Source organism: Telopea speciosissima, chromosome 8 (assembly GCF_018873765.1).
Source record: "Telopea speciosissima isolate NSW1024214 ecotype Mountain lineage chromosome 8, Tspe_v1, whole genome shotgun sequence".
Lineage (NCBI taxonomy): Eukaryota > Viridiplantae > Streptophyta > Magnoliopsida > Proteales > Proteaceae > Telopea > Telopea speciosissima.
In genome coordinates, this window is record NC_057923.1 from 48,533,479 (window position 1) to 48,602,772 (window position 69,294).

General features: G+C 38.3%; 3 protein-coding genes across 5 annotated transcripts; all 3 read left to right on the plus strand.

The window, feature by feature from the left end:
- Window positions 1–6,770: 6,770 nt before the first annotated feature.
- LOC122671403 (serine/threonine-protein kinase CTR1-like) lies at window positions 6,771–35,308 on the plus strand. Of its 2 annotated transcripts, XM_043868595.1 has the most exons (15): window positions 6,771–7,460; window positions 7,931–8,232; window positions 8,323–8,467; window positions 9,096–9,199; window positions 18,332–18,540; window positions 19,186–19,596; window positions 19,928–19,968; window positions 30,362–30,430; window positions 30,577–30,677; window positions 30,901–30,985; window positions 31,186–31,284; window positions 32,858–32,926; window positions 33,043–33,174; window positions 34,850–34,944; window positions 35,047–35,308. In XM_043868595.1, the coding sequence occupies exons 1-15, from the start codon at window positions 6,855–6,857 to the stop codon at window positions 35,153–35,155; spliced, it is 2,577 nt and encodes an 858-aa protein (XP_043724530.1). In that variant the 5' UTR covers window positions 6,771–6,854; the 3' UTR covers window positions 35,156–35,308. The 2 variants fall into 2 exon arrangements, 1 of the variants encoding a protein (XP_043724530.1); XR_006334343.1 differs by lacking the exons at window positions 33,043–33,174; window positions 34,850–34,944; window positions 35,047–35,308 and having other exon boundaries at window positions 30,577–30,685; window positions 32,858–32,900.
- Window positions 35,309–39,199: 3,891 nt separating this feature from the next.
- On the plus strand, window positions 39,200–54,356 carry LOC122671404 (heat stress transcription factor A-3-like). 2 transcript variants are annotated; one of them, XM_043868597.1, is made up of 3 exons: window positions 39,200–39,201; window positions 52,503–52,868; window positions 53,154–54,356. In XM_043868597.1, exons 2-3 carry the CDS (start codon window positions 52,845–52,847, stop codon window positions 54,276–54,278), a joined length of 1,149 nt encoding a protein of 382 aa, XP_043724532.1. In that variant the 5' UTR covers window positions 39,200–39,201; window positions 52,503–52,844; the 3' UTR covers window positions 54,279–54,356. The 2 variants fall into 2 exon arrangements, with proteins under 2 accessions (XP_043724532.1, XP_043724531.1); XM_043868596.1 differs by lacking the exons at window positions 39,200–39,201; window positions 52,503–52,868 and adding exons at window positions 51,682–51,951; window positions 51,997–52,241 and having other exon boundaries at window positions 53,154–54,355.
- Window positions 54,357–55,166: 810 nt separating this feature from the next.
- Window positions 55,167–57,791, plus strand: LOC122670511 (heat stress transcription factor A-3-like). The gene is made up of 2 exons (XM_043867418.1): window positions 55,167–55,645; window positions 56,606–57,791. Exons 1-2 carry the CDS (start codon window positions 55,223–55,225, stop codon window positions 57,728–57,730), a joined length of 1,548 nt encoding a protein of 515 aa, XP_043723353.1. The 5' UTR covers window positions 55,167–55,222; the 3' UTR covers window positions 57,731–57,791.
- Window positions 57,792–69,294: the final 11,503 nt, after the last annotated feature.

Below are 69,294 nucleotides of genomic sequence, written 5' to 3' on the forward strand. Positions count from 1 at the left end.
TTGATGAGTAGGGTTCTTGGATTTTACCCAAAAAAAAAAAAGAAAAAGAGTAGGATTCTTGAACATGCAAATGAAGGTAATTAGGGTTTTACTTTTAGTTTGAATCCAACCCTAACATTAATGTTGTTTTTAATTTCTTTTCATTTTTAACTATCATTTAAAATGTAGGAGAAAGTATCAGCCACCTCCATCACCACCGCCTGCATCATCGTCATCAAAAGATATTTTTCTATAATAGTAGAAATAGTTTTTTTCTAAGTTAACCATACAATATATTTATTGATACAAAATTACTTCAAAATTTCAGAAATAAAAAAAATTGTTTCTAATTCTGGGACCAGTTTTTTAAAAACATAAACGATGCCATTTAGATTTTAGAGCCTTAAAGTCTCAAACATATGTAGTCATTTTATGTTATGCTCACAGTTAAAAAATTGAGGAATTGGATCGAAAATCTGATTTTGACCTATCTAATAACTAATATGGCCGATTCATGGTAAAAACAGTCCCTTAGAATTGATGATTTTTCAAGCCTAAAGATTGATTCTAGGGTCCTTAGGACTGATTCCGATCCAATTTAGATCGTAATTGACAGATTGATTTGATTCCCGATTCTGTGTTGTAAATGTTGGTTATTCTATTACTCTTCGTCAATTTACATCCAATTAAACAGACCTAATGGGAACTAGGGACTAAATATTTTTCATTTGTATGGAAAAAAATTCTACGCAAACACGAACAGTGTGTGGAGAACTTTTGCATGCCCTCTCACATTTCACTCTTCACCTTAAACAATGAAATGTCCAAGACAACCCCCCTATTTGACTATTCGATTTGGGGAGCCCTCCTTCACAGAATCAGTACTCTGGCATGGAGGGGACCATCTCCACAATTGTAATTATGTAGAACAAAAAAATTACCATTTAGGTAATAGATTACCCAACAATAAACAACATGTGAGGTTCAAAAATATTTGGACCACAACCATAAAAATATAATTGTGTTGGCTTCATTCTTCTTTTATTAATATTATTATTATTATTTATTTTTATAGGTTATCTATTGATTCACTTTCGTTCCCTTACTTTACTTCAGTCTATCGGTGTTTTCTTTTAACCTTCCAAATAGGGCTTTATGAAAGGATCATGTTTATTTGCTAATTGTATCATATAAAAAGATGCTTTCAGTTTAGTTAATGTATGCATGTATTATAGGAAAAAGTATGCAATTTATTTTCATAAATTATTGCTAAACATCCCAATGATTAGAATATCTAAATAAAATAATATACATTTTTTTTTCTATTGTAATCATATTTATATTTGTATTTTCTTTTTTGTAAGAAACTGAAATTTTATTGAAAAGATCAACCCCTCAGAATGCAAGAAAGAGAATACAAAAGGGCTCAACTGACAATGATATTTTGTTATTAATATTATGAATGCATCATACACGCATAAAAGAGGAAAGGACTTCCAATGTCTATTGATTCATATACAGGTGTTTCACGTTATTAAATGATGAGAGAAGAGATAAACATTTGAAAATGCGTGAACATCACAGTTCGCATACTTCACCTTCACTGTGGTGAAGGGGGAGAACTATGAAGGAAAAGAAGAAAAATGACAGATAGCTTGACAAATCACTGCCAAAGGAATATGATGATGGTCCAATCCAGATGTAAAAACTTGAAATTGAGTACAAGATTGGTCTCCATCGATTAGATTCAATTTCAAGAATAGGATGATTGTCCAATCAAGGTTTTAAATCCCAGAATCAGATACGAGATTGGTCTCCATTGATTCTGATTCAATTTCAAATAGAATTGACCTAGAATCGGCTGGGAATCAGTCAAAATTGGCCAGAATCGTCTTGACTCGGCAGAAATAATGTAAACTCTTATGCCATTTCTTCTTACAACTAATATACCTAATCTTATCTATCTTCAAATTTTCCTGTCGTTTCCACCATCGACAAAAGAAGAGAGAACTGATTGCAATGCATTCTCTTAAACTATTGGCTTTGAGTCGCCTTCTCCTTTTTGAGAAGTTGAACCCTTTTTATGCCGACTTGGTCTCTTCTTGTTACATCTACTCATCACCTCTATCTAAAAGTTTAGTGAAAAGAAATTGAACTCATAAGATTCCATTGTCTTAATGCCATTCCTTTGATATTGAAACTCTCACTTACCGAAAAAAAAAAAATGAGATTGGAACTCTCAGATTTATTTTTCTTAGAAACTAAAATGACATTAATACAAATATTGTGGATTATATCTAGTTGAATCTAAAAGGTTTATAAGTGGTAAAATAGAACTTTGAAAATTTAGGATTGTTTAGGCTATTATTGGCGTTATGGGTGAAACAGAGCCGGGTTTTTTAAAACTGCAATTCAATCCGGAGTCCTCTTAGCTCAGCCTAAGCCCATCCCGGCCTAGAGGTCAGGCTGAGATATCTCAGCCCATGACCAACCCAGCCCAGCCCTGAGTGACCCTGATCGGGTTGGGATGATCTGGAGTGGATTGGCCCTGATATTTGTCAGGTCTTTACTTGAAGCTAAGTTGCCTTTCCCTTGTCCGACTTCTTCAAAGATATAGGCACCACACATCACAACTTTCCATGTCCTACAATCACTTCGTAGTTATTTGTTGAATTGAGGTATGGTATAAACCATCCTCAAATGAGACTTTTGACATGAAATTGGATGACAATGCATCCAATAAATCGAAGGAGAGGCCAAGTAATGAAATAATATATATATATCATATAGAGATAAGAGAAGGACCTCAAGTAACTATGTGGATATAATCAAGGACATATATGAGGGTGTAGTGACGAGTGTCAAAACTGCAGAGGGCCAATGTAGTGAATTCCCTATTACAATTGGATTACACCAAGGATCAGCTCTAAGCCCTTTTTTTGTTTGCATTCATCATGGATGATTTAACCAGACACATCCAAGATGAGGTCCCTTGGTGTATGCTATTCGCAGATGATATTGTTTTGATAGATGAGACAGTAGAAGGGATTAATGCAAAGTTGGAGCTATGGAGATCAAGCTTGGAATCATAAGGATTTAAGCTAAGCAGAACAAAGACAGAGTATATGATGTGTAACTTCAGTCAAACCACGGGAAGTGATCAAGTGGTGAAACTTTAGGAGCGACAGCTACCACAAAGTGAGTGCTTTAGATACATGGGGTCAACTATTAACAAAGAGGGTGATATAGAAGAAGATGTTTCCCATAGAATCAAAGTAGGATGGATGAAGTGGAGAGGTGCATCGAGAGTGTTATGCGATAAACGCATACCTATTAAGCTTAAAGGGAAATTCTACAGAACAGTAATAAGACCAGCCATGACTTATGGAGCAGAATGTTAGACGGTTAAGAAGAGTAACATAGATAAGATAAGTATAGCAGAGATGAGGATGTTGAGGAGAATGTGTGGCAAGACTAGGAGAGATAGAGTAAGGAATACTTGTCTTAGAACTACTTTGGGAGTTGCACCAATCCAAGACAAGCTTCGAGAGAGCCGCTTGAGGTGGTATGGTCACGTCCAAAGGAGACCTTGGGATGCACCGGTAAGAAAGAGTGACCAGATTCAGTTTGATGGAGCTAAAAGAAGTAAGGGCAGGCCTAAAATGACTATTGGAGAAGTGGTAAGAAATGATATGCATGTGATAGGACTCGACCCTAGTATGACCGCAGATAGAGTTGTTTGGAAGACAAAGACCCGTGTAGCCGACCCTTTGTAGGGAAATGTTCATTGGGATGCTGTTTTGACTACTGCTTCGACTTTTTCCTTTCCTATTTTTCATTCTTCTTCCTTTTACTTTTTTTTACTTCCTTCTACTTTCTTTTACTTCTCTTATCTCTTCTACTATCTTAGCCTCTATAGAATCCATGTAGCAAACCCCATTTAGTTGGGATAAGATTATGGTTGTTATTGCATATAGAGATAAGAGATTTGATATTTAGGTTCACTAGGAAAAACTATCAAATGAAGCTAGAATTGACGGAATTAATAGAGGAATACAATGGGACAAGTTAGGAGAAATCAAATTGCTCTCTTAGGCTGTGTTTGGTGTGCATTCTTGGAATGCATTCTAGGTCGATTTTGCATTTTCAGATGATAAAAACAACTATTTTTATCATTCAATAATGCAAAATTGACTTAGAATGCATTCCAACAGGTCAAACACAGCCTTAGTTTGAAGGGATGATGTGTGTGAGATGGTTTTCTTAATGAATACTAAAATGATTTGGCCTACATTCTAGGTCGATTTCGCATTCTTAGATGATAAAACCAATTATTTTTATCATCCAATAATGCGAAATCGACCTAGAATGCATTCCAAGAATGCAGGCAAAACACAGCCTTAGTTTGAAGGGCCGATGTGTGTGAGATAGTTTTCTTAATGAATACTAAGTTCTTGATAACATGAATTGATTGGAACGAAAGAGAAGGGAAAGACAAGGGGTTAGGGTTTCATATTGGTTAGATTATTAGACTCTTTTTTTTTGGGGGGGGGGGTTGTTTAAATACTTAAAATGTTAAATACTTTTGTCAAAATTTCATTCAATAGATAATTACACTCTAAACAAATTTTGTAGAAGGTAAAGCATAGCATAACGCAGGGTTAGGTTGGGCTCAGCCCGAGACCTCAAAGCCGGGCCTGACCCTAATCCTGGCCTGAAATTTTCAAACCTAACCCGCCTTCAGGGTTGAAAAATCCAGCCCAGGTCCTCTTCGGATTCAAGATGGGCTCGGGCCGACAATACCAAACTTACACCCCTAATTGGTGTACATGAACACACATGGAGATGCAAGCTAATAGATAAGAAGTACATAGTTGAATTCAATATCGAAATTTGAGAAATGACCTATCTAGACCGCCCATTATCTATTCAAGGGTTAGAATTAATTTGCTTAGATGTATACCACATGTTAAACATGTATCCAAGGTTATTATTATCGGAATCGGGGATTGAATCGATTTTAGTCAATTTTGATTATGATCTGATTAGAATTGGCTAGAATCAGCCCCAAAACCCTAGAATCGATCCTTAAAATTGAAAACTCAGAGATTCTAGAGTTTTGATCTTTAAATTGGCTATGTTGAATCGACTAGAGTCATGATCAATCGCGATCAATTCTGATCTTGAGTTGGATTGAATTAGATTGAATTAGAGTGAGTCTGACTAATTCCGACCAAGTCCAAATAATTCCAGGCCAGAGCATTCAGGTAAGAGCCGATTTTATTTATTTATTTATTTTTTGGATATGATGGAAAGTGAGCCCTTGCTTGTTTAAGGTTTTGAAATCTTGACAGGTAAAATTAAGGTTAGCAGTTTCAGTAGGAAGAATCCAGGATAAATGATGGAAACTATACCCAGAGTTTCTTTTCTTGCCATCCAAACAAAACTTAATACTGGTAGAGATGTAAACGAATCGAATTCGATCGGATAGTGGTATTATCATGTTCGTATCCGTTTATATTCAGACGGATTCGGATAATATCCTATCGATTTTCGGATGAATTCGGATAGTGATTTTTTGAATACAGAATCTCCTAAATGGATATGAACGCGAATCAAATATGAATTTTCGACTATCCGTTGACATCTTTACCGTATTTATGATGAAGGTTAGGGTTGAGACTTGAGAGTTCAACAACTACCCTTTCTTTTACTCTTCTTAGTTTTTGAATTTTTCACATAGATATGTGATTCCATGTATCACATTGCATAAAACAATATATATAAACCAATAGAAAATATAGAAAAAGAATTACATTTTCTTAACTTATAAAATTGTAAAAATAAGATAACAGAATCCAATAAGGGAACTTAAAAGGATAGATGGACACATAGATATATTTCAGATATTTTATAACTGTCAGATTGCTAAACGAATCGGATAATCATTGGTCGGATAGGGGGATTATCATATTCGTATCCAATTAGTTTCAGACGGATCCGAATTCTCCTAAACGGATACGAACGCGGATCGAATACGAATTTTTGAATATCCATTTACATCTTTAGGTACTGGTCGGATCAACTGGTTCGTAGTCTTGAATTGGATCAAATGATATTGGCTAGATCAGATCGGTATCGACCGAGACTGATCTCAATCTGATACCAATCGAATTGTACGACCATAGGTAAAAAGGTTATAAAAACTAATATTTTATTAAAAATAAGAGTAAATCCATCCAAATTGGTGCGATTCTGGATAATACCGAAAACCGATCCCGATACCGATCAGATACACCGGTTCGAAATTCGAACCATGCCTGAGAAGGAGAGAAATATCACTACCCACTACATACCTTTGAAAATCATTTCTCTCATTTTCAAAGCAGATTATCATTATTATTGACGAATAATATCATTTAATGCAGAAAGTTTAAACTGTTGACTTACTGTGGGACCCACCACATTGAAACCCCTAATACTGCGTGCACTCGTGCAGGGAACCTTTCCCTGCTTGGGGATGCTCTACGCAATACGTAAGAATAATATCGGATCTGAAAAGAAAACAAAGCGAAAACGAACGAAAGGCTGACGCGGCAGCTAGTCTTCAAGAAACCCTCCAATACTCCCAACTGTTCATGCTTCTCATGGATTTTTTCACAAGCAGAGCTGCGGCAGCTCGTAGCCTTGGATCATTTCTTCCTCTCTCTCCGGCGAATTGGAAGATAAATATGACATAAGGCTGAGAGTGAGAAGAAGAAGAAAGAAAGAAAGAAAGAAAGAAAGAAAGAAAGAAAGAATAAGAATGGATCCTTCAATTGAATGCAGAACTGGCAATTTTTAGGGTTATTTGAAGATTTATGGTTTGATTATCTATGGAAATGCCTGGGAGACGATCGAACTACGTGTTACTGAGCCAATACCCTGAAGAAGAGCAACTACAACCACAGCAGCAGCAGCAACAGTCATCGAAATTCTCTGTTGCAGCTTCAGGGCCATTTTACGAGAGTCTCTCTGGGGAGAAGAATAAAGGGAAAACAGATAGGGTTTTCGATTGGGATGGAGATCATCGTTTACAACAAGGTGGGGGACGGATGGGAAATTTGTTCCCATCGGTTGGATTGCAGAGGCAATCGAGTGGGAGTAGCTTTGGAGAGAGCTCCTTGTCTGGGGAGTACTATCACCCGACGATATCGATGCCGGCGAATGATTCTGAGATCTTTAGTCATTCTCAAGATGATGGGTTTAAGGCTGGTGGGTTAGAATTGAGGGGGAAAGCGATTAATGCGGTGGGGTCTTCGTCGTCCAGGAGTTGGGCACAGCAGACTGAAGAGAGTTACCAATTCCAGCTTGCCTTGGCCCTACGTCTTTCGTCGGAGGCTACTTGTGCTGACGATCCTAATTTCCTGGATCCTGTTCCTAATGAATTGCCTAGCAGGTCGTCGTCATCTTCTGCTGAGTCCATGTCTCATCGATTCTGGGTTAGTTGTCTCTATTTTTTTTTTCTCTCCATTTTTGTTTCTCTATCCTCTGGTCTGTTGTTTCTTTAAGTAGACATTGAGGCTTCATTTGGAGCCATTATTCTTCTTTGTATGCCCACCCTTTTCTCGTTTCTTGTCATTCGGGTTGAAAGTCACTAAAACATCAGGCGCTTTGACACAATACACTTAATTAGGCCGTCGTAATACCATACTCTGGTAGTTGGGCAAAATTCCTTTAATCTAGCACGTTATATACCTATAAAAAATCACATTTTATCCTCTCTTTCGTCAAATGGTGTCATGTTTCAAGCGATATATTCATCTCAATCTGGTTTTTTATTATGATTTGCTTGTCCCAATGGACTCATCACATATTCTTTGTTGATTATTATATGCTCTTTGTTTACCTTAGAACATACACATATGTTTAGAGTTGATTGAACTTGTTTTGTATATTTCCTGTGTACCAGGTGAATGGCTGCCTGTCTTACTTTGACAAGATTCCAGATTGTTTTTATTTGATCCGTGGAATGGATCCATTTGTATGGACTCTATGCACTGATCTGCAAGAAAATGGTCGGTTCCCATCAATTGAATTACTTAGGGCTGTTGATCCTAATAATGATTTGTCAATTGAAGTGGTTTTGATTGACAAACACAGTGATCCTGGTTTGAAGGAGTTACTTAATAGGGTACTTAGCATCTCTAGTAGTTGCATTACCCCTAATGAAGTGGTTGATCAACTTGCAAAGCTCGTCTGCAATCACATGGGGTGAGTTGTTTACGTCCCTTGGCTTATAAATGCCTATAATCTATCTGTTCCTCATGTACTTCTGGTAATCAAGCTTTCATCTATCACAAGGGGTGCAGCTTCTTCTGGAGAAGATGACTTGCTTTCCCACTGGAAGGATTGCAGTGACGTTCTGAAGAATTGCTTAGGCTCTATTGTGCTTCCAATGGGGAGTCTGTCGGTTGGCTTTTGCAGGCAACGTGCTCTGCTATTCAAGGTGAACTCAATAACATCCCCTCATTCTTGCCTTTCTTTTCCCCCCTTTGATTAATTTATAATTATTGAAGCCTTTAATGTTGAAACCTGCTTATAGTATTGAGATTGTTCGCTTAAGAATAGAGTTCATGTGTTCTTTCTTTTCCCCAAATGATTCTAAAATTTCTAATAAAGTATTCAGGATTGTGATGTAACTAACAAAGCCACTTTGTATGGTTTGCTTTGCCCTTAAGTTTATACTGTGTATAGTTCTTTGTGGTTTTGGTTGGGTATTCTCATTATTAAGGTTCCTATCAGAAAAGAAAAAGAGAAAATTTAAAGATATTTTCTTGTCGGTAGTATTCACAGTCTTTTCTTTTAAGGATTTCGTTTTGTTCTTTTTGCCTTTTGTTTTCATGCTTGTTTTGTTTCATAAATAGTTAATGTATGAGTTCAGGAAACTTTGTTGGTGTCTTGTTACTCTCAATAATTTTTTGCACTTATTCTCTGTTGGATTCGTCGTTCTTGTCAGTTCAGTAAACAAGCATGATATTCTCTTGATAATAAAAAAAAGGTATTTCTTGTCGCTTCTTTTAGCATATATAAGGTCAAACAAGATTCTGTTTGTACTTAGTTAAAATTTTTCACAGGTGTTGGCGGACACTATTAATTTACCATGCCGAATTGCTAAGGGCTGCAAATATTGTCAAAGAGATGATGCTTCCTCCTGTCTTGTGCGGTTTGATCTTGATAGGTATGCTATGCTGACCAAATTCAATTTGTTTGAAGCCACAATATTAATTTCGTCATATTAGTTTTTGTGAATAAATTAGTGAGTCATTGTACTGGAGGGGGAGTTGGAAATTTGGTTTTAGGAAAGTTTCTGGTAATCTTAGTATCCATGACCTCCCAACTAGTTTGCAGGAACTCTACTTATCGTGGAATTCTAAAGATAGGAGAGTGTAGACTCTTAACAAGAAAAAAAAAAGAACAAATGATTACTTTGGGCTCCGTCTTGTTGCAAGGGAAATAAAGGGAAGTGAAGTGAAATAAATTAAAATTGTGAGATTATTAGAAACAAAAATCAGTAACAACAACCGAGAAGCAGAAGAGAGAAGAAGAGGGGAGACTACTAAAGAGACCAACAGTCGATAGAGAAGCAGTTCCCCCTCCATCTTATTTATATAAGTAATTTAGCAGTTACAAGAAGCAAGGACTAGAGACTTTCTCAGTCCTTGCGAGAGAACAAAATTCGAAATAATAGTAACCTAGTCTAATGAGGAAAGAAAGCAATCTAGTCTAACTAGGAAAGTGAATAAACAAAAGACTAACTCTAACACTAAGACTGACCACGATAGGGACACTGTAGAAAACAAATCCTAACACGTTGCAGAAAAGAATGGAAATCGCAAACAACAATCACACAATGAACACAAGGATTTACGTGGTTTAGCAAGATTGCCTATGTCCACAGTGAGATGAGATCTGTTTCACTATCAATGGAGAATAGGTTTACAGCCGCTCGTCCTCACACCTCTCTCAGATCGTTACAGGTACAGGAATTTTACCGAAATACCCATATAGTCCTAAAAAATTTCCAGGGCTCGAGGCCTACGGCTTCTTAACGGCCCTTTGGAATCAACCCACAAACCAAGCGACAGAATACAAGACATCGTACCCCCAACAAACACTCCCCCTATCGTGGTTAATTACAATAGGTATTGTACCATAGGGGAAGGACAACAATAGTCCACATGGTACAACCCTTAACACTCCCCCTTAAGCTAGAGCATATAAGTCACCCCATGACCAATTGTTCTACTTGCCAATTATGTCTCATATCACTCAAACAATGTGTAGAATAGGCAATATTGCATTAAGGGTTCGACGTTTATTGCCAAACAAGGGTGCAAATCCAAAACACCAAATTAGGTGTTTTTTTTCCTTTTTCAATTGGAAGATTTAAATATGTTTATTAAGCCTAAAACAATCTTCCCTTAAAGTTTCAGAGCCAACTATTGCCATTTGTCCACCGAAACATCATTCCAAAAAAAAAAAGCACAAACTTGCCAAGATCTTGGCCATCTCGACCTGGTCGAGACGAGGTTTTGAACCTTGTTTCTAATAGCAATAGGAAGGTCTAAATCAGAAGGAAGAGAAGGGATGTCATCTAATTGAGGAGGATGTATCTCAGGATGTGGATCCAAAGAGGACTCTTGGCAGGTCTTTTTTTTTTTGTTATTCTCTTGTACACAATTGGCTCTAATGGAATATTTGGGGAATTGAACTTATGTCAATGAGACGTAAGCCCACTCTTAATTATAATAATGATAGAGAGGTACAAGTTACAATAATACCCTTAGGACAACACAAGCTAAACCCTACTGGACAATTATACCCTTGTACCAAAATTACAACACTCCCCCTCAAGTTGGTGCATAGATATCAATCATGCCCAACTTGCTAACTAATGAAATAAAATTCTTAATAGGTAAACCCTTCGTAAATACATCAGCTAACTGATCCCCTGATGGGACAAATGAAATATAGATTAGACCCTGTTCTAGCTTTTCCTTGATAAAGTGACGATCAATCTGCACATGTTTGGTTCAATCATGCTGAACTGGGTTATGGGCAATACTAATTGCTGATTTGCTATCTGAGTATAGACGCATGGGCACCTCAACTGATATTCCAAGATCCTGAAGTAAACCCCGTAGCCACCCTGCGAAATGTGGCAATATCCTCCCTAGTGTGTGAGCTAGAATCAGCCTGTATACTAGGTGAGTACTCCAGGGTATCAGTCTCGGTCATCACAGAATGTGCTCTAGCTCCCCCTCTCTACGACCACCACGTGTACCAGTAGCCACCACATGTACTAGGGGGATGACTATGAAGAACCCATGACCGCTCTCTAGTGTGCCCAGGTAATGTAGAAGGGGTTCAGCTAAGAACCATTCTACAGTAGGATCGATGACAGGTTGCAGCAGAACGTCATAATAGCAATAAAACCAGATAGCAGCCAAAACACTGCAACCGCAGGTCTGAAACAGAGGTTTAATATCAGAAAATTGCTAACTCCAGAACCAGTAGTTCCCAACTCGTATGGGACTGATACTCCTAATAAGTAAAGGTCCAATAAGGGTGATGAAGCCCTAGAAATCTCAGCTTTGATTGATGGCTGAAGAGGGAGATACCAGCAGGTCACTAAAATAGAACGTAAACTCAGATTTAGTAACTTAGTGAGTAGAGACCAAACCTGCTGGCAGAATCTCTTCAAACTTGGATCAATTGATGCTTGTATAGAGTAGAAACTCTGCTGAAAGTTTCACTTGACTATGATGGTTGAATTGGAAGATATGGCAGCAACACAAAATTATAAACTAAAATTCTGCAGGCCAAACCAGCCGCCAGTTGGTGCTCAAGTTTGGATCGAGTGTAGGGCCTATGGAGTGAAGGCTTTGCTGCAGTTTTGGTGAAGTTCTGATGGATGGAAGTGAAGTTAAGAAGGTGGAATGAAAATAGAAAGTTTGTGAATATGGAGGATTCCAGCCAATGGAACAGGGTAGGAGTGAGGATTGAATGGAGGGGATAAAGGTGTGGTGTTGTACTTTAAAACCCAGCAGGGTTTGATGGAGGAATATGGAGATATCACACTCAGATGTTGCAGCAGGAATCCAAGTCCAAGAACAACAGCAGCCTGCACTCGAATGAGGAAGACAGTAGCAGCAAGTCAGCAACAGCCTTGGTTGTTGGTGTGGTTGCAGCCTTCAAAAGGGAACTCCAGAACTTGAGGTCACGTAGCAATAGTAACAGCACAAGGAATCTCGATTGGAGATGGAGAGAATGGAGAAGAAGAGAATTAGAAAGTAGGGGGGATAGGTGGATTAGGCTCTCTCAGCCAGGCTCTTTCAGCCCTTCAAGTCACAATCAATTGGACATCAGAATTTTCATGCTACAAAGCAAAATTTCATTCAATTAATCAAATCATGGGGTGCCTCTATGGGCAGGTTCGAATATATAAATAGACTCAAGGGGATGAGTCAAAAAATAAAGATATAAAATAGCAGTCTCTTATATGGCTGAGACTTGCTTTACAGGTTTCCCACAATGGTTACATTAGGGCTTATCTCTGTCATCTCCATGGGGTGTCCCTTGACCTTTGCCACCACCATGCCAATCTCTTTGGAAGCTAAAAGAAAGAGCAAACAGCTCAAGGGAGGAAGCAGGTTCCATGGCTACCTTGCGAGTCTCCTCACTCTGCAAATAACTACACACCTCATCTAGGGATGGAAGAGGAGAGGCCTGCCCAAGATTTGTATACGGATGGGCTCATACTCCGGGTTCAAGCCACCAAGAAGACTAAGAACTCGCTCCTTCTTAAGAGTTCGGTAAACTTTTGCTTCATCTTCTGGGCTGGACAGTTGAAGATCCCTATAATGATCATACTCTACCCAGAGACCAATGATAGTATATAATATCCCCTTGCTTCATGGTAATGATCTTTTGGAGAAGTTGATACACGTTAACTGACTCACCCACTCGGTAAAAAGTTTTGGAGACATTATCCTAGATGTCTTTGGCAATTTCCTTTCTCATAAATCTCCTCCCAATCTCAAGCCTCATAGAAAATATAAGCCAAGTCATAACCGTGGAGTTCTCAGTCTCCCATTTTGGACACATTGGGTTATTTGGATTAGGGGCTTTGATGGTGCCTGTAACATACCCTAGCTTCCCCCTTACTCTGAAGGGAAAGCTTCACAGAATGTGCCCAGTCCAAGCAGTTGGTATTGTCCAACTTTACAATGGAAATCTGGATATTTGAGTTTTCAAAAACCACCGGAGTAGGAGGAGCACCACTCGAAACAACCTTTGTGGATTCACATGATAAAGAAACAAACTTACAAAGTAGGGTTAACACCCAAAGTCAAATGGGGAGTATATTCTGAACCCAAAAAGACCTTTCAACCATTGGTAAACACAATCCAGCAACCAATCAAGGCAAATATCTCAAAGAAATTCAACTCCACCACATTCTTCAAAGTATAGCTTCACCACACAACCACTAGAGAAGCTCAAAGCCTCAAACAACATTCCTCACCAACACCAAGCAGCCGGAAGCATCACAGATCCATTTTACAGGCAAAACAGAGAAAAAACAGGGGCTGGCAGTAACTTGAAAACCAAGGAAAAATGAGTTGTGGAGTAACAACTCTTAAAATCACGGAACAAGACCATGGGGGGAATGGAAGTATACACTAGGGCGATCCAAAAGGGTCAACTTCAGCTCCAAAGCTAGCTGGATGAGAGAGAGAGAGAGAGAGAAGCACATAATCCCTAGCTCTATCAAAACTGGGTCACAGAAACTCCAAGCAGCATGTATCAATGGAACAACAAGCTTCTGAAATGGCTCAAGATGGTAAGGATGAGGCTCGGTTCTAGTTTCAGATTCCTAGTTCACTACAGAGGAAGTTTTAGGGAACGATACCCAAGAGCAAGAGGTTGCGACTTGTGTTTTCCTGGACTGATAAGCTTAGCCCCAGAATAATAGAGAGAAAGGAGGAGGAGTGAGAGGACTCAACCTCAGGTCATGATTGACTATTAGGTCACCCAGATCAGGGAATCACATATAGGGGAAGGAAGAAAAAGGATAGACCAACCTGGTCACACGCAACTCACATCTTGTGAGGTAAACTTCAAACTTCAACTCAATATTCAACTCTAATCTCCATTGTTGGGTTACATGCATATTTAAAGATAAAAATTCTTAATTACATTCTAAAATAGAGATAAGAACTCAACTAGGAATCTGACACTAAAACAAGGAAACCAGTCTCCTACGTTACCAATCCAATCTAAGACTCCCATATAAAAAAGTAATTAAAATTACAAAATAATCCCAATCGCATGGCCTGGTTTGGGTAAAATTGGTTCAGTGATGAACTGTTCCTTTTCTTCTTCTCTTTCGTCTACAATCTGCATCAAACAGATGTGAGGAAGGTGGCCAGTAGATCAAGAGAGAGAGGTAAGCCTTCTGATCCCCAAAAAATGATGTGTTTCTTGGAATTTGAGGGGAATTGGTGTTTTCCCTTATGCCAATTCCTAGTTTTATTTAGACTGCAAATCTTTGTCCTGCTTTTCTGAAGGCCGTTTTGAATTTCACATGGGATTATCACATTCTTAGGATTCTAAATGCATGTAATTATTTTTAGTTTTGCATTGTGCATACTCGTCGTTTGAACTTTTCTTGGGCATTGCTTCAAGAAGTTACTATTCCATATAATGAATATGCAGTGGCAATGGATGTTTCTTCTAATGACAAGGGAAGAAATATCATGAGATTATATGATTTTAAACTGTCCCCTCTTATCTAACTGGGTTTATAATTCAAAAGAGTTTGAAAGAGTTCCCATCTCTTTCCTTTGGGAGCATTGGTGGTATCTGAAACAGTCTTAGACCTTTCTAATACATGAATTTTGAGCTGTATTTTAGGAGATTAACTTTCTTTCATGAAGAATGTTTTGAGAGAAGAGGGTTTTCACCATACCAATACTTGATCCTTGGTTTCCAGGGTAGCAAACAAAGGTGTTAACTTTCATGAAGAATGTTAAGCTGTAATTTAGGATATTAACTTCCCTTCACTTGTACCCAAAAGAATGAAAGTGCTATATCAAAAAGTTTTATGACTTTTTCACACTGCTGTCATGGCACCTAGGTAAGCTGAAGCGGTGCTGACTGCTGAGTGCCTTGGCATTTTGTTGCCTAGGCGATGCCTTATTGAACAAGGCGGTTCTAAAGAAAGAGGGGGTAAGGGGCTTATATTTGATGGTACAAAGACTTATTTTCTTCAGTTGTAAATAAGAAAAGGGGGTTATAGTAAAGTAAAAAATCTGTTTCCTCTTGATTTCAAATACAAAGACTAAAAACGACTTACTTGTAAGGGAAAAAGAATGCTGCCTGGTTGTGTGGATCCTGCGCTCAGACACAGGAGCGCGCAAAATCATCCCACCCCCCCCCCCCCCCTTGAAAGAAAAAATCTCATCCATGTTGATGCCCCTGTGGGCACTCTCATTGGCCCCCATGCTGGTGCTGGGGCCACAAAACCAGTTAGCGATCTCTTGCCCTATTTGTAAATAAAGTATTTTTATGAGGCAAATGTAAGTCTGACGTGTTTAGGCCTCTAGGGCTTCGCCGTAGGAGGATGAATTGCAGCAACTCTACTTTTTCCTCCTAATATTATATGAAGGAGAGATGAAGAAGTCATAGGGCATCAGAGGACACTTAAGCAGGTATGCCCCCTTCCTCTTCCTCCTCTATAGCAACGGCAGTGGAGCAGCTGCTGCTGCTGATACTGCTGTTTTTTCCTCCTTTTTCTTTTTCTTCTTCTGTGGAAATGACAGAGCTGCTGCAGCTCCTAAATTCTTTGGCAGAAGCTGCTGTTGCTTCATCCCTCTTCCTTTTCCCAAAATTTCCCCTGGGCTCTCCTATTTTTTTGGTCCTGTTTCCTGAGTTTTTTTTTTGAGTTAGGTCGCCTAGACAGAAACACAACCGTTCACCTTGGCCCTCATAGGCTGCTTTGGTGCCTAGTCGACACCTCAACTATGCCTTTTCAAGTGAAAATTTTAAGATTGTGAGTGGGGGCCCACCTAGAATTGTAGTCTCTCTTATAGCAAATATGATTCCTAAACTTCTAAGATAGAAGCCTAGGGATGATCTGCAGAAGAGGATCTCCAAACAACAGAGAATGGACAAGAACAGAATAGGTTGAAATGGATACAACCGGAAAAGTTCAGATTCAACACAGAATGGGAAAATTGAAATAACTTAACAGGGGCTGATCAGATGAACCAGAAACCCAGGTTGAGTGATCAAATAGATGAGGATTGGCTCATTGCTTGCTGGTAAAAGATCTTAGGAATTTGAGATCATAACAGTGGTGTGACAGAACAGTTCTATTGCTACCAGGAGAACACGGCTGAGTTGACAGATAGTAGTACAATTCAAATTTCAGAGTAGGAACTAAGAGAGTATGATTACATAGGAGTAACCACAAAGTTTCAGATCAATGTGAGCTGAATTAAGGGAAGTATGGTGGATCTAAGCAAGCAGAATATTAACAAGAAAAGGGGAACCACAGCTAGCTGTAGGTTGAAACACTGAGATGAGAATTAAGTGGAAATAAGTAGAAAGGATAAGTATAGGAATCCACCTGTGGTCAGTCGTCAGAGTCCTCCAAGCTACCTGAGAATTCACTGAGGCAATCTCTGTAATTCTCTCACAGCAGAACAGTTGAATAAAACTGGACTTAATTAGCATTCAAAAATCATGGGTATGGCCTATGGCCTTATATCTATTTATAGACCCAACTAGAACCCAAATCTGAATCATATTCCCATGGGGATTCCTAATACTAAGCTGAAAATACCCTAACAACCCTTTTGCCAGACAAAGAAGGTTCTCCTAATTCATCTAGGACTCTTAGAACTTAACGTAAACTAAAAAAATAAAATTACAAGTTCATTCTTATTAATTCGAGGACACCACAATCTTCAAAGTGACAAAATAACTCCTAAAGCAAATCCCACGACCAGACTGTTGGCTAACAGCTAACTCTCCTAATTACCATGGGCAATCCACATGCAAGCTAAGCTGATATCTTCTTCTTTTCTTCTTAGCAGCTCCATCATTCTCCTTTTTCCCCCCCCCCCTTCTTCTTCTTCTACATTCCTTCCTTTCCCTCTTCCCTCCAACTTGAACTGGTTTAGTTGTTACCTGAACCCTTGTTCTGCGGCTGTGTAATACTGAACATATTTTTGATTCCCCAAAGCTGTGATTTTTTTATTCCATTTATAGTACCTGCTTGTCTGCACACTCTACAGGGTTCAGATAAGATCAACTCATTTGTCTATTGAAAAATGAACATTTCTTCAGTTGTTGAACGGTGAGCTTTTTGGGGCTCGGGAACCTCACATTACTTGAATTGTTGATTTTCTTTATTTTTTTATTGTTATTGTTGTTGTTACTATTGTTATTGTTATTGTTTATAGAGGAGTTGTGGATTACCCGCGAGTTCATTAGTTGGATGTGCTCTGTGAGACAAAATACCAAATTACCAATTGGGAGATAATTCTACCAGTATCCCTTCATGGATGTCCTCTGTTTGGAGCTTAGAGTGTGACAATTTATGTAAGAGGTCCGAGGTTTTTACTTCTCGAACTCTTAGATTAACATGGATATCAGTGAGCTTTGGATGGACTCGAAGTTGTGACAAAATAGAAGGGAAGACTTAATGGTGCAGAAGATCTGGAAGTTCGGTAGTTGCAGCTTCCGAAGACTTGCACTTGATGAAGCTTCGTGATGCCATCTTGGAAATCCGGCGGAGAGTGAAACATGAGATTTTTCTTGTTAGGTTCTGCTATTATATTTGAAGAGTGCAATGGATGACTAATGAAGTGGATTTGATGTTTTTGTGTTTGGAGAAAATCGAGGATTCAGTTCTGGAAGGAAGGGGAGATGTGACGCTATATTTGAGGGAGAGAGAGAAGAATCTTTTTTTCATGTTATCTGTTCTATATTGGCTTCTCATCTGTTACAAGTTCTTATCACAATATTTCTTTGGTAGATTCTGTTTCTGTGTATGGTTTACAAGGATCTAGTTGTTTAAGACATGCCCTAAGAGATCTGTGTTGTCACATGCTGTTTGTACTTTGTAGGTAGGAATGTGATACATAAAATCCTAAATTAAGTATTTTTATGCATTATTTTGCAGATTGAATCACTATTAAATATGTTTTAGAATTTTAATGGCATGCATGCTCGCTTGATATTTGTAAAAATGCAAGATACCTCCATGTTCGACCAACTAAGTAAGTTTGTTTCTTTACAGGGAGTATTTGGTTGATTTGATTGAGAAGCCGGGATGCTTGTGCGAGCCTGATTCCTTGCTCAATGGTCCATCTACCATCACAATACCATCGCCACTGCGTCTTCCAAAATTCAAACCAGTTGGAACTACTGAGGATTTCAGGACATTGGCGAGACAGTACTTCTCAGACTGCCAATCACTTAATCTTGTATTTGTCGATGCCTCTGCAGGTACTTATTTATTCACTTTCTGTTTCTGTCATGCAGTTATTTTGGTCACCGGTTTTGACACTTGTGTTAATTTCTTGAACCATACAAGTTTTTTGTAAATGTGTATTTCTGCCTAATCAGATCTATAGTTCTCTATTGAATGCCACAAATTTTATAGATGTTGAAATCATTAACTGCTTCAATTCTATCTACAGTAGAGGTTATCCTTTATTTATCCTGTTGTTTTTTATTTCTAAGCAAAATTTCTCCATTTTCTTTTCTTTTTCCCCATTGGTCTTCAATCCTGTTTGTTTAGTTTTAAAGCCTTTGCAGTAATTGGAAAAATTGTTTTACTTAGGCTACCTGGAAAGCTTAGCTGACCAGTCAGAGAGTTCTTTCCATGTTGTAGGCTTGCCCCTTTAAGGTGTCAACTATTTCCTTAACATAAAATCATAGGTTAATGAAAAATTGGATATATTCTTCTTCTTTTTGTTTGTGGAGAATGTTGCCGAATGCTGCAAAGTTTTTGACAATTAGACAGCGTTCTCTTAATTTCTGTTCATATAATAATTGACACTTAATCAAAGTGTTGATTGCTCTCGTCACAAATTAGTGTTGTTCTGGTATAGGGATTTTAAGTAATGTTATTTGTTTCAATCACGACAGATTCTGCAATTAATCATGAAGATGCTGTCGAGTCAGAATTCCAAAAACATTTTGACAGGCAAAACACAGATGGCAACGTTTCGCTGCACACAAATGACAATGATGAGAGTTTTTTGTCACCTCACCCCGAAACAGCTGCTTGGCAGGATGCCCGATATAGAGATTGTCCATCCCAAAATTCATGCAAACCCTCTCAGAATGTCATAATTTCAGAACATTTTGTCGGAGATCCTGTCCAAATCGCACCTAATGGGCATAGAGACGTCCAATGGGCTGATACTACTAAAAATTTAAGATTCAGCGAGGGAAGTCAACTGGTACCTAGTAAACCAAGTAGTGAACTTTTTCTTGATGTTGAAGGTTTGGACATTCCTTGGAGTGATCTTGTTTTGAAGGAAAAAATCGGAGCAGGTATTTCTGAGAACATGATACTGAAAACATGATACATTTTTGGTACTTCTAGAGGAGTTCATTTTCCATTGCTATGCATGTATGCCATTAAAAGGCGTACCCAGTGCACAAGGCTCCTGCCACTGCGGGGTCTGGGGAGGGTCATAATGTACGCAGCCTTACCCCTGCTTTTGTAGAGAGGCTGTTTTCAAACTCAAACCCGTGACCACTTGGTCACAATGGAGCAACCTTTACCGTTGCACCAAGGCCCGCCCTCTATGCATGTATGCCATTGTGTTTGAATAATCTTGTGGTAGCCTTTGCTTATTGGGGCTGACTCGATAAATTTCAGGTTCTTTTGGAACTGTCCATCGTGCTGATTGGAATGGTTCGGTAAGATGATTTTAATCCTTGGCCTTTTACTATTACAATTTGGAATTAATCAACCCTTTGCTACATTGTATGTATGTGTCTCGAGTGAAAAGGTTTCTTCTCACAGATTCTCTTTCATTGTGTGGTTCTAGTGTTTGGGATTTTAGTTGGCATTTTGTGTCATAGCTATTGTGCAATCTATTACTAATTTGTGTATTTATTGGTGTATGTAAGGCATTGACAAGAGCAGACAATTCTTGGATCAGATCTAAGGTTATTCATATCTTAGTAGCCAGAACCACCCGGTGCATAATTTCGTTCTTGTTAAGGTCCATTCTTCTGCTTTCATGCAGGCCACTAGTACAGAATCAGGATTTTGTTTACCATCAATTACCACGGATGAAATCACCCTTATGACTGTATAATTTTTCAGTTCCCATATATGGTAGTTTATGTTTAATTCATCTTTCAATGTTTAATGAGCCTCTGATGGCCATTGTTATATTTATTTGGTGGTCAGTTCCAAATAGTTATAGAGTAGAAAGGTCCACTGAGATTCAAATGATATTCTTATGAGGGGTTAAGATAAATTCTAGGCAAGGATGTTTTATCCCAATAACTTGGTTGGATTTAGGACTACTGTTCCGAAATTCCATCCTAACTAGAGGCATGTCAGCCTAGTTTAACTTCATAAGGGCGAAACATCATTCATCTTCATTTCTTTATGATTTTGTTAAAGGTTTTACAACGGCTGGAAACCTTAAACCTCTTTTGACCAGGCTTGAGATTGGGAAAACTCTGATAGAATTGTGGAATTTAGTTAACCTTCTGAATTTTGAAACTTTCTTGTTATTGAGTATGGGATCGGAAAAATTAATATCGACCAAGAAATTTTCGGTTTCAGGTTATTGGAAGAAAAAAAGATGTTGAAAGAAATGGAGAAGCGTTATAGTAGAGAAAGTGACAGACCTTTCATTGGGAAAGAGAAGACTGAAACATGTATTTGGTAGTTGCTACACTAAACCAGAACGTTTTAGTAGAGAAAGTGAAAATTTTTCACTGAAAAGTGAACTTCCCCCCTCCCCTCTGAGATTTCTTTCCTTCTTGATTAGATATTGTGAGGATTCATCCGTTTCAGGCTAATGGTAAGCATCTTGCGGTTTATCTATTAACTGTATGGTCAGGGTGTCCTGGTTAAAAGACGAGAACACAATGATAGTAAACAGATATGTCAGCAATGCATAATGGACTCCTTTTTTTATTGGTGACAAGATATGTTAAACACAACAGGTGAAGAATTAAGTTGTCTCCAAAGATCAATTTGAAATCATCATCACAGATTCTATTGTCATTTAGGTAATATATTCAAGTGAAACCTTCTGGAAACAGCCTCTCTACGAAAGCAGGGGTAAGGCTGCATACATTATGACCCTCCCCAGACCCCACAGTGGTGGGAGCCTTGTGCACTGGGTACGCCCTTTTTTATTCAAGTGAAACCTTGTATATTCTGATGATAGCTACAAGATGAGAAACTCACTAATCCTACTTTCAAATTAATATTGGTTGCGCCATAAATTGAAATAATGCATTTAATAAAAACTATAAAGGAATTCAGTCTCTGTGTAGGCTCATATATCCTGGAATTAGGATTTAGTTGAGTTAGACCAGGCTATAATTTGAGCACAAATGTTGGAAGGTTCTCATTGTGTGCAATTGTAATGGAGCCACCCTAAGGTTTTGAAAATTATGCATTTAAGTCAGAGGATCACACGCCAAACATGAGATTGTACCCTTGGATAGGAAAGTATTAAGCCGTTCTCCCACTCATGGTACCCAATAAGAGTATTGTCACTTCAGTTCTTCCCCCCCCCCCTCTGTGTGTGTGTGTGTGTGTGTGTGTCTTCTCATTCACTTCCTCCACACACCACTCTCCCCTTGGGGCAGGGGGGAGTGGGAAGACTCATATAATCAGTCACTACTATTCTTGGATAGAATTCACAGTTGGTCAGGCTGTCTAGATCCCTCATCCAAGCAAGGAACATCTCATTCTGGTGGAGAGCTATATCTAGTAATACTGTAGTGGATGAGTTAGCTAGAGAGTACTAGGGGTCATATGTATGTCGGGTAGTAACTGATGCAGGCAAAGGTTGCAACTCTGTTCAAATGGGCTTAATTAGATTCAGTTTTAAGTTCCCAATGGGTTATATGGGTCATGAACTTAGTATTCTTGGCTTTTCTGTTGTAAAGGGCTAATTCTATAAGCCCAAGTAATGAGGTTTTTTGAGTCCATATTGAGTTTCTATTTTGGGTTATTTTCTATTTGTCAAATAACTGTTGAAAACCTGGTATTAGAAACTCTAGAAGCCCTAGAAAGATTGTATTTTCAGATTCCTTGGTTCCCAAATCTAGAAATTTAGGAGACTTTCTAATTTGCAGTTGTGCTTAGAAATAGAAAGTACAAGGGTAGTCTATAAATAAGTGGTCTGTTATGCTATGTAATGCAATGGTTTTTGAAATGAATGAATGAGAATTGTTAGAGTTGCTGAGGCAATTTCAATTTTGGATTCCCAGGGTTACGGCCTGGTAGATCAATTTATTGTCTACTGTTGCTTTTATCTTCAATTCTTTTCTTTATTTTTTTAATTTTTACAATAGCCTTTGCTGTTGCCTGCGACTACTCTGTTTTGAAACCTATTGTCAGTCCACTTCTCCTTCCTATATCTCTCTCAATATGTCCCTGTTTCACCCCATATCTAGTACCCTAACTCCTGATACACTTACCTGCTGAAACCCATCATTAGTCCCCCTTACAAGTCTCTGTTACTTCCCAAACCAGAATCCTGCTCTATCCTGGCTGACACCCCTTTCTAGGCCAATCGCACCCCTACAGAGTTGAGAGATTCCTGCCATATTCAAGCCACTGTTAGGCTATCAGAGTAGGAAACTCAACTGGAATTTTTGGCCCTATTTGAGCTTGATTGTTGAGAGAGATCAGTTTTCTCTTAATCTGTCCTGTGCTAATCTTGTTCTATTTCCCTAATTTTAGCCCTAATTCCTTACTTTAGGGTTGGGGTTTTGGGCCACCGCCAGTAACTCGGGTAGAGGTGTCAATTGGTCCGGTTCCTTAGCGGTTCCGACTCTAAGGTTTCAAGACCAGAACCGGACCAATAAGCTTAGCGGCTCCAAATCTGAGATCCGGGAACGTTCCTAATCGTTTCCAAACATAATTGAGCCCAAAACAAGGAGAATGAGATTTTCTCTAGGAAAACGGGAGCTTCATCATACATAGATATAGTCTTGTAGAGCCCAAAATGAAGACATTGAGGCATAAATAGACAATTAGACAGCTTTAAGAGTTCATAATTTCCATTTCAAACTCAACTCATATGAGCAACAAAATACCACCACTAATACATATTCCTTGAGATGTAAAAAGTGGGTATACAAGCCCTTAGGAATTAGAAAAGAAACAGAAACTTCTAATACATACATAAACCCAATTAGGTTCCTCAATAAAGAAAAAAAAAAGGGGGGCGGGGAGAAATGAAATAAATCCAAACCAACAATAACTTAATTCCAGTTGACAGGCCCCAAACTTGAATCTGAATCACAGATCGCTGCATCAGGCGGATCAAGAAGACGATCAGAGATTTCTTCATCTTCAATTTCGTGGAGACTATCATCCTTTGTCGGTTCCCAATTCATGAGTGGAATCTGAAAAAAAGAAATCACAAAACTATAAAGGAAATATTAGGGTTAGAAACAGAAAATAGAAAAAGGAACAAAACTAAAACACAGATCTAAAGAACCGAAAACTGCAAACACCACCACCAAAAAGAAAACAAACTAAGTAAACTAACAGACAAATGTACCACTAAAATCAAAGGAGAGGTGAAAACGGAACAACCAAAAGAAGAGATCAAATGAACTAACGAGATTAAATGCTAGATCTAATCAGAAAATCGAAAACAAGTCTGAAGAGAGTAGGGAGAAAACATAGAGAGAAAACCAAATCAAACAAAACGAATGCCAGTTCCAAGGAGAGCAGGTAAAAATAGGGTTTGGCAAGCAAACCCCAGATTTCTTGCAGCTGCAATCAAAACCAAAACCCTTGGCTTGAAGATCCGGGTCAAGGATCAGAAAAGAAGCCCCCCCAGCGGGAGGGAAATCTCACAAAAATCAAGTGAATGAGGAACCTGAAGGAATCGATCTTGGGAATTGGGGAATGACTTGTGTCAATATGACACACAGCCCACTTTATTTATAATAATAGAAAAGGGGAAAAAAAGATAAGAACGCCCTTAGGGCAACGTTACAATATTAACTAGGACAGAATTACCCTTAATCCCATATTACAACACTCCCCCTCAAGTTGGTGCATAGATGTTAATCATGTCCAACTTGCTAACAATAGAACTAACAACTTAGTACTCAGTCCTTTGGTAAGGATATCTGCCATCTGATCATCTGAAGGAACAAAGGCAATGCATATCTGACCACTATCAAGCTTCTCCTTAATAAAATGACGATCTATCTCAAGTTGCTTTTGTTCTATCATGATGAACCGGATTGTGCACAATGCTGATTGCGGATTTACTGTCGGAGTACAATCGCATTGGCATCTCAATTGGAATTCCAAGGTCCTGCAAAAGGCCTTGGAGCCAAAGTATCTCACATATACCATGGGCCATAGCCCTGACCCTGCTTCTGCACTTGAGCGGGCTACTTCTTGCTTCTCCAAGTCACAAGATTTCCTCCCACATAAGTACAGTAGCCGGAGGGAGAACGTCTGTCATCAGGAGACCTGCCCAATCGGCATCTGTATATGATTCAACACGCATGTGACCATGTGAAGAAATCAGAATCCCATTCCCAGGAGCAGCTTTCAAATACCTCAAGATCCTATACACAACATCTAGATGGGAAGTGTGAGGATCATGCATATACTGACTAACAAGGCTGACTGCAAATGCAATATCGGGACAAGTGTGAGCCAAGTAAATCAGTCTTCCAACCAACCTCAGATACTACTCCTTGTCAACAGGCTCTCCTTCCTTTGATCGAAGATGAATGTTAGGTTCCACAGGAGTTTCAGCTAGCTTACATCCTAACATACCTGTCTCGGTTTACAAGTTCATGGTATACTTCCTCTAGGATAAAGAGAGTCCCTTAGCAGAGTAGGCCACCTCAATACCCAGGAAGTACCTAAGTTTACCCAGATCTTTAATCTCGAACTCAGTACCCAAAAACTTCTTCAAAGAGCTAATTTCCTCTTGCCTACGCCCTGTAATAACTATGTCATCAACATAAACTATCAACACAGTTATATCAGTAGTAGTTTCCTTGATAAATAGTGTTTAGTGATTTGCATTGCTTTGTTTGAACCCAATGGAGATCATCGCCCTATGGAACCTACCAAACCATGCCTGAGGAGACTGCTTTAAACCATAAAGAGCTCGTTTGAGTTTACAAACCTTACCTTGAGTTCTCTGAGAATCGAATCCTGGTGGGATATCCATGTAGACCTCTTTAGACAGTTCTCCATGTAGAAATGCATTTATTACATCTAGCCGAAGTAGGTCTCATTCCTTGTTTACTGCATAGGAGAGAAGAACTCTCACAGTGTTCATCTTGACCACATGAGCAAATGTCTCCTGATAATCAATACCATAGGTTTGGGTAAAACCTCTGGCAACAAGCCTGGCTTTATATCTCTCAATACTTCCATCAGCCTTGTGTTTCACTGTAAAAACCCATTTACATCCTACAACTCTCTTTCCAGTCCGAGTGAGCCAATGCCTCCTGCCAAGATTTAGGAGTAGAAACAGAGGACAAGGAAGCAAGAAAGGTCTGATAATTAGGAGACAGAGATTCATATGATACCACATTAGAGATGGGATGATGAGTACAATTGCGTTTACCTTTTCTAGTAGCAATAGGTAAATCTAAAGAAGGATCAAAGGAAGAAGACGAGGATTGCTTACCAGGAGGAGGTAAAGAGTCAGTGAAACCTGGAATGGCGCCTGTAGATTGGTTAGGAGGGATGGTAGTAGGCCTGTCATCCAGTCTTTGTTTCTTGTTCTTGTTTCTGGTAACCACTATAAGTGGCTTTTCCCTTTGAACTGGTTGAACAGATTTTTCCCCTTCCTCCAGTTGCTCCCCCTGAATGGGAACTTCTCCAAGTTTCTCCCCCTGAATGGGAGCTTGTTCAAAGAGAAGCTCCCTCTACAGGTGGGGAATGAACCATGGCTGCCCGCCTGCTCTCCTCGGAAGCCACGATGGCATAAGCTTGTTCAAGAGAAGGGATCCCTATTAAGCACATGGGAACGAATCTGGTCATACTCCATATTCAGCCCTGCCAGAAAGTCATAAACCCAAAGGTTCTCTTCCCACTTGTGATAGACCATAGTATCCGCCTGGCATGTAGCAGTAAATTTCCTATAAAAATCCAAGGTTTGCCAAATAACCCGCATGGCATTGTAGTATTGGCTGAGAGTAAGATCCTTCTACTCCATAGTATGAATTTTCTGACGGAGTTCATAACACTGGGCAGCATTACCAACCTTAGAGTAGGTTACTTTGGCAATACTCCATACAACAACAGCATTCTCCAGAAGGAGATAACTTTGGGAGATGGAAGGATCAATAGAACTTAGAAGAAAGGACAACACTAGGCATTCATCAATGTCCCATTTTCTTGAGAGTTACCAGCAATAGTAGGACGAACAGAAGTGCTAGTCAAATGGCCAGTCAAACCACGGGAACCCACAACAAGAGAAATAGATCTTGATCACATGAGATAATTGTTCCCATTAAGTTTGACAAAGTTATTTTGGAATGTTGGAAAATCCTTCTCACGATGCACAAAGGATCCTCCCTGTCCAGAGGAAATAGTGGAGTTGTAGTCGTCAAACATGTCTGCTGGTTACGGAAGCCAAATCTCTCAACCCAATAAATAGAAGCACCACATAAAAATCTCCAAAAATAAGAAAAGGAGATTTAGATCATAATGGTGGAAGAAAAAGCCCTTGGTGGGATAAACTCACCACCAAGGGAAAGAAGAAACAGACAACAAGGAGGCGACCCCCGGGAAAGCGGAAAAAGGAGTCACGAGGTGGTTGACGGTGGTGGCGAAGGTGGTTAGCGGCGGTGGTGGCGGTGTGTCTCGCGTGAGAGAGAGAGAGAGAGGTGAAGTGAGAGGGTGAGGCGGAGGATGAAAGGGTGGTTGGGTCACGAGGTGGTGGCGGCGGTGCTACAGTGGCACCGGTGTGAGGGGAGAAGGCGTCGATCTTCTTAGGCATCCATAAGGACATGAAACCTTAGGTCGATCTTCATTCGCTCTGATACCATGAAGGAATCGATCTTGGGAATTAGGGAATGACTTGTGTCATTATGACGCAGCCCACTTTATTTATAATAATAGAAAAGGGGAAAAAGACAAGAATGCCCTTAGTGCAACATGACAATATTACCTCGGACAGAATTACCCTTAATACCATATTACAACAGAACCCTAACGCGTAGGGAAGAGAAGAAACCAGAAAACTAGAGCAACGAAGAGCCCTAGAACCCATGGAGAGAGGCCTCAAGCAGTGGAGGCGAAAAAATTGAAGTAGTGTTCAAATGCACGGATTTGACGCTTAAATCCATGGTTGACCCTTCTGTCGATGGGTCTCTTTTGCCTCTTTCAAAACGGATCCATGCTACTAATAGGTTAGGGTTTAAAGCCTTTTAAGGATTTCAGATTTCTAATTTCCTATTCGATATATTTTCATATCATCCGGTTCCAACGGTTCTAGTGCTACCCAGGTTCTTAATGGGCTATCGGTTCTTGAGCCGTTGGGAGAACCGGACTAGAACTGGTCCGGACCACTAGTATACCACTAGGACCAGATCTCCATCCCAATAAGCTATTGGGTGGTCTTGTTCCGGTTCCGATTTTCAGTTTTGGTCCAAAATTGACACTTCTCTAGCCTTTATTTTTCTGTTGTTGCCTCTGTATGTTCTACTTTCTTTCCTGTGAGCAAGTAGATCTGTTATTTTAAAAAAAAAAAAAAAAAAAACTTGTCTAGGAATCGCTTTAAGCTTCAATAGTATTCTATTAACTTGCCATACTGTTGATGTACACATGGCCCTGCACATGACAAGCATTCACGCAGAAACTCCATCACATGGCACTCGAAGGGAGAATATGTTGGGGACCCTATTGCATTTCCCAGGGATCAAACACTCGACCTCATTTGCTCAGATACCATGTTAAGCTTCCTACTTAAAAACTTAAGCTCATAGCATGGAAGAAGACCTCGACCGAAACCTGTCGAAACCATCGAGTTAACTCGGTTTTGCAGGTTCGAGATGAGTTGAAGAGGGGTTTTATAAAATCCCTGGATTCGACCAAGTTTCGACTGGTTTCGACCATATTTCGGTGTTTTTGACACATATGCCCATCGAAACTAGGGGAAACTTGACTCGAAACTAGAACAGACAGGTATTTATGCCAGAACCAAGCCAGAAACCAGGACAGACACTTAGTTATGTCTAATATCATTTAAGTAAATGTTTTTGTATTTGTATTTCATTTACTTAAGTAAATGTTTTTGTATTTGTATTTCATTTACTTAAGATACTATTCATAAATAAGCAAATACCCCCTATTTGAATCCAATAAAAATAGTTAAAAAATCAAATTCCAAAAGGAAAAAAAAGTCAATCCCCCAATTCAAGAACAAAAACTGAATTTTCGACGGTAGGTGCAATTTTCAACTTTCTAATGCTGGGGTTTTTCTTAAATTTAAAAATTCCATAAATCTTAATATTGTAAAACATTGCTAAAAACCAAAAGTCCTGTAAGAATGTAAGATATTCATTTGTTTTGATGTCCAAAAAAATGTTTTCATTTAGAGCGATTTTGACAGCATTCGCGCACACCAAATTAAGTTTGATCGGTACATAACTCCTTCAATATAAATTAGATTTTAACAATCTTGGACTTGTTGGAAAGCTATCAAAACAAAGCTTTCTAACAAATCCAAGATTTCTAAAATCTCATTTATATTGAAGGAGTTATGTTTCGGTCAAGCCTTATTCTATACCATGTCCAAGAACAATATACAATATCAAACTTGGATCAAAACCACAAGTAATATTTTTAGTGTTCTCTATGTGAAACTAATGCATGGATTGGGTTTAAAATGTCAAAAATAGGCAGCACAATAAGAATCAGGGGAAAAAAACAACTTCTGGGCCTCGAAACCAAGGTTCGAGTTAGCCTGGAGAAAGTCTCAGGTTTCGACCGAGATATGGTCGAAACAGAGATGAACTCGGTTTCTGGCTGGTCGAAACCTAGTCGAAACCCGAGTTTTAAAACCTTGGCTCATAGGGGAAGATACCTCCCATATGTATAGGCCCAACCCCAAGGTCCCAGTTTATCGATGTGGGACTATTCTCCACACTCTCTCACACATGTTGCCTGCTCTTTTGGGTGGTCAATCCATGACAATTACCACTAGGGAGGACTGAGTGATGTGGTCTAATACCATGTTATAACCTCTTATCCTAAAAGCTGGAGCTGTTAAGTAAGAGCAACAGCAATGTATATCAACACATAGAACGTAGAATCTTTACGAGACCTCTTATATGAAGCTACTTCACCTCTATTCACTAAATAGGAAAGAACTATTTCAAGTAGATACATTAGCCAATTCATTTATTGATCCCATTTAGTTATGGAAATATCCTTGAGATGCTCATTCACAGGCAGGTGATATGGAAATCAATTTCGCAGAGGATCTATTACAAATCCCTCCTCCCGCTCTCCAAAAATAAAATGAAAGGAATCAATAGACATCATTGCTTCTGTGTAGACGCTATATTGTTGCCTTGTAAATTATGCTTAACATTTCCTGAATATGTATTTGTACATGCCATATAGTTCTCAGCGACATCAGCGTTTCCTAGTGCCAGGAGGCATGCATTTTGGCCATGAATTTGCTTGTGCTTTTGATGAAGCAATGAAGATTCTGTCTTCCGTCATATTTCCAGAAATTTAATTTGGGTTTTTAGGAAGTTCTGGAAGGATCTGTCACTTGGTGCAATGGGAAAAATCTCAGGGTGTGGGTTTGAGTCTTGAAAGTGGTCACTTTGTGTAAAATGCCAAAGGTTAGGACCATTTCCAATTGACCCAAGGAGGCTTACAATGGGTTATGACCCTTCTTTGTTAAAAAGTTTTTTGTTCCGGAGTTTGTTACTGCATCAGTATTTGGTCCTCTGATGGCCCATTTTTTTGCATTGTTAACCATCTTCATCTTATATGACCATCCATTAGTCTTGGTGCTAACCTAAGTAGTGTACTCTGGATTTCTTTTTCTTGGAACAAGTCATTTCACTTTCACTTATAAAAAAATTATGATGTCAGGATGTTGCTGTGAAGATTCTTATGGAACAAGATTTTCTTGCAGAACGATTCAAGGAATTCTTGAGGGAGGTATGTATGACATAACCCTTATGCTATATGGAATGATGGTGGTGTTTCAATTTTGTTTACTTTGATGAATGAATTATTGGTCTCATTTTATGTTTTCTTCTCATACCAGGATTGTATTTTACTCTTTTTTTTTTTTCCCTTATTAGGTTCTACTAATGAAACGCCTACGACATCCAAACATCGTTCTTTTCATGGGTGCTGTCACTCAGCCTCCAAACCTGTCCATAGTCACAGAATATTTATCAAGGTTTCTCTGTGAGATTTTTTTTCTTAGATCTTTTGCTTTCTCCCTCTACCTCCCTTCCCACCCAAAAGGAGGGGGGAAAATGTACAATCACATTTTGAGCTATCACTTTATGTTTGTACAAGGAGGGGAGATTGGTAAAATCACATTTCAAGCGATCAGTCTACATTTCAAAGTGTAGTTCCAGTTTGATGAAATAATTATGACTATTGGCCTTGAATTCCAGGGGCAGTTTGTACAGGCTGTTGCATAAACCAGGTGCAAGAGAAGTCTTGGATGAAAGGCGCCGGTTAAATATGGCATATGATGTGGTATGCCTTTGTCAGATGTCATCTTGTATATTGTTCTTTAAATATATCTTTATGTATAATTTCTGTTGGATGATATGTTGAGAGTTTGGACATTATCATAATCACAGTTTAATTTAATAATAATAATTATTATTATTATTTTGATTCTTATCTGAAGTTTTGTTGTTTCACTTTCATATGCTTCTGATCGTGTGGAACAGGCAAAGGGAATGAATTATCTTCACCGCCATAATCCACCCATTGTTCATAGAGATTTGAAGTCTCCAAATCTATTAGTGGACAGAAAATATACTGTAAAGGTATTAGGAGTTCTTTTGCTTGACAGCAAAGCTATTCTTACTTGATCATTGATATTGGGTGAGGTTGAAGAATGCTTGTTCTATTTTGATTGGTTTCTCGAAATAATTTTCTTAGTGGATCCATTAGAAGAAAAATTATGTTACTCGTTCATATTATGCTTTGATATATGGTAGGATCGGTCCTTAGAATTGTATGGAGTTGGTATAGTTCATCCTATGTTATGCAAAATGCGGCATGTTCAGTTTACTTGCATATTATGTGTTCTCTCCTTTATCCAATCAATCTTTTGGTTAATGATACATGATTATTTATTTAATGATTTAAATGATTGAAATTATGTTCATTCAAATAATGTGCACCTTTTTCTTTAATTTACCTATCTGTTTAGAGCTGTTCCTCCATGCTGTACTGTACACAGTAGCATTTCTGTGTCATTCCAAATTTAGTTGCAACTAGTAAATATTGATAAGCTAAGCACATTCTAAAAGTTTAAGATTATGAGATTACTTTTGTATGATTGTTTTGGTACCTTCTCAGCATGCATTGTCTTCTCAAAGCATATTCGGACATATTATAATTTTTTGTGTAAATTTTGTGACCAGTTTTTTGATTTTCCAATCTATCTCATCCTTCTTTGATTGAGGACATATCATAAAGTTTCTACCGCTGTACCTCAAGGAAAAACTGATGGGTTGGCTAAGGGGAAAAAAGATCAGTGTTTTTTATAATAAAAGATGTGTATTGGGGTTTTTGAAACAAAAGTTCCTCTGAAGAAGGAAAACTTGAGTGGAGGGTTAGGGTTTACTGTTTTTCAAGAGCATAATTGTCAAGGCGCCGCATAGGAATCTAGGCGGGTTTCCACGGGCTGGGCTGTCGCCTTGGGACGCCTAGGTCCCTGGTTGGTCTGTTTTTCCCCCCTTTAAATAATGATGTTTCTAACATTTTTATGGGCTTGTGTAGAAGTTTGTGTAGAGGTGAGAAGCATGGGATCATTTAGTATCCCCCCCGAAAAAATTAAGAAAGAAATCGAACTAGTTCACTTCTCTTATTCTCCTCTTGTTTACTTACGTTTTTTCCCCCTTGTAAATAATGTTGTTGCTGTAATGCTGTTGCTAGATATAGTGGCAAATTAGTGCATAGATTCAATCTGTATTATTGTTACTGTAATGCTGTAAGCATAATTATATTTTTGTTATACTAGATATAAATATAATGGATACATTAAAAAAAAAAATACACGGTCACCTTGTCGTAAGCCCTTAGGCAGCCCTCCAACACCTTGCGTCGCCTAGGCGCCTTGACAACAATGCTCAAGAATGTGAGTAATAAAGAAGAAGGTAAGAAAAGAGACTACAGACAAATAATAAAAGAACTAATGAGAAAGGATCGCTTTACCAGCCTACTAGGAATAGCCTAGGATTTCTTGCAGTTGGACCATGTGCCTGATCTGCAGTTCTATAAAAAGAATGATTTCAGAGCTTCTTACTTTCTACAAGATTATTGAACTTTCATTTTCCTGTTCAACAGCAGTTTTTTCCACTTCGACTCACTATCTTAATTGTGTTTACCCAGGTATGCGATTTTGGCCTTTCCCGTTTGAAGGCAAATACATTTCTCTCATCTAAATCAGCGGCTGGAACAGTAAGTTCTTCTAAAATTGAATATTGATTATTATTCTATTCATTATCTTGCATTATCTGGACATAAAATGGAAGCTTCCAAAGAATATAACTTACCATCTTTTTTCTCTAATTTAGCCTGAGTGGATGGCCCCTGAAGTTCTCCGTGATGAGCCATCAAATGAGAAGTCAGATGTTTACAGTTTTGGAGTAATCTTGTGGGAACTTGTGACACTGCAACAACCTTGGGGTAACTTAAATCCAGCTCAGGTTTGCTAATTGAATCCTTATTAACATATTCCTTGGTGAAGTGGTTGGAGAAAGAATATTCTTTAATTGCTACTTATATTGGTCAAGAAAGATTTTAAACTAGGAAGTGTGTTGGTCAGGCTCAGCTAATAATCTAGGCTTGTTTGACCAGAAGGAAGTGCAGTAACTAGTGTAATTGGCATTAAAGGTAAACAACTAACGATTGAGAGATGGACACACAATTTTATGTCTTACATGGGTTTAGGGAATTGAATCTGAAACTAAGCCAAATATTTGTATTGAGGGGTTGAAGCTCAAACCACTATCTGCTACCTGATAAAAAATAAAAAAAATAAAAAAACCTTATTTGAGCTTTCCGGATCTACTACCAGCTACCTGAAACCTGTCTACCATTGCACTCTATTATCAATCCATATCTGCTGTTAAAAACTTAAGTTTCCAAAGTCTCTCTTATTAATTTAGCTATGTCCTTGGTCTTCCCTTCTAGAGCTTTTGAGTTGCACCAAAATATCACTGATTTAGGACAGGTTTGGGAAACCACATCAAACCACAAACCAGTCCTATTCTAGGCACAAGTATGATTTATTGGGGTTTATGGGCAGCTGTAGCTGAAAGAACAAATGGAAGGCTCTTGAGAAATGAAAATGGAGGTTGGGAGAAATATGATGGAATAAACAACTATGGATTTGGGGGATCAAACAGGGATGGTTTGCTGTAGATATAGAGTTTGAAAGCAAGGAGGAGTAGATAGAAGAAGATCGTCTTGGCTTCACACCATCTTGGATTCACTCATGCTTTCATTCCTTGCTTGTCTTCCGTCTCCCAATAGTCTTTTTAAACCCGAAATGGAAAAAATAGGAAGTAACTCCCTAATAACTATTTCTCCAGCAATAACTCCCTTACAACATTAGTACATAACAATTCTGGCCCCAAATAAAAATACAAAAATAATAAAAAAAGAACTGCACATAATACTGGTCATATAGCCATAATGAAGTGACATGTGGCTGCATAAATCCTTGAGTGATGTCGTCATCAATCACCTTCAGCTGGTGCAGGTACAAGTCTTGGTTGATATTGACCCCAACTCCTCCCCCTCCCCTTAAAAAAGCATTAGAGGTCCCTCAGATGCATGTATTTTAATTCATCATTCCTATTCTTGTAATTCATCTGTCTCCCATCTTAGTATTGTTGTCATTGCATGCTGGGGGCATGGTTTTTCTTGACTGCCTAACGCTTCAACATGAGGCATGGCTGGGTATTTGCTCTAGTATTCGTAGTGATATTTGCTCTAGTATTTGTAGTGATCATTTATTGCAATTTTGAAAATTCATCTTCTTTCGCCCTTCCGAGCGGTCTTGATGCTTTAGTGTAATAATCTTGGAGAAGATTAAAATTTATGATACCTCTTCAAACATGTCTATTGTTACAATATGAGTAAAATACTCTGTTATGTTTGTGCAGGGTTCTATAGAACTAGATTTGATATTTATTAGGTTGATCTCTGGCCTAGGATGAGAGCACTGTGCAAGGAATATGCTTTACCTAGTATTTTGCTTTCTTTGTTGCTTTCCTTGTTTCATTTTTTATCAAGATATTATTCCATTTTAATATACTTGTTGGAGTTTTATCATTTAATTGGAAAAACTGCTGCTCATTGGCTCTCCTCTCGCAGGTGGTGGCAGCTGTTGGTTTTAAGCGCAAGAGGCTTGAAATTCCAAGCAATGTAAATCATCAGGTGGCTACCTTAATTGAGGCTTGCTGGGCTAAGTGAGTAGAGTGCCCAATTTCTTGATCAATTTACAGCCTCTTCTTTTTTTCCTCATTTTTTTTTTTTTTTTGTTTTCACGGTGAAACTGTGTTAAACTGCAGTGAGCCATGGAAGCGTCCTCCTTTTTCTAGTATCATGGAATCTCTAAAGGCATTGGTCAAACTTCCAACGCCTTCACCAGTTCATGCCGACATGCCGCAAATTACCTGAAGGGGTGGTGTACTTGCAAGTAGAACTCATGAATGGACTTCTGGTATCTTATTGATGATCCAGTGTTTTGCAGGAGTCCATGTTGGATTCCTTCAGGTAAGACAGTTTGAGGACTATTTACTGGTTAAAAATTTGAGACTCCATACTCCTATATTATTTGATTTGATAGTCCATTTACGAGAGTTCCTGACCTACCCATTGATGGGCTGCATCTAGTTGTTCTATGGACGAACATCCACTGTATCTACGATACAATACTTCCAAAATGAAGGGAGTAAAGAATGTAGGCTACTTGAGAAATTGGTTGATGTCTGGACTTTTGGCTGGCCTACGGATTGGTCGGGCAGATTCTATTAATGCACCACAAGCGATAAGTGATAGAAGATTGAGGTGGAAGCTCGCAACTAATTGCAGACCCCTCACAATCTTGAGGATCAATTTGGGATGTTCTTACTCAACCTTAACATCCCTATTCTGAAGCTTTACTTCTGTCCCTGTTCAGTGTACATGAGATTTTTAACACAATGGAGCAGCCATTTCATCTTACTTATCATTGATAATTGATACCCATTACTCATCCCACCTTAGGCATCTCACAAAAATATTGATCCCCCAAAGTCCATTCAGCCCTTGCCATTGGACACCCCAAATTAAAAAAAAAAAAAAGTATATTATTTCTGTACACAATTTTGTATGTATTTTTTGTATATTTAAATGGAAAACTATGGTGGATTGCCTGCTTCACTTTCCGAATTCCCCTTCCCACACTGTTACAGGTGTGGTTTCCTTCGGCAACGAATGCTCTAGAACCATATTGAGGCATTCCGGAGTAAGAAAGCATGGAATTACTGGAGGACTAGAGTATGAAAAAGTTATAAAATATAAAATTGGAAAACAAAATACCTCAGTGCCTGATGTTTAGAAATTCCTCATAATCAGTCGGATCAGAATTTACATAAACTACCAGAGGCTTCCATGGAAATTTTCAGAACCTACTTGTGCTACCTATGTGAAACTCTGTTTGTTAAAATTTTGCTTGTCAACAAGAGGAAAGAATATGATACCTTGATGAGGTGCAACCCTTGGCTTGGTAGTAAGGTATCTGGCCATTGGTCGCAGAGAAGAGATTGAATTCTGCCTCGTATATATATATATATATATATATATGTGTGTGTGTGTGTGTGTGTGTGTGTGTGTGTGTGGGAGAAAGATTGCTAATAGGTGCTGTGCCTGGGCGTGTACCTACGCCCAGATACAGCCCAGTGCAAAAAGACCGGCGCTGCCCCTGGTCCTTTCCTCCTTTCCAGGGGGCACTGCCGGTCCTTCGTGCTGGGCTGTGTCTGGGCGTAAGTACACGCCCAAGCACAGCACCGGTTAGTGTTCCTTTTCCATATATATGACAATTTCATTTAGTGCAAATATCTAAACATATTGCAATGTACAAAATTTAAGAATTACTGCCACAATATGTTCACTCTGATTATGATTTATTTACATTCATTCTGTAATAATATGTACTTGACATTCCTTTACCTATGTGATATTGTGGAGTGATCAACAGTTGGATTTATCTGCAGAAAGGAGGGGAAAATAGAGGTCATATATTAGGTAGCTCTTATGTTATCATACTGGTGTGTCCCACCCCCCCCAACATAAGAAAAGGCATCACATAGCTCAAAAAATCTGAGTGAAACTGCACTTACTAAAATCAAATGCATAAAGTTTAATGACCATGCCCAAGCTATCCTCTGAACCAAGGTTTAACCAACTGGGTGATTTTATCTTTTGACCTCAGCCAAATGAATCTCTTTGGACTGCCAAAAGTACATTGTGAATATTGTCAAATCAAATTGATTTTTATCTGACATTGGACATGGAATTATTTGGCCACCTCTTTGTGAAATATAAATAGGGTTTTTTGTTTTTTTTTTTAATGAGAAGAGAAACTTACTATAAAGGGTTAATCTTGGTGTAACCATGCCTGGTGACAAGTAGTTTTTTTTTTTCCAGTGATCTGTAACCTTACTTTTGAAGTTGGTTGTTTGAGAAACAAGCAGATCTTTAATCCATTTATTTATCAATTGGAGAATATATATAAGGTTCGGGTATTCAATAGAAAAAAGAAAAAAAAATAACTCCAGTTTGATGTCTGCTACTATCAAAGCAGTACTTTTATCAAGATGGGATAAAGCATTGGATGATATTCCAGTTTTCAGTTCTGGTTCCAGAGGATTCACAACCCATATTCTCTTGAAAAAAGAAGAGAAGAACAGGTGCCAAATAGTTTCTGAATGTTTTACCACAAAAAAAACAAAAACAATGGAAGAGCCTCAAATTCTAAACTTGACAAAACAATGCAAATGCCACTATGTGAAATGACATTCTTTTAATCATGAAAGTTTACATGGACTTTTCAACCACTTTCCTGTTGTATTTTGAGCTGGAATTCGATCAATGGAGGTCCTTGGATCATGTGGCCATCCTTGTATACTACTTGGAAGTTAATTATGACATGGTGACAAGCTAAATTAGTGTCAATCATTGTTGGCAAAACCATGTAAGAGCCTCTACCAAATTATTTGTGACTTTATATTTTCACCCGAGTCAACCAAAATTCATTAGAGTTTGGTCATTTCCCCTCCCCTCATTTCTTCTCCTTAGTAATATGAATGATCTATAACTGATTCTGTCTTACCCCACACACACACGCACACACACAAAAAAAAACAAAAAAGAAGAAAAAAAAAAAAAAAACAAAAAAGAAGATAATTGATTCTATGTAACTCGTCTTACTCATTGACTGAAAATTATTATTCATATTTTTTTAATCCTTTTGCCTTCTTTATTTTTTTAATATTTGTTTAATTTATAATTATTATATTTAAAAAAAAAAAAAAATGATATGTCCTAACTAGTTCTAACTTGCCCAAATCACTAGATCTGGTTGAGGGTGTTTTGATACGAAACATTTGGTTTTCCAATATTTACCATATTTTAAATAAGAAAATTTTTTAGGGATAATTTCTTAGATCCACTAGATAAGAATTGAAATTACAAAATAAGTAGGTTTCAGATTTGTTTTACACTCACTAGTTTTTTTTATAAAAAGATTTACTTAATCCTCATATGAGTTAAAAAAAGATAAGAGAATTGCATAAAATACCCCTAACATCCTTTTTTGTTCTTCTTCTTCATGTGCTTTTGTATTTCTTCCTTCTTCAACAAAGGAAAACCTCTGCAACCACTCGTTCCTCTCTCCTCTTGCCTTCTTTACCTGCAACTCCACCCCACCCTCCTCCCTGAAAACCAGCCTTACAGCACTGCCGCCATCCACCCCTACCTTGCTCTCCCACTTTTCCCCTATCCCGCCCCACCATGCTCTCCTTCCTTAATAAATCGTTCAATAAAACGGAAAATAAAACATAGAATAAATTAAGAAACTACAAACAATCTCTCTGTCTTCCGCCATTATATTTTGCGATTTTGGTTACAGAAGAAGAGACTCTCTTACCGTTTGGATTCTATTTACAATAAAATAAATTGCAACTTTTTGGTTTCTGGGAAATGGGAAAATTTGTTGGGTTGTAAAATATAGTTTGTGGGAAATCGGTTTGAAGTTAACACTAAGCTTTCTCTTTGAGATTAATGAAGTTCTGGTTTTCCACCCAAGGCAATCTGAAGTGTGGGAGCCCTACAGCATCGACAAGGTTTGACAGTTAAGAATTCCACATGAACAACGTTGATTTGGAACAAGTGAAATTTTCCATGAATTTGATTTAATCTACTCTAAAATAGGGTTTGTAAAATTTAACCACCGAAGTAAAATTCTATTAATATTTTAAAGGGTAATTTACACATACCACCCCTGAGGTTTGACGGAAGGATATTTTCATCCCCCAGTTTTGAAAAATTCTGCGTACCCCCCTGAGGTTTGCAAACGGTAATAAATAAGCCTATTCCGTCAGTTCTTGACTAAAACTGTTAAAAATTAGACTTGAACTGATGGAATTGCCCTTCTAAGAAGAACCAAAAAAAAAAAAAAAGAAGTGAATGGACAAAATTACCCTAACAAAGGAAAAAAAAAAACCTACAACTCATCTTCCCCAGTCTTCCCCAGTCGAATTGGGGAAGATGAGTTACAGGTTTTTCAAAATCATATATTTCAAAAAAAAAAAATGATATGTCCTAACTAGTTCTAGCTCGCCCAAATCACTAGATCTGGTTGAGGGTGGTTTGATACGAAACACATGGTTTTCCAATATTTACCATATTTTAAATAGGGAAATTTTTTATCCCTCCCCTAAACTTATTCCTTATTTTTTTCAAACTCCTCTGTCAAAAGTTTCACCTCTCCTTCCTCCAAAAACGTGAACTCTTATCTCTCCTCCCCCGCTATGTCAAAATGGCCAAATTATCCATCAGTTCATTTTTTATGGAATCGGAGGTGAAACTTCTGACAGGGGAGTTTGAGTAAATAGGGAGTAAGTTCAGGGGAGGGATAGAAATTTTTCCATTTAAATATAGAAAAACGTTCTCTGAGTTGATAGTGAAGGCTATACTATCACCTTTGTTAAGGAATTGTTGTTCCTCGATCAGTGAGAATCCTCTTCCTTACGCTATGTTTGGAATATAATATTAAAAAAAATGAAAATAAGGAGAGATAAAACTGCACAAACCAATCATTACCTCTGTCATGATTTTTTTTTTATTATATATATATTTTTAATTTTCTTTTCTTACCATCCAACCATAATCTTGAATATTTATAAGGAAAGGGTTCGCTAAGAACCAGCACAAGGTAACACACCAATAACACATGGCCAACAATTTCATACCCAAGAGGCAAATGGATCATTTTATGTGAGGAGAAAAAAAGATAAAAAGAAAAGGATGCTTGTGTACTCTATCGGTTCAGATAATTTTTTCCCAAAGTTATATTTGAGATTTTCTTATTGACATTAATGATTTTACGTTTTTTACTAGTTTAGTATAATTTTTTTAGGTTGAAGATGAAGGGTGGGGTATTTTAGGTTGAAGATGAAGGAAGGGTAGTATTGTAAATTTAATTGTATATATTAAGTTTTTAGATCTAAGTGTAAAATAGTAATTTACTCTTCTTGAGGGTAGTTTAGGGTTTTTAAAAAATTTAACTAGCTGACTTCATCAATTAACTAACAGTAGGGTCTAATTTGAGTATAGGGCTCTAATGCAAGGGGTGATCTGAGTATTTTCAAATTTTAGGGGGTGATCTGAGTTTCGACTCATTTTCAAGGGGTGTTTCGTAAATTTCCCCTTTTTTTTTAACCGATCAAAGTAAATCTTATCAATTCACATGTGCACTTAAAAAATATGTAAAACAATGACAACTTCAGATATTGACAATGAAATCCCACTTTCATATTATTTAAAAAAAAGAATTTTATTCTTAATTTAAAGAACTTTTGGAAATTAGATAAAGCAAAGAAAAAAAGTTACAACCTCGCAGTTCACACGTTAAGTGCTTCGAAAGGTGTCAACAAGTGCGTGAAGCTCTAAATGCACTTATTATAGATTTGTCATTTAGAGTATATTTATAGGGAAAAAGAAACCTGAAAGGTAGCATGGCCCATTGGGCCCTGTGCCTAGACTAAGAGGAGTGCGAAATGACTGCCCCGCCCACCATGAAAGGTAGAAATCCCACCCCTATTATTTTTTGGCGCGTGCTCCCATTGTCCCCCGCAGTAGCGTAGAGGCAACATTGCATTTCAGGTACCCTCTCCCATATCTATATTAAAGGGAGGAAGGTTTCTAGTAGGGCATTGTAAGAAGGAATTTGAGCACTACACTAATGAGGAGCTGGAAAATAGTATCATTAATATGAGGTCGACATAATCAGGATGGAATAGAAGTGAGAGTATTAATGTAAACCCCATTGTTTATCATGTGAAAAGGGTATAAAGAATTTTGATAATGGCAGAAATTTAGAGGTATCAATGTGAAATCGAAATCAAAACCCATTCTTTAAAACCATGCTAAACTTAATCAAAGAAGAATTAGTTTAGTTTTAGTTTTAAACAAGGAATCTTTTCTTGGTTCGGTTCATTTTGAGTTCTGGGTGAAACTGTTTGGTTATAGCCAAATTTGATAAAATTGATCAACATACCATGGTCACGCTTTCTTTTTCTCCTTTTTCTACCCTCCTTTGTCACCATCTTTGCCTCACCAAGCATCTCTCTCCTTGTGCTCTCACCTTAAGATCAAGATGATCTTTTTGTCTTCCTCAAAAGAGTTTCCCTTATTACAGTATCCTTCCGCTCAAAGGGACATCCGTTGTCGATGACTATCAATCTTTGATTCATATCAATGGTAGTGTACTTCAACGAGGAGAAAATTTTCTTGCCAATAGTGGAATTAAGCTAAATTCAACGATTATCTATTTATTATTATTTTTTTGTGATTCATGAATGTTAAAATAAAACCTAAATCAAATATGGAACCGAATTGGTTCGATTTTGATTTTATTAGTTCATTTTTGGTTTTGCATTTTATATCTTGAACCAAAACTGGATCCTCTGGATGTTCATCCAGAAGAGTTATCGGTTAGAATTAATAAGGGTATTTCAGGCACATACCCATGGTGTTGTAATTTGATCTAATGTGGTTTTTTTTTTAATCTTTTTACATTTTACATTTTAGCAAGGGGGCAAGGATGTAATTTTCATTTTTAAGTTAAGTGAATGAATATATGGGAGAGTTGAGAATACTCTCCCAACACATTCAACTAAATTCTCTTCCGCTCTGTTTCCTTGTCTCTTCTTCTTTTCCTTTCTCACTTCTTCTCTTATCTCCTTCCTTCTTATTTGCTTACCTCCATCACCTAAATTCCAACTTGGTGTCAAAGCTCTACGGTTTGAGAGTCGTATTCTTTTTTCTTGGTTGCCTCTTTCCTCTTTTTGGAATCCTAGGACACAAAGGATTCCTAGGAAGAGGCTAATATGTTAATCGATAGAAGGAGTATGAGATAGGTCTTAGATAAAGCCTACAAGAAGATCTCAAGTGATCATATGAGCTATCTTGAAGCTCGTCTCAATACCCACAGCCCTTGGAGCAGCTAGGGTTACCATTAGCTTCTTGGAGTAGCTGCTCCCTCTTTGTCTCTCGATTGTTGTTGGGGCTGTGATATTGTCCATTAGGATCGCCCAAGGGTTCCCTACCTTTGCCATATGGTCTCCTTTGTTGATAGCAAGAGTTATTAGAGTACAACTCCTCTCCTTGTGGACTGCTAGGTACAACTACTATTGGTTTTTTTTCTCTCTTTCTTGTATTTGGAATGCAATGTGTGATGTTTTTTTGTTGTGAAATGGTTGTGCAATGTCTTATATGGATTTTTTTGAGTTGGTATGATATGATATTACCCTTTGAAGGGATTATGGAATGCAATGTGTGATGTTTTTTTGTTGTGAAATGGTTGTGCAATGTCTTATATGGATTTTTTGAGTTGGTATGATATGATGTTACCCTTTGAAGGGGTTATTTTTTAAGTGGAATTTCTTCAAACTTGGTGCTTGTTTTCCTTGGCTGGAATTTTTTTCTTATGTTGGGACTGTGTATTTGGATTGAGTGTGTACTTATGACTTTGTGTAGTTACTTCTCCTCATATTGCTGAGTGTCTTTCTATATTATGCCTGAGTCAGAGATCTCCGGTAGTGCTTCGGTTGATTCCCAGCCCACTCAAGCAACCACTCATTTAGCTTTTGAGAATCCCAACTCCCAGATCTCCATTGTGAAATTGGATAACACCAACTACTTGTTTTTGGCTCATTCTATGAAGCTTTCCTTCCCTCCGGAGTATGGGAAAAATTGGATATATTATTGGCACCATTCAAGCTCCAGCTTCTGGTTCTCCTACATATCAGAAATGAGAGATCGAAAAACTCCACTGTTATGACTAGGCTGATTTTCTCAATGAAGCTTTAGATTGGGAGATAGTTTATGAGAAAGGAAACTTACAAGGACATTTGTGATAGTGTTTCCAAGGCTTTTGATAAGGTAGGTTACTTTGCAAAGGTCTACCAACTTCTCCAAAAAATTATCACAATGTGGCAGGGTGATAGGTCAATTTATGACTACTACAATTACTTTGTTGGCCTCTAGGAGGAGTATGACCACTACAAAGATCTTCAACTGACCAATCCGAAGGTTGAAGCAAAGGTGTACCACACTCTTGAGAAGGAACGTGTCCTCATTCTGCTTGGTGGCCTGAACCCTAACTATGAACCACTCAGGATCCAAATCTAAGGCCGGTCTCAACTCCCATCCTTCGATGAGGTCTGTAGTCACTTGCAAAGTGAGGAGACCCGATGCGTGGCCATGGAACCAGCATCATCCCTTGAGCGGTTTGCTCTTACTTCTAGCTCTCACAGAGATTTACGTGGTGGTGGTAGAAGCCTAGGGCCTACCCGTAGGGAAAACAAAGATATATTTCGATGCAATCACAATGGGAAATCTGGACAAACTAGAGAGCGATGTTGGGTACTTCATGATCGTCGCCCTAGTATGCATGGTGGCAGGAGAAGGGGAGCTCGAGGACATACTATAATGGCTGAGCCTAATCCTATGACATATCCATTTCGCCACCATCCGACTATAGTTCCCTTACTAGTGAAGACATTGCAGCATTTCGCAGAGTTATGTCTCAGTTAGGTAGCTCTTCTTCTACATCTACAGTGTCAGACACTTCGACTTCAGTATTATAGGCCTCCACATTGGCTACTTCCATTGATCCTTTTGGGTCATTGACTCTAACGCCATCGATCATATGATTGGTATGTCTCAGTGTTATGATTCTTACTTTGTTTGTTTTGGTTGTGATAAGTTTAAGATTGTTGATGGGCTCCCTTTCATCCATCTCTGGTAAGGGTAGTGTATAGGTTACCTCTTCTATTTCCCTTAACTTTGTCCTTCACATTCCTAATTTTGCCACTAACATTCTCTTTGTTAGCCATCTTACCTAATCCTTGTACTGTTGTGTCACTCTTTTTCCTCTCGCTGTTTGTTTCAAGATTTGATGATGAAGAAGATTATTGGCAATGGACGTGAGGAAAAAAGCCTTTACCTTCTTGAACTGTGCACACCTTTTTTGCCTATGGCCCAGTCTTATGTGTGTGGACAGAGTGATATCAGCACTTTGGATTCTGTGATGCTTTGGCATCGACGTTTAGATCACCCCTCTTTTGTTTATGAAAAACAATTGCCACATTTATTTTACCTCTTTTTCTTCCTCTCATGTTTTTTAGTGTGAACCATGTATACTAACTAAACATTGTCGCTCTTCTTATTCATATCATGGTAATAGATCCACTGTTCCTTTTCATATTGTGTATTCCAATGTTTGGAACCTTCTCCCACTACTTCTTTATTTGATTATCGTTATTTTGTTTCTTGGTTGATGACTATTTTCGGTCCACTTTGACTTTTTTTATGAAACATAAGAGTGATGTGTATGATGCCTTCAAAAACTTCTATCAGCTAATTTGTACTCAGTTTGATACTAAAATCAAAATTGTTCGTCTTGATAAAGGGGGGAATACATGTATGATGGACTCCAAAACTTGTTCATTAATAATGATATTATCCATCAACTAGCTTGTGTTGACACATCCCAATAAAATGGGGTAGCTGAACGAAAAAATAGCCACTTGTTGAAGTCACTAGGAGTCTACTATTTGGCATGTATGTCCCTAAGACCTTTTGGTCGGATGCCTTTATTATTGTTGTCTTCCTCATCAATTGCATGCCCACTAAAATCCTTTGTTCTAAATCCCCTTTGGAGAGCTTGTCTCCTTAGGTTTTTGCCTTCTCTCTTCCCCCCCCCCCCCCCAAAGTGTTTGGTTGTGTCTGTTATGTCCATATCAACAAGTTTCTGCTCGAACTAAACTTGACCCCAAAGCTCTCAAGTATATTTTCTTGGGTATTCCTCATCTACCAAAGGTTATAAATGCTACAATCCTTCTTCTCACCATCGGTTTCTCTCCAAAGATGTCACCTTCTATGAATCTATTCCTTTATTTGTTTCTCGTCAAATTCCTCTTCAGGGGAAGAATAGAGGGAGTGAAGAGGTCACTGATGTCACCCCTATCATTCCTCCCTTACCTATCTCTCCATTTATGCTTGATATTGGGAAACACAAAGAGGTGAAGGTTGTTGATTCAAGTGTTGGTTCTGGTAATGAAAAGGAGCTAGTTGTGTACCAAAGAAAGGCAAATAAGACCTACCAAGAGTCCTCTTTGGATCTTGTGGGTACCGTGGTCCAAATAAGGAGGAATCGATTTTCGCTTGATCCCTTCTACAAAAAAGGGGTTTGCTGATGTGGGGGTTTGGGCCTAGGACCCAATGGGTGTAGCCCCATCCAGAGTGAGTGAAAAGGGCTACATGATTTCATATGATCTGATCAGAGATTCTGGGTAATAAAATAAAACTAAAGCTTAACAGGAGAATGAGGGCATGGTTTTAGTGCACATTATCGGATCGGGTATCAATCACCTACAAAACCAATATGATACTGATGTGGTATTAGTAAGGATCAGCTATATCAGAGAAATTTACCCTTTATTTTCCTTAAAAAATGGGTTTTTTTAAAATATTTTACCCTTTATCCGTATCGTTTCACTAATAAAGTATTGACATGGTATCGGGATCAATGACTAGCAAAACTTATACATATTGCTCGTGTTGGAGGACACAATACCGATACGTCAAACTAGGGTGTCAGACGGTCTGCTCAACCCAGTTTCGGTTGGGCTGAATTGGTTTCAGTTTGGGAATGAGTGAGACCAATCGGTTTCGATCCGGTATGGTTTCGGTTTATTTCTTTGTTTTTTTTTTTTGTTTTTTTTTTATCGAGTTTCAATTTAGATTTTTTTATTTTTGGGCTTAAACCATAATAAAACTTACATAAATAACTTATAGTGAGGAAATATTTGGTAGAAACACTTTAAATCATCTTCCCAAATCAAACAAATAAACAACCACGGAAAAAGAATAGATTTGATGTGTTCATGTTGTAATCGAGACAAGAAGAATGAATTGCACGGAGAAGATAACTAATATTGAAATCAATGGATAAATAGAATTTGTAGTGAAATAATTGTTACAAATTAAAACATTGTAAGGGGAAGATAATTAATATTGAGATCAATAATTGAGAAGATTACTAATATTGAAATCACAAAATGAACTCTACTATCAAATCATTCATTTAAATGTCCAACCAATTATGTATAGCAAACTAAAAGATCTGTTTTTGATAGATAGTGAACTAGAAGATCAATGGAAACATTGTTACATATCAATTTTCTTATTCATAACCTCATACTCATTGATTTATAACAGTTCTTCATTGAACCAAAAAATTTCTCACTAATTCTGAAATCAATGGATAATCAATTCACCTATGCATAACCTAATACTCAATGATTTTTTTTATCGATTTCATTTGGTTCAATTTTCAGGTTGGATATCGATCAGTTCTGGTTTTCAGCCGGTCTCATCATACCCCAGTCCAAAACCCATCTGATAGGAATTGGTTCAATTCGATCCGAGTTTTGCGATGGGTTACAATGGTTTTAACGGTTCAGTCTAGGTTTTGACACCCAGACCTAAAACTAAGAGTGTCAAAATCAAACTAAAACCATTTATGAAACCGAACTGTTTACACCGAAACTGTGAAATCATTTTATAAATGATTTGATTTTGGTTTTAAAATTGGGACCGTTTAGATAAACGATTTACACCAAATTGAACTGTTTAAACCGTTTAGGAAATTGTTTAAATTGAAATAAATATTACTAATATGTAATAGCAATAATTAACCATCAGTGCCTTCAAACAATAGATTTGGTGAATTATAATAGTATTCAATGTTTCTATGAATTAGAATCATGTCCTTTTCATTGTGGCATATTGAGTACATCCAATAAGCATTAAATTCGATATAAAACAGTCAAACCATTTAAGAACCAAGCATCTAAAACCGTGACCGAAACCTTTTAAGGCCGATAAACCGAAATTGTTTAAAAATTTGATAAAATAAAATAATTTTAGTTTAAATAACTGAAACCATTTAATAAACGATTCGATTCTGATTTCACCTAAAAATCCTTGTACCAAAATCGAACCGACACTAATACTGAACCGTTTACTCGTTTAGCGCCCTTATCTCAAACCATGAAATGAAGGTTATAGACAGACAAGGAATAACATTTTCGGACAATCTGAAGAAGTCCCTCCGTTTAATAAGACAAGATTGAAGAGGATCCGGATTTTCGGACTTCATTATCCATATGCTTAAATAAAAGGGTAAAGTACACGTACCCCCTATAATGCACCCAATATTCCTTGTACCCCCCTAAGCGGCTCAATATTCCACGTACCACCCCTGCTTTACACCCCAAATGCCAGATAGGTCCAATCCGTTAAATACCACCATTAGATGCAAAAATTTTGACCATTTTACCCTTTGCTCCATTTTCTTAAATCTGAAAAGACTTAATTACCCTCACTTATTTGTTGCCCTAAACTAATTAAAAATGATCATTTTACCCTTTGTTTTACTTTTATAAATGAAAAGACTTAATTGCCCTCATTTATGTATTACCCTAACCTAATTTGAAAAGACTATTTTACCCCTAAATATTTGTTCCTAAAAACCCCAAAATGCCCTCATCTTCCGCAAACCATCATCTTCTTTTACATACCCACCACCACCACCACCGCCACCGCCACCGCCACCGCCATCACCACCACCACCACCCACCATTAACCCACAGGTCTCGAGACTGCAGACAAGTTTTAGACTATGGGGAAGGGGAAGATCAACCACTTGAGAAGGCGATCTTATCGCAGAGGCCTCATTATCGAGATCGACAGCTAGGTTCTCACACAGGTCGCGATCGATCGAGGTACATCGATCAAAAAGAGAAACGAGAGAGACTGATGGGTCAACATCAACGACAGAGCAAGACGCTAAGCTGCAAAACAATTTCGCCCAAGGGACAAAGCAGAGGTTTGGTTTTGTCCAGCGGACAAACCAATAGGAGAAGTCGAAGGTTGGGGAACTTTTGACCGATGGTTATTCCGGCAGGTTCTGGTTCTGGATCTTCCACGGGAGGGCAAACTGAGCTTCGGAGAGTTGCTCGGGTCTTTGGCAGTGCCTGGTTGGGTCGACAGATCACCGCCAGGAACAAGGATGAGCTTCACGGCAGTGGTTTCTTCAGGGGTCACAAGGGAGTGAGTACTTCTTCTGGAAAGCAGCTGATTCTGCTCCAGGAACAAGGATGAGCTTCTCTGGAAACAAATCAATTTCCGTACAGGTTTCTCTTATCAACCAATTCGATGAAACCCTAACCCAATGATGAAGCTTATATACTTAAAATTCAATTTTTTCGAACTAATCTTGATGTCCAATGCAAGAAAACAACTAAAAAGATAATGATTGATCAAAAGAAGAAAACAAAAAATTGCGATTTGCGATGAGTCTTTCACAAAATGGAAAGATTTGGAAGTTCTGTTACCAGATAAAACCAGAGTTTTTAATACTTCCATCTCTGGTTTTTAGTGGAAGGCTTTGCTCCTCTCTCTCTCTCTCTCTCTCTCTCTCTCTCCTAACCTCTCTACTTCCCTTTATTCAAAGACCAAACTCCAAAAGTGAGAAAAGGAAACAATGTGAAAAAGAAAAATTGAAATTGGGAGAAAAGCAGAGTAAAGAGAAAATTTTGTTTCCTACTGTGACACTATGAGAATTTGTTTACAAGTGTAACAGATTAGTATTGTTACTTTAGAAGATATTGTGTTAGTTGTAGACTGAAAATTAAGTTAAATGCATTGACAAGGAAAGAACTAAGCGAACAGAGATGGTGCTACTTTGTTGCATCAACAAATAAAAAAACAAAAAGTGTTTTTTCTTACCCCCAAATTAGGATTCGATGTCTGGAATGGTGGGCAGTGGTGGTGGTGGTGGTGGCTATGGCAATGGTGGGTGGTGATGGTAGTATTGGCTTTGATGATGGTGTTAATGGTGGGTGGTGGTGGGTATGTAAAAGAAGATAATGATTTGAGAAAGATGAGGGTATTTTGGGATTTTTAGGAATAAATATTTAGGGATAAAATAGTCTTTTCAAATTAGGTTAGGATAATACATAAATGAGGGCAATTAAATCTTTTCATTTATAAAAATAAAACAAAGAGAAAAATAGTCATTTTCCATTAGTTTAGAGCAACAAATAAGTGAGGGTGATTAAATCTTTTCAGATTTAAAAAAATAAAATAAAAAATAAAATGGTCAAAATTTTGACATCTAATGATGGTATTTAACGGATTGGACCTATCTGGCATTTGGGGGATAAAACAGAAATGATACGTGAAATATTGAAGGATGATAGATCGAATATTGAACCGCTTAAGAGGTACAACGAATATTGGATGTATTATAAGGCGGTATGCGTACTTTACCCTAAATAAAATTGTTAAGCTCCAGGGTAACTCTGCCAGAAGATGAGGACTTGGTCAACCAAACGAATGATGAAAGTCCGACAAAACCTAGAAATTTTGGTAGTCCGACAAAACCTAGAAGTTTGGACAGGAACAATCTGACAAAATTTAGAAATTGGCTGACATCACTCATTAGTCACTCAGTATACCCTTATAGCTGAAGAAATCATTTTGACCCAAAAGCCAAAAAATGATCTAATCTTGACCAATGGTGAGACTGTGAGAGGACACAACTTGGTGTCCTCCCATAAAAAGCCAAATAAAAAATATTATTACTATAACAATCTTATACTTAGCCTATATTTATTAAAACTATCTTATTTTAAACTTCTTTTCTAATTCTATCTTACTTTAAAATTTTTACATCTCCTCCTACCATCATGTTTTTAAATACCTAAACTGCCATTCCTTTTCACCTAGTAACCCGTTAATCTATTTAACCTATCATTCATTTTCTACATTTTACTATTTTTGTTATTAAAATAGTAAAAAATGAAAGCACCCATCCGCTTCTTCTCTCTCCTGGTTCTAAGTATCGATATTGTATCGCCCGTATCGGGTAATGTATATCGATTTTGCTAGTCACTGATACCAATATCGTGTTGATACCGTATCGATAACACGGCACGAACAAGGGATAAAATGATCAGAAAACTCATTTTTTAAAGGAGATTCAGGGATAATTTTGCCGGATATAGTCGATCTAGGCCGATAATGTATCGGTATCATATCGATGTTGTAGGTTACCGATACCCATTCTAATACCGTGCACTAAAACCATGGAACAGATCGACTCTCTTCAAAAATAGAAAAAGTAAATTGAATAAAAAGAAGAGAGAGAAGAAGTGGGGTGCTTTGAAGAGAGTCGATTTGTTCCATGATTTTAGTGCACGGTATCAGAACGGGTATCAGTAACCTACAAAACTGATACAATATCAGACTGAATCTGGCAAAATTTCTCCTGAATCTTTTTAAAAATGAGTTTTTTGACCATTTTACCCCTTGTTCATACCATGTTACTAATACGGTATCGGTATCCGTGACTAACAAAATCGATATGTATTGCCTGATACAGGCGATACGATACCGATACTTAGAACCATGATCTTCAAAGAAAAACGATGAAGATGAAATATTGAATAAAAATTTAATTAAATAAAAAGATTGAAGAAAAAACAAAAAAAAAATCCGAATGAAATAAAAAATAGGAGAGAGAAGAAGCAAGTGGGTGCTTTGTAGAAGATAAAATAGGAGAGAGAAGAAGCAACTGGGTGCTTTGTAGAAGATGATTGGTAAGTTAAATAGATTAACAGGTTACTGGGTGAAAAGGAAGGACAATCTGGTATTTAAAAACATGACGATAGAAGGAAATATAAAAGTTTAAAAGCATATATCGTATTACCAAAAAACAGAAATTTAAGGTAAGGTAATTTTAATACACATAGGTTAACGGTAGGGTAGTGATAGTACTTGCCCAATCTCTAATAAGTCTGAAACCGACTTTGATTGCTTCAACTTTTACCCGTAGAAACCACCCACGAAGGTCGTCGTCTTCGTCGCCGTCGTCGGATTGATGGGTTTGGATAATCAGGTGACTTATGGTATGGGGAAGCTTCTCTTCCGTGTCCGTAAACAGAAATTTGCGCGTCAAGACGGCAAAATGCCAACTGAACCTCCTCCACCGCCTTTCCAATTTCTTGTCAAAATCCCAACTAAACGAAACCTACTTCACCGCCTTTCCAGTTTCTGATTCTCTGTTAGTCAAAATATCTAACAGTTAGTCGGCGTTTTTCTAACAATACCTATAAATATCCACTTTACCCAATGGGCTTGTCAATTATGAATCAACTTCTCATGAGACTGAATTCTCAGATATTTTCTTTCTCTTCGGCTCTGATTTGAGATTCTCAGTTCTGTTGTAACCATGGATCCTAAAGAGAAACAGTATCTTCGTTCATCGAAATCGCCTCCGACTTCTTCATCTTCTCCTTCTCCTTCTCCGCCCACTTCGATTCCACCACAACTAACTCAATCTACGGCCGGAACTGCTTCTGCTACATTGGAATCGGGATTCCCTGTTACTCAACCCTTGATTTGGCCATCTTCGTCTTCTGGGAGAGCTTCTTCCTCTTTGGGCATGGAATCTAAACGTGACCCTTTTCGAGAGAGTTCGATTCTCGCTGGTTTATCGCCTTCTTCGTCTTCTTCTGCTTCTCCTTCGGCAGAGATTGAAGGGTTTTCTGGTGTGAGACAGTCTGCTTCTATGGATACGGAATCTGAGGGGTTCTATTCTGGAGATGGTCCTACGGCTGGTGAGAGGGAGAGAGAATTTGTTGGGGTTCCTCAGCCCCTTGAATGCCTTCAAGGGAGCCCCATTCCTCCATTTCTTTCTAAGACTTACGAGTTGGTTGAAGACAGGTCTCTGGATCCAATTATATCATGGGGATCGAGCGGTGAAACTTTCGTGGTTTGGGACCCTATGGAGTTCGCGAGGGTCGTTCTTCCCAGGAATTTCAAGCACAACAATTTCTCCAGTTTTGTTCGGCAGCTAAATACTTATGTGGGTATTGCTGAAACACAGTCGATTTCGGCTGGTGTTCTTTTCACCTATTACATTTATTTTAATGTAATCTTTCTCTTTTCTGTTTGCATTTCGTTCTGTAATTATATTTGATCAGGGACAGCATCTGTAGATTGTTGCAGAGACCATTTTTTGTAGATTCGTGAATTGTAATATAAACCTTCTGGGAGGATTTGCTGTTGTATCAGTTTATGTTTGTATGTGTGTTTGGGTTGTAGAAATTTTGTATCATTGTATTAGATTCCTTGTGTAATGCAAGCCTTCTGGAAGATGGAGAATTTGCTGTTGTATCTATTTCTGTTTGTACAAGTGGTTGGGTCGTGGAAGTGTATGTCCCTGTAAACGACTATCTTTGGTTAGAGGAGAGGCTCCAGGTGGATGTTCTACTCTGGGTTAAAACTCCTCCCTGAAGTTCTTTACATGTCTGATTGTACAGGAATAGATGTTTGTGTCAGTTCTAAAATCTCTTTTAGTGGATCATAAGAAAAGAGTAGAAACCTCTTCCGTCGGCCCTGAAATGCTCTCTGTGGAAAATATTCTTCATATCTGCCACCGAAGAGAACATCCTTCTTTCCTCATTGCATGGAGTGTGGAGTCTCTTTGCAGGTAGTAATATCTATGTTCTGAGAAATATTTTTTATTAATATTATCAACCTTTTACGTTTACTGCATGGTTTAGTTGGACTCTCCATGTTTTCTTTTGAGAATCTTGTTTTTACTGGTTTACAGATTGCCTGTGTAGGTCATTGACTTCCCATTTGCTTGATCTCGGGTATTTTGAATTGTTATGGATCATTGGAGTTGTCTATAATGTAAAGTTGTTTAATTCCTCTTGTGGCATCCATTCTCTTTTACACACTCATTTTGGATTTCTTTTGTTGTCAAATGCAGGGGTTCCGCAAAATTGACACTGATCGCTGGGAGTTTGCCAATGAAGAATTCGTACGGGGTAAGAGGTATTTATTGAAGAACATCCACAGGCGCAAGTCCTCTCAGTTGCAACAGATTGGCAGCTATTCCGAGTCTTCTGTTGAAGCAGGGAAACCTGGATTGGAAAGTAAGTTAGAGAAGCTGAAAAATGAGAAGAATCAGATGATGCAGGAAGTTGTAACATTGCAGTTGGAACACCGTGGATCAGCTCAACGGCTAGAGACAATGAAGCAGAGGCTCCAGATAGCAGAGCAGAGGCAGAAGCAGATGGTCTCATTTTTGGCAAAACTGCTTCAGAATCCAGTGTTCTTGGCTCGTCTTCAGCAAAAAACAGAACAGAGAGAAATTGCTTCTCCAAGGGTGAAAAGGAAATTCATAAAGCACCAGCAGCAGCAACCAGACCAGGTAAAATCTGATTCCCCCATGGAAGGGCAGATAGTGAAGTATAATCCTGATTGGAGTAGCAGTACATCATTGGGAACACAAGAATTAGAACCGATTGTGGATGAGCAACTTCCTGATTATATCTTAGAAGATTTGGTGGGGAAACTAGATTTTGGTGCATCAGGCTTGCAGGTTCAAAATGAAAATGTCGCTTCAACTGAAATGCAACAAGACCTCATTGGGCCCTCAGATCAGATGGGGGTAGGGACATTGGACTCAGAACCTAGGGGCCCAGAGGATGCTTCCATTAAAGGAAAGAATGTTATGAGCCCCCAACCCATAGTTACCCCTGAATATTATGTATCTGCCTTGGAGGATTTGGCTCAGGAAAAGACATTTCCAGGCTATACATTCCCAGGGGCCGAGACGATGATGAAACCGGAGGATATATGGAGCATGGGTTTCGATGCCAGTGGTGCTACATCTAGTTCTAGCCATGATGTCTGGGATAATCTTGTCAATTACGATGCACAAGATTTGGGAGTCCCTGGTGGATTAACAGATCTCTGGGACCTGAGTTCACAGCAAGCAGGGGGGATTTCAGGAATTGATCAGTGGCCCGGTGATGAATCTGCTTTGGATGATTTTGGCAAGAAAGATGAAGAGCTGAAAGATGATACTTCTAATAGTACAGGTCCTTAGGATTCGAAACACTTTGGCACTTGCTTCCCTTATGGATCCACACATTATTTTTTCCCCTCTAGTTGAGAATCAAGTTTGAATTATTCATTATTATATGTATATTGTTTTCCTGTTCTGTTCTTTTATTCATTTGTTTGTTCACCCATTGCTGTGTATGGATTTTTTAAGAACACATTGGTTCTGCTGCTAATTGTTGAATACTACCTTTCTCTTTTCTTTTGGTGGGGAGTGTTGGCCAGGTGGGGGTGGTGAATGAGAGTGGTTTTTTGTTCATTGAGTGAATATGTTTTTTCTAGTAAGTCTGAAACCGTCTTTGATTACTTCAACTTTACCCGCATAAACCACCCACGAAGGTCGTCGTCTTCGTCGCCATCGTCGGATTGATGGGTTTGGATAATCAGGTGACTTATGGTATGGGGAAGCTTCTCTTCCGTGTCCGTAAACAGAAATTTGCGCTTCAAGACGGCAAAATCCCAACTGAACCTCCTCCATCGCCTTTCCAATTTCTTGTCAAAATCCCAACTAAACGAAACCTACTTCACCGCCTTTCCAGTTTCTGATTCTCTGTTAGTCAAAATATCTAACAGTTAGTCGGCGTTTTTCTAACAATACCTATAAATATCCACTTTACCCAATGGGCTTGTCAATTATGAATCAACTTCTCATGAGAACTTGAATTCTCAGTTATTTTCCTTCTCTTCGGCTCTGATTTGAGATTCTCAGTTCTGTTGTAACCATGGATCCTAAAGAGAAACAGTATCTTCGTTCATCGAAATCGCCTCCGACTTCTTCATCTTCTCCTTCTCCTTCTCTGCCCACTTCGATTCCACCACAACTGACTCAATCTACGGCCGGAACTGCTTCTGCTACATTGGAATCGCCCTGTTACTCAACCCTTGATTTGGCCATCTTCGTCTTCTGGGAGAGCTTCTTCCTCTTTGGGCATGGAATCTAAACGTGACCCTTTTCGAGAGAGTTCGATTCTCGCTGGTTTATCGTCTTCTTCGTCTTCTTCTGCTTCTCTTTGGGCAGAGATTGAAGGGTTTTCTGGTGTGAGACAGTCTGCTTCTATGGATACGGAATCTGAGGGGTTCTATTCTGGAGATGGTCCTACGGCTGGTGAGAGGGAGAGAGAATTTGTTGGGGTTCCTCAGCCCCTTGAAGGCCTTCAAGTGAGCCCCATTCCTCCATTTCTTTCTAAGACTTACGAGTTGGTTGAAGACAAGTCTCTGCATCCAATTATATCATGGGGATCGAGCGGTGAAACTTTCGTGGTTTGGGACCCTATGGAGTTTGCGAGGGTCGTTCTTCCCAGGAATTTCAAGCACAACAATTTCTCCAGTTTTGTCCGGCAGCTAAATACTTATGTGGGTATTGCTGAAACACAGTCGATTTCGGCTGGTGTTCTTTGTACGTAATTATTTGTTCCTTTTCGTCTGATCTGTATATAAGTGTTTTTCACCTATTACATTTATTTTAATGTAATCTTTCTCTTTTCTGTTTGCATTTCGTTCTGTAATTATATTTGATCAGGGACAGCATCTGTAGATTGTTGCAGAGACCATTTTTTGTAGATTCGTGAATTGTAATATAAACCTTCTGGGAGGATTTGCTGTTGTATCAGTTCATGTTTGTATGTGTGTTTGGTTTGTAGAAATTTTGTATCATTGTATTAGATTGCTTGTGTAATGCCAGCCTTCTGGAAGTTGGAGAATTTGCTGTTGTATCTATTTCTGTTTGTACAAGTGGTTGGGTCGTGGAAGTGTATGTCCCTGTAAACGACTATCTTTGGTTAGAGGAGAGGCTCCAGGTGGATGTTCTACTCTGGGTTAAAACTCCTCCCTGAAGTTCTTTACATGTCTGATTGTACAGGAATAGATGTTTGTGTCAGTTCTAAAATCTCTTTTAGTGGATCATAAGAAAAGAGTAGAAACCTCTTCCGCCGGCCCTGAAATGCTCTCTGTGGAAAATATTCTTCATGTCTGCCACCGAAGAGAACATCCTTCTTTCCTCATTGCATGGAGTGTGGAGTCTCTTTGCAGGTAGTAATATCTTTGTTCTGAGAAATATTTTTTATTAATATAATCAGCCTTTTATGTTTACTCCATGGTTTAGTTGGACTCTCCATGTTTTCTTTTGAGAATCCTGTTTTTACTGGTTTACAGATTGCCTGTGTAGGTCATTGACTTCCCATTTGCTTGATCTCGGGTATTTTGAATTGTTATGGATCATTGGAGTTGTCTATAATGTAAAGTTGTTTAATTCCTCTTGTGGCATCCATTCTCTTTTACACATTCATTTTGGATCTCTTTTGTTGTCAAATGCAGGGGTTCCATAAAATTGACACTGATCACTGGGAGTTTGCCAATGAAGAATTTGTACGGGGTAAGAGGCATTTATTGAAGAACATCCATAGGCGCAAGTCCTCTCAGTTGCGGCAGATTGGCAGCTATTCCGAGTCTTCTGTTGAAGCAGGGAAACCTGGATTGGAAAGTAAGTTAGAGAAGCTGAAAAGTGAGAAGAATCAAATGATGCAGGAAGTTGTAACATTGCAGCTGGAGCACCGTGGATCAGCTCAACGGCTAGAGACAATGAAGCAGAGGCTCCAGATAGCAGAGCAAAGGCAGAAGCAGATGGTCTCATTTTTGGCAAAACTGCTTCAGAATCCAGTGTTCTTGGCTCGTCTTCAGCAAAAAGCAGAACAGAGAGAAATTGCTTCTCCAAGGGTGAAAAGGAAATTCATAAAGCACCAGAAGCAGCAACCAGACCAGGTAAAATCTGATTCCCCAATGGAAGGGCAGATAGTGAAGTATAATCCTAATTGGAGTAGCAGTACATCATTGGGAACACAAGAATTAGAACCGATTGTGGATGAGCAACTTCCTGATTATATCTTAGAAGATTTGGTGGGGAAACTAGCTTTTGGTGCATCAGGCTTGCAGGTTCAAAATGAAAATGTCGCTTCAACTGAAATGCAGCAAGACCTCATTGGGCCCTCAGATCAGATGGGGGTAGGGACATTGGACTCAGAACCTAGGGGCCCAGAGGATGCTTCCATTAAAGGAAAGAATGTTATGAGCCCCCAACCCATAGTTACCCCTGAATATTATGTATCTGCCTTGGAGGATTTGGCTCAGGAAAAGACATTTCCAGGCTATACATTCCCAGGGGCCGAGACGATGATGAAACCGGAGGATATATGGAGCATGGGTTTCGATGCCAGTGGTGCTACATCTAGTTCTAGCCATGATGTCTGGGATAATCTTGTCAATTACGATGCACAAGATTTGGGAGTCCCTGGTGGATTAACAGATCTCTGGGACCTGAATTCACAGCAAGCAGGGGGGATTTCAGGAATTGATCAGTGGCCCGGTGATGAATCTGCTTTGGATGATTTTGGCAAGAAAGATGAAGAGCTGAAAGATGATACTTCTAATAGTACAGGTCCTTAGGGTTCCAAACACTTTGGCGTTTGCTTCCCTTATGGATCCACACATTATATTTTCCCCTCTAGTTGAGAATCAAGTTTGAATTATTCATTATTATATGTATATTGTTTTCCTGTTTTGTTCTTTTATTTATTTGTTTGTTCATCCATTCCTGTGTATGGATTTTTCAAGAACACATTGGTTCTGCTACTAACTGTTGAATACTACCTTTCTCTTTTTTTTGGTGGGGAGTGTTGGCCAGATGGGGGTGGTGAATGAGAGTGGTTTTTTGTTCATTGAGTGAATATGTTTTTTCATGAGCCGCACCTGCCTTGCAAAGTCTCACTAAACAGATGCTTTGTTAAGTGCTGAACCATGCAGGTTCATTGACTGGGATTAACTGCAACTCTTACATTGGCACTTGTTGAGATGGGCTGTGATACATATAGGATCACTTCCAATAATAAAGTGACACATGTAATGGACCAGAACCAAACCTGGCCTATGAGGAACAAGCCAAATACCTAGGTTAAACCTCTAACCTCAAGCCCTTCATGCTGGAAACATGCACAAGAAACTTTACACGTGGCTCACAAAAAGGATAATCACTAACAACACCGGCTCAGCCATTGACAAGTTCTGTTAACCTTTCCCGCTTAGATCTCCTGCCTACTTAAGGAATACGTGATCTAGAGGACAGGAAGGACATTTCCAAGGGCGTCATATAAATAAGGAAACCATACACAGAAAAAGGTATCTTTAACTCTGACTCCACTTGTAAGAACCATGGATTCCGAAAAATCCAAATTCCCCCGACAAGGGGTTGGTTCTTGAAGCGAGCCGGATCTCGCCGATGAAACCTAAGGCAAATACCCTAAGTCCTCCTAAGAGGGTATATGGGTCAATAGGAAGCCGCCACCTAGAAAGGGTCTAGGACCCATAAATATTCTCCACTGGAGAACGCCTAATGACTCATGGATAAGGTCGGGGTCTACCCAGATCATCGGGTAAGTGTCAGGTTACGGACTGGGAAGGTGTTAGGCACCCAGTCCGCTCGGCCTAGAGCCGGTCATCCTTCTTTTGACCATTGTTACTCACAAACCGACTAAAAACTAGGCATTCTAAATCTAGGTCATCCTAAACTAGGCACCTAAGGTTAGGTAACTATGTACATGGGTTCAAAGCCTAAGCCAAATTTCTAAGTTATTCTAGACTAAGTGTAAGCAGATAATTATGCAGCCCAATCAAAGTAGGCCCAAATTGAAAGTGCAGCCTGTTCCCAAAGTCCGAAATAAATCGAATCCATGTCTCAATTTTGAGCTCAAGCCCAAATCCTAATTGATTGATTTATTAATGTTAGAGGTCCAGCCTGGATCTAGGCCCAAAATCACCATGGGTTTCCCAAATCGACTCAAAGCGAGCCCTAAAGCCAAATCAGTCTAACCCACAAGGCTCGCGTGACTCAATCTGACATGGGCCCAAGACCAAAAGGACAACCAGCTATTAGCCCAACGCCCCAATCAAAATTAATGAACATGGGCCTTAATCTATTGATAGACTATGGGCTTCAACTAAAGAAAATAGAAGACTTCCATGATTGGGCAGTGGGCTTTGTCAAATGGGCCTGAACCTATGAGTGGATCAGATTTAATTAAGATTCTTAGGAATACCCATTCCATAAAGGGTAACCAGGAATATTGAAACGGTCATCATGGATTCAACCTAAACAATGACATCTAGAACATGCCTAATGACAACCGGTTCAAGAAATAAAGATTTTAAAAGATTCTCATATCCATGGTAGGTTCGAAGGCTAATCATTGTGATCAATATCTTGAGGAATAAGAATTTCAAAAATCCTCACACTCATGCTAAATTGAAGAATTAAAAAACAGAGGTCTTAAAGACCAACAAACTCAAAATAGATTCAATGGACTTATTTAAAAGATGGAAAACAGAAATTTATTCCTTGGAGAAACACAAGGTTGAAATCATTACATCATTCAAAAGCATTCATACACATCAATTTCAAGAGCAGGATATATAGAGCATGATCTATCAGTTCAGCTGAGAAAATCACCCAATCAAAACAGGAATTTCAGAACATATTCAGGGAGATTCAACCCAAAATAAAGGTCATGGAAGCCACAAATTCCAAAATCTGAGATGCAAAAATACAGAAACCGATCACATGTAGATACAATTTCAATTCCAAAACTAAACACATGGACTGAAATGTGATGATGGTAAAGGGATCTATCATTTGCATCTAGAGCATTCATAGAGAGGAATCATTCACAGGTTATGCTAATAAAACAAAGAATCGAAAACTGCAGCATGGTTTCAGAGAATCATTTCACATCTAATATAAAAATAAAAGAATCAAATAGGGAAAATGAATATACCTGCAGGTCTTGTTTGGAGCTCCTTATGCAATCAACAGTTCGCAACGGTCACGAACCAGAGGGGTGGGGATTATTACAGACCGGGGAATAATGGAGAAGGGGCTTTACAAACCATTGACAACTTGAAAATAAAATAAAAAGAAAACGAAGAACATGAGAAAGGAGAAACTGAGATTCGAAAATGCAATGCGTGCTACTCTATACGCGCTGCAGCAACAATGTCGAAGATCAACTAATGAACCCCACAGGCCAGGAAAGGATTCGCCATTAGCGTCGCTGGTGGTTGTGCTTCCTCGACTCAGGTGAGTTCCGGCGATCCCATGTCTCGGACTCCTCCTTTTCTTCTCTCTATTTTCACTCTTTGCAACACTCCCCTCTTTTCTCCCTTTTTCTCTCTGCAATACTCTCTTTCGTTCCTATTTTTCCACTTAAATCCCCTACTCTTTTCCCTTCTTTTTTTACTTATGTTTTTTCCCCGTCTGTCCCTTCTCTCTCTTTTTCTTTCTCGGTTTTCACTCTATTTTGCTCTCTGTGCCTTCCTCTATTTTTCACTCTCGTCTCCTCACTTTTCTCTCCGTGTTTTACTCTGTGTATTCTTTTCTCCTCTCTTTCTGTGTACTCCCCCAGCCCACTGACTCTCTCTCTTTTCTTTTCTTTTCTTTCTTTCCTCGTTTTTTCCCTTTTTGGAAAATTCCCCTCTCAGAGAGTGACGGCTCTCCTCCTTTGTATTTTTTAATCTTTCCTTTTTATATCATTACCCTCTTTTAGGGTTAGGTCTTTTACCATATTACCCCCATCTTTAGATTTAGTAGTAACTTATTTTATTGTTTTTTTCATTGTAACCCCCATCTTATTCTATTATTTTTCATTTTACCCCTTTTCTCTTTAGATTTAGGTATCTTTTCCTTAAAGAGTGTTCTTTTCTATTTTACCCCTTTTCTCTTTAGGGTTCTAGACATTTTCCTATTTTACCCTCTCAAACAAAATCTCATTCTTTTTTAATCCTCCTCCATCCTCTTTAGGGTTTAGAAATTTACTGTTTTACCCATTCCTTTTTTAGATTTCTTTTGTTTTTCCCTTTTTTACCCTCCCCTTTAGGGTTTTATTCTTTCTCTTTATTTTTACTTTTTTACCCTCCTTTTCATTTGGTTCCCTTTGGATGCCATGTGGCACCTCCTTATGGACTTGGCACCAATGGGCCTTTCCATGGGCCGAGTCCACACACTCCCTTCATTTGTTTATTATTTTTTGGTGTGTCTGAGACGGAGGTCGCCGGCATGTCGTCATTGCCAGGGAGGGTGTCAAAAATTCGGTGTCTACACCACTCAGTCTATTGGAGTCATTCTTGAGCTCTAATACTAGCTTTACACTTCCGGCTCCGATAATTGTTGTTCCCCTGAGATCTGACTTAGGCATCGGAGAGCCCCCTGGAGTTAGCTCTGGGCTACTGATCCGCTCTGTTTTTTGGTTCTCTTGTGCGCAGGTTCGAAGCAGACCACTGGAGGATCTCGGCAACAATAGGCTACGTTTAGGTCATTCTAGCATTCACTTCTACATAAAGGGCTGCTGGTAAGCTAACTTCTTTGATTTTTCTTGCCACGTACAGATGTTATTACTATTAAGTTGCTCTTTAGTAGAATATTTATGTTTATCATGGTTCTTGGGAATTATGAAGTCCAGTTTGATGCCAGTTCATCGTAAACCAAGCTACAATGGAGGTGTTCATACGATAGAGAAGTAATCCAGGATAACAATGCTAGAAGATGGTTTATGAATTGGTTTTGCATGTACCAGATCCTATTAAATATTGAACTCGTACGCTGTGTTTGCTATGCGTTCTCGGAATAGATTATGGGTCTAGAGCGCATTCTGAAATCTATCCTTCTCTATTTTCTCACTTCAGAATGCGTTCTAGGCCCATAATCTATTCCAAGAATGTATAACAAACATAACCTTAAATGGAAAGAGGGTATCATGTACCAAGTTAGTGCACTAGAAAATATCGCAGCAAAAAAAGCCACCTTTTGCGACGGTAAAGATTACCGTGGCTAAAAGTGTTGTAGAAGCGTTATGATTGCACGGTTTCTTGTAGTGAGTACTGAGTAGTGGAGTATAAATTGTTGGTTGATTATAACCTAAACATCCAATATTAACTGTTTACCAAAAAAAAAATCTTAATAAAAAAAAGTAGGATTAGAGCTTAATTATTGTGCTATTAATGTACATGGCCTGACTTAAAAATGACTAAAGTATTTAAGATTTGTATGAAGTGACAAAAATTCAACTCACTTTTGAAATTTAAAATACCTAGAAAATCCACAAAACTTAATTGAATGATAGGGCCTTCATCTTATATATTTGTTTTAGGAAAATATTCTTTGCAGTGGGGGTACAAGATGTTCCCAGACACATGGGGGTGGGCAAAATGATCGGCCCACCCCCCCTGAATGACCAAAATGATGTGTCCATCCTGCCCAATGTGTTTGGGTGCAGCCTGAGCCCGCATGCGCTCCCGGACAGAAAACATCATCCCATTTGTTTTTTTATTGAACCGGGCTCCTGATAAGGATTCTATACTAGTTGGGAGCCAAAAAACTAAATTCAAGAATGGTGTTTCCAATTAAACTTAAAAACTAAATTCAAGAATGGTGTTTCCGATTAAACTTACCTAGAAATGATCACTTTAAAATCTAAAATAAGTTCTAAATGTTTAAGGAAGATATTGTTCTAATTTCATGAATTACTTGAAATGCAATATGATTCTTCAAAAATAAAAAAAATAATTTGGAAAGCAATGACACATGACAAAGCTTGATTAAGTATGCCATGTGTATGCGAAAATGTCTCCTAGGTGTGTTTACAAACAAAAATGTCTTCTACAAGGCCCTTCTAGGAAACCTTGCCTTTATAGACACTTTTGCATCATTGCAAGAATCATTTGTCCCAAATACCATTAAATAGATAGCATATCCTTTCATATAGCAATATGTCATTTCCATGGTCTATCATGTTTGTATCTTCACTTTTACATAACATTTAAATTAACTTTGGAGCAGGGGATCGACTTGCCAATGTGAGATGAAATCTCCCACTCCAGGTAGAGAGTGGGGGGAGACAGAGCATGGGAGATAGCAAGCGACATAGAGCAGAGGTAGAGTGAGAGAAAGAGGACGGAGGAGGTTTTGTTGCCCTAGTTGCTTTCACATGAGATATTACAAAATCAACACCATTTGGCTTAGGTACTAACCTTCCTCATTTTAATAAAAAAGAAGCCAAACCCCTTCATCTCACTCCTCAGTGCCACTTCCTATCCCTTTGGTGAGGATATCTAATATGGGTTCAATGGTTGCCTCCAAGAATTGCTCATTCTAAGAAATTAGATGTAGAAAAGATGAGGATTACATAGCTTGTGTGTGAGAATATCTACCTCCATCAAAGGGCATCAAGGGAGCTCATCAAAAGGGTACCAAGGGGCATAGCAGTACAACTAAAGATCATATGGATTGAGATAGATCTCATCAATTATATGAAGAACTGTAAACATTTCATTTTTCACCCTAGAGGGCACTCATACTGATGATGAACGATTGTTTGAGGACTAAGAGAATGTTTTGCTATAAGATATGAGAGATTCCGCATAATCTTGAAGATATTGGAGATCATCTAGGCAAAATGATCAAAATACTCTTGTAGGTTAAGATGTGGTTAATTGACCTTAAAATCCACCAAAATTTTCAAATATATGATTTTCTCACGATATTTCTTCGTACTTAAACTTGGTATGAAAATGAGTTTATTTGAACCTTTGGTATGGAAAAGATTTCATTTTAGTCATTTTGAGAGCTGCTTTGAAGGTAATTTTTGTTGACCATAACAATCTCCAAATTTCATACCATTTGAAATTATGTAGAAAATTCCTTAAATTGTCTTTTGAATCATCAAATTTGGATTGTTAGAGCAAAATATCGGAGCTTTTAAAGCTGTAATGAATTTGGATTAGGTCAAGCCCAATGCGGTTCAAAATAGAATCAGACAAATGAAAGGCCTTCACGGCAAAATTTTATTTAGACTCTGAATGGACTCTTGTTGACATGCAACAAGCTCGAGTCGATGTCAAGTGTGTCTTTGTCGACGCCTATTCAACGTTGACGGAACTCCCCAATGTTGAACAGAACCCATCACAAGTCGAAGACCTCAAAGCCATGTATCTACATACATTGGTCTATGTTTGACGATGAGCGTGCCCATGTAGATATCGAGTGCGCATCCATCTATGCATGCTTAACGTCGAAGTTCATGCTTTTTGTGTCGACATTCATGTTTTTGACATCAAACAGAGCTCATTAGATGTCGAATTTTGGATTTTTGTAGAAAGTTAGATTCTTTGTTTTCACACAATCCACCTCCTACGCACCCTTGGTTGTACCCTTTGGGATCTAAAATCCATCCAAATACATTTCTTGGACCCTAAGGAAGGTTTTGGGTCATAGTTAACCACAAAACTATTGGTCGAAAGGATTTTATCCATTTTTCAACCATTGATAAGAAATCATCTGATTCTTACTTAAAATCCAACGATTCTGGGTAAGATTTGATTCTCCACGATGTAGAGAGATTGAGGAGGTTACTTGAACCTATGAATAGGCCCTTCCCCCACATTGAAAAGCATGCTAAGAAAATCTTGGAGTAAGCAAATAGCGCTTAAAAGTGCAACTCGAGTTTAGGGTTTGAGAGAGAAGTTAGGCCCTCCATCTAGGATTGCTTTTTCATCTTAGGTATATCTTCATCAGTTCTTCTTTTGATTTCATCTCATGTACTTTAGTTGTATTTTGTATGAGAAAAGGTGTATGTTGCTACTACCTCTTTAAGTAATAGTGGTATCATGGACGTCGATCACAAGTCCGCTATTGTTGATAAGCCAAAGACCAAGTCTGAGTCCATTCAATCTCAAAATCTTGTATCAAAAACCTAGCAGACGTAACTCTTCTTATATTATGCTGTGTAATCCTTATAACATGTAACAATTGATGAGAGACAACAGTATAAAATCAAAGCCATCACTCATCGTAAGGCAAGTGATCAAGTTCAACCAAGACTCTAGTTCTTTCATGGTATCTGAACTACACGTCTCTTTTTGAGACTGCTCTAGATTACAGAGCTCTTCGGGCTTATGGGTGTGCTTGTTATCCTTGGCTTCGACCGTACACCAAGCACAAACTAGCTAGAATTCATATAAACACAATGTAAATCCCTTTGTTACAACAGTGAACACAAGGGCTATAAATGTTTCAACTCCCCCATCGACAGACACATATTTTCAAACCCTCTATCCCTAGCCTCTCCCTCCATCATCTTCTTCTTTCAAGTCGCATACACCGAAATGGTTTTAGATCGATCCATTTTAATTAGTTTTGTTATATTTATTTTAGATTGTAGAGATCCTTTCACTACTCTTGTCTTTATCTTATTTTAACATTTTTCATCGTTTTGTTATGCATATCACATGTGGGTTTTCATTAGCCCTTTTTTGCATTCTTGCTTTATTTTCTTTCCCACTTTAGGGTCAAGAAAAAAGTTTCTTTGATTTATTTCATCTTCATTCATGTTTTTGGGATTTGTCCATTCTCCTCAAATGATTTCCTAAATTCTCCTTGTTTTTGTCATTTTAAGGCTAGTTCTTTTTTTAATGGTTTTTTTTTTTGTTGTAGTGAAGTTGTCTTCGTTTTTTATGCATAATTATATTCCTTTTTTATGTTTTACCATGGATTAGCATTCACTGAGGTTTTCTTACTTTCATAGGATTTTCTACTTTTATTTATAATTTTTAGGCATCATTTGGCCATAAGAATATTTGCATCATTTTCAACCTATTTTACCGTGCTCGAAAGACATTACAAGTGAAGGTACATATATTGAGAAATATTTCCTATTTATTATGATTTTTTTACATTATTTGGTTTATGTTTATGCATTTTTAATCATTTTCATGCATTTAAGGTATTTTTGGCATTTATTTAAATCCCAGATTATTTTAGTTATTTTCTGTGGCTAAGTAGTTCTATGTTCATATGTTATAATGATAGTTTGTCATATATACCTTTTTTTATTTATTTATGAAAAATCAACTGCTTTAATTAAACATAATAGGAACATTGTCATCTAAATAGTCCGAAGATGTAGAATTAATCCTAGCAAATCTAGCAAGCCTATCCACAGGTTCTATATAGGATCTAGGTTGTTTCAAAATTATTACAGACCCAATACTTGTAACAAGATGTGAAATGTCATATAACCATGTAAAAAACTGATACGACCAAGGATGATTATCAGGACAAGTGAGCCAATTCCTAATCTCCTGCGAGTCAGTCCACACGATCATTTTCCCTCCTGCCAATGGAAGTGCCTTTGGAGCCCTTCATGGAGTCCTCGCAACTCTGCCTCCTGTGCTGACCCTACAGTAACATAATTCATAGAAGCAGCAAATAATTGTTGGTTATTCATAACAAGACACCCCCATCCTCCCTGCTTAGATACCGAGCAGTAACTGCCGTCAGAAACAATAATACACGCCTCAGGATCAACCAAACTCATATAAAAAAACCAGGAAAGTGGGGTAGAGGATAGGACTAAATTGTCCTATTACGTTAGGGTTTTGGATATTTAATTAGCTAGTGGCACTTTTTTAAATAGTCCTTAGATATTGTTTTATAATTTTTCATTAAAGTTGTGTGGTTTAGTTGACATTACATGTACACTAACCTCTGTTTTGCAACCGAATGCATGAGGTATGTGCCTATTTTCCCCCTTATTTTTATTTCTATTTCTGTACAATGTTTAGTATACTTTTTATCAAGTAAATAAGAAGACTGGTTTAACCGGATGGATTGAAACACCTGATATCTTCTTTAGTCTGAACAACCTCCTTTTGAGTCATATTTATTAGGTGGCGATTCTTTGCTAATTCCTTCTCTCCCGAGAGGAGGATATATATAAAAAAATTTCTTTTTCCGTAAGGATGGAGGTTCGATGAAAAATCTTTTGTATTCACAAGAAAAAAATTTCGATTTTAATATGAGTTGCAATAAAGATGAAGCTCCATTGATCCAGTCGTTCTTGTCCCAATCCTTACTTATGTATATTCCTCACAAGGCTCTGTTTTAAGGGTTTCTACGTATTTAAGACCTTGTTCCTTGGTGTTATTGGCTCTTGATACAAAACTCCAATTTCTTTCATTGTCTTGGCAACTTTAATGAGAAAGGTCCCTGTGGTTTCAGTGACAAATTAATTAAGGTTCAAAATTATTGATTTCCTCCAACCCAACCTCATCTTCTCCTTCCTCTTTTTCCTGATCTCACCCTTACTTTTCCGACCTAGATTTCAAATCAATGGGGCACCACATACTCATGGTTTTAGATACTGGTCTCGGATCGGCTGACCCATACCGACGTATCGGTATCGACCACCACCAATATCGATATCTGGCCAATATCGGATCAATGAGAAGTATGAACATGGTACGAATAAAGGGTATAATTGTTAAAAGATGAAGTGTTTTCTGTGGAGTGTGGCCCTTGCACGCACACATGGGCCAATGGGAACACACGCAAGAGCATCGGGTGGGAGATCATTTCCGCCTTTCATGGGAGGTAGGTTAGTCATTTTGACCCTCTGTGTCTGGGCGTGGGCAATACTCCCCCATATGAAACATTTCTCCTTGTCAAAATATGATAAGGTATCGACATCTCACATGGAAAAACTATCTAATACAATTGATACCAATACCCAAGTGGTGGAATTTCTTTTGGAAATTGCCAATTCACCCTAAATTTAAGATTTTCTTTTGAAATGTGTTAAATGCAGGAATACCAACCATAGGAACTCTCTCAAAATGGATTCCAATCAACTCCAATTGTGTCATTTGTGGATCTTTTGTGGAAACAATCTGACATATTCTACTCGCTTGTAATTGGACCAAACACATTTGGGTTGTTGGCGCTTTGGGTTTGAGAACGGATCAACTTTCATTCCTATCTCTGCAGAATTTGTGCACAACCCTTTTTACACAATTTTCTTCTACCAACCACTCTTTAGTCTGATTCTTTTCCGTGTTCATCATAACTTGTTATTTCCTATTGGACACAAGAAATAAGGTTTTACTTGGAAAAGAAAAAGTTGACCCCTTAAAGGCCTTAAATCTAATTAATCATTGAATTTTAGACCTAAAGCTTTCACCAGATTTTCAAAATCCCCAAATTGATTCTAAAATCATCACTCAATCTCAATTTGACTGTCGATCAAGGGCTTGCCCTGTTGGTTTGCTGCTCCTTTGGAGAAACAGCGTCAGGAGCTTGATCGGTGGTTCAAGTCTCCTCAGCAACACCTAGTCCACATTTAATTACTTTCCAAGAAGTGGAGCCTGTTGGTACCCTATTTGATCCCCTTGCTTGAATTGCACCCAAAAAAACACAAAAACCTCAATTTGACTCGATTAGGCTCCCATATACTAATGTTCCTATTCTTCTATGTATAGGAACCTTTCAATCTGGGATAGACTCATCAACCTGGGTTTTTTGTATAGTGATACATGGAAAGGTTTTTTTGGCAGCTGCAAGGGTTATTACAACACACCAACTTTTGGAGCCACATCTAACAACAATTGTCAAAGGAATTGAGCAAGCAAAAGGTTTGGATCTTCATCTGGAAGAAATTTGGGTCTCAAACACAGACGTGCTTGGCCTTGTTCCTTGCCCCACCAAAGATGTTTGGCCATGGACTCTTCTTCCTCTTTGTTTTAAAATTAACTCTATTATTCAAGATGGTATTGTCATTTTGTTAAATAGGTATAATTTTGTAATTTTGTGGTTGACCTATTTCGCGAACCGGGCAATCTTAGGTCATAAAACACTCCGGTTCTCGGACAGTTGTACATATTTCTCTTGGTGTTAAGGTATTTCTTTTTCTTCTCATAAGAAAAAGGGACCCCTGGTTTTCAAACGAAATTCAAATCACCCCTTGGTTTTTGAAACTACTCAAATCACCCTCTGTATTAAATCCCAATATGAAATTTGTCCCTACCGTTAGTTTTATGCTATTAAGTGATGATGTCAGCCAGTTAAATAAATTTAAATCCCTAAACTACCCTTGACTAGTGTTGATTTATGATTTTACTTTTGTATTGTAAAT

Coding starts and splice junctions, on each gene's coding strand:
- LOC122671403 (XM_043868595.1), top strand. CDS start 6,855: ATGGAAATGCCTGGGAGACGATCGAACTACGTGTTACTGAGCCAATAC. Junction 30,986..31,185: donor TAAATATGGCATATGATGTG/GTATGCCTTTGT, acceptor CGTGTGGAACAG/GCAAAGGGAATGAATTATCT. Junction 33,175..34,849: donor GTAACTTAAATCCAGCTCAG/GTTTGCTAATTG, acceptor CTCCTCTCGCAG/GTGGTGGCAGCTGTTGGTTT.
- LOC122671404 (XM_043868596.1), top strand. CDS start 51,819: ATGGAATCTAAACGTGACCCTTTTCGAGAGAGTTCGATTCTCGCTGGT. Junction 51,952..51,996: donor ACAGTCTGCTTCTATGGATA/CGGAATCTGAGG, acceptor CTACGGCTGGTG/AGAGGGAGAGAGAATTTGTT. Junction 52,242..53,153: donor TTCGGCAGCTAAATACTTAT/GTGGGTATTGCT, acceptor TGTCAAATGCAG/GGGTTCCGCAAAATTGACAC.
- LOC122670511 (XM_043867418.1), top strand. CDS start 55,223: ATGGAATCTAAACGTGACCCTTTTCGAGAGAGTTCGATTCTCGCTGGT. Junction 55,646..56,605: donor TCCGGCAGCTAAATACTTAT/GTGGGTATTGCT, acceptor TGTCAAATGCAG/GGGTTCCATAAAATTGACAC.